Raw genomic sequence first — 51,695 nt, 5'->3', positions numbered from 1 at the left:
CTATATATTCTGTAATTACTCCTCTAGCTATTCTTCTATCCATCCATTCTCTGGTTTACTCATTTGTAAATATTTGCTGATGTCTTACTGTGCCTCAGGCACTGTACTTGACTAAAATTAATAAGTCACAGAGCTTAAAGTTATCTTTGTTCTTAGCTAGATGGAAAAATGCCCAGCAAATAGTACCCTTAGAAATTGGCTGAATGAATGAATGAGCTCATCATTTATTAAGAGGAATGAGACACAGGTCAAAAATAACACAAGCAGAAGACAGAATGTTGTTAGGTCCCTGAAAGAGAATCAGTGTGCTGTGTGAGTAGAGAGGAGGGAGCACGGCCCTTGGGTGGAAAAAGTCAGGAAAGGCTTCGTGGAAGAAATGGTGATATATAAGCCATCTTCTAAAGGACAAATAGATTATAGCAGCTGGTACAGTAAGGGGAAGGAACCACAGAGGGGACAACGTGAACTGATTTTTGTGATAGGAAAGTAGTAAGAGTTCTGGCTATAAAGAGATGTCTAACTGAGTCAAAGCGTGATCTGCACATTCCGGAAGAGAGGCTGTGTTGTACAAAAGATGCGTGAATGCCTTAAAGGCCAATTTAAGGAGATGGATTATACTCATTAGGTTCTGCAGAGCCAGTGATAGGACAGAGCAGGGAAGTGATATTGTCAGGGCAGTAGGGTAGGAAGACAGACTTGGTAACGGTACAATAAAATGTCAGGGCTGAAAAATTATTGCTCACAATAAAAGAACTCAATAAGGTGGCTATGTAGAATACAGTAACTTGTGTATGTCAAAACTTAGTAGTAGCCACATAGTATTGATAAAATAATTTACGTGGAAATTCTGAATTCATAATGCAAAGAAATGATGGGGGAAGTATTTGTAATCTTTATCACATCCAAAAGTTAGTTTCCCTAATATACAAAGAGCTGCAAGAAATCAACAAGCTAAAGACAAAGAATCTAATATGAACATGGGCAAGTGAGTTACCCAGACTCAGAAAATGAAATACTGTGTAGTATAATATGAGGTATGTCTGAAAAATATGGTGGCTGCTTAAGGTTTTAGAAATTTATTACAGTAACAGATACATTGCAATTTATCCCTCTCAAAATACTCCCCTTGATTTGAACACACTTAACCTATCATTCTTGATTTCCTGAAGCTGTTTTGGAGTCTTCTTTTGTGAAGGCTTTTGATTGTGTGGTCACGGCTGTCCAGATGTCTTCCTTTGATTCAGTGGCTCACCTTCCTTGGGGATTATGACTCTGGGGAAGAGCCAGAAGTGCATAGTGCCAGATCTGGTGAGTAAGGTGGGTGAGGATGTGCCATTATGCTTTTACGGACCTGCCTTTCAGTTGGATGGCCCTCAGCAGCAGCATTCGCCAGTTTTGATTACACCTCATAAAGACACTAAGAAGTTTTGTTAAGTGAAAAATTTAAAAAAATTCTCTTTACAGAAACAGTGTTATGACATATACTCTAGTAAATGTAATATCTGTGGAAAAATTGACAACAGTGGCTATTCCTAGCATTTCTCACAGGATATACCACACTTCAGGTAGGGTGGCCAGCATGTCAATTTGCTTGGGATTGACGTGGTTCCCAGGACATGATACTTCTGACCTGGACAGTCCCTGTAAGACTGCCACAAGAGGGTCAGATTATCTCCAGGAGTATCTTCTTTATTTACTTGGGCATTTGTTATGTTCCTGAGTGGATTATAAACGCTGAAGGAAGGGGCTTCTTATCTTCTCCATGATCGTGTGCCTGTCATTGGTGTGGGGGATTGAGAACAGGAGGACAGTAGATCAAATCATATTGGGTCTCGAAGGGCAACACCCTTCTTTTACTAGCTTGGAATTCCACCCTTTACATATGCGTCAGTTTCCGTCAGTTATGAGAGAGGCCCACACCTAGTGCGAGGCCCAGGACTTTGACACCTGCTAACCCCTGAAACTAGGGAGAAGGCAGAGAGGTGACTGGCTCCTGAGGAAAGTAGGGAAGACACCTCTTGGGACCTTCAGAGCAATAGGTGGAGCATAAGCCCAACCCCACACGTGAGCTCACTGCTAGTTCAGAGGAGGGCGGGTCCGTGGGCCAGTCTGGGCAGAGGTGGACAAGACAAGCAGAACTGCAGAGACCCCAGGCTGCCTAGTGTCCGCCACTGCTAGGGTTGGAGCAGAGAGGAAGAGATGCAGCCGGTGCTGTGGATGCTGTGTGCAGGTGAGTAAGCCCCTCTGTTTTCCAGTGCCCAGGGGTGGGTGAGACCGAGGGACCAAGGGCTGAAGGACAGGATACTGGGCAGAGCTACTTATTGTCTGTTCCGGGTCAGCGTTCAGACCAGCGTAGTTCTCATTTGCATATTAGTAAATAAAAACCCAGCACTTTGCTGGAATGAAAAATTCAAAGGACTCTCATTTTTCCTGTGTCAAATTAGATCAGTGTTACTGGGTTTCAGGTTGCTAGAATCTCCTTCTAGAGTTGAGTTCTGGGTTCTTTCTGTGCTGCATAAAGGGTAATAAAGCACAAAGGGTAATAAAAGTTTGCATATATTAAAGATAGGAAAGGTATAGGCTTTGTGGAGAAAATTTGAGCCAAGTAAAAACAGGAAAAATTATGCTCTACAAGAGAAAGTGGGATACAGCAAAAGAACACAGAAGCAAAGAGCCTAGAGTCCACTGTCCTTCTGTGTCACCTGTTCCTGAAGCCGACGCCAGGCTTAGGCTGACCTATCCAAACCTGCTTGAATCTCGTGAGAAGTCCGTGTGCAGGGCTTTAGGAACTGTTCTGCGCATGAGTCGTGGGGTTTCGAAATTAACAAGTCATGCCTACTTCCCCAGCTATCTCTTATTGCTATAGAGTCAATATAAGAGCTGACTGTAGGGACAAAGTATTTGAATCTGGGTTTCAGGAAAATGCAGCATGGGGATCTAGATGCATTTGCTATCTAGAATTTTAACTGTTGCCTTAAAACCAGAGAAAGACACATGATAAGGATGTTATCACGCGTAACCCAGATAGGGAAACTCAGGCAGAGAGACAGGGAGCCTCTACAATATTATGCACAGAGCAGGCCAAAGGCCAAAGCTCCTCAGGTCTTTATGTGCTCTGGGCACTGAAAACTGAAGACCCGGAACCGCCTGCCTCCCATTTATAGAGGTGTGGCTGATTCCAAGTCAAGGGCTAAGTAGCAAAGTCATTGTGTGGGGATCCACAGATCCACAGAGTGGATGAGGGTTGGAATAGAATCTTGGAAGTGAACAGCAGGAGGGAAGTAGAGTTTGGACAATTTGAGGCCTGCATTTAGTCTGCACCCTCGGCCATCAGCTTCCCATTTAGAAAGTGCTGTGAGCTTCCAGGACCTGGAAGTGACAGAGAGGAAGTAAGAGTTGTACTGGGAAACTCCCCACGTCCGGGGAAATGGCACCCTAGAGTTTGGCTTAGAACCCCCTGTCAGTACATGGGACAAATCGTGTGCCACCAGCCCCTCCCCTGCCACACAGTCCTCCTGCCCCAAGCTCCTCTGCTACCCACTTCTCAAAACCGAGCCAAGAGCCCTGACAGCCTGGTGCTGGAGCAGGGCTGGAGCAGGGTCCAATGCCTGGGAGGTAGACCTGGAAGAGATGAATTAGCTCCGCTGGCTCAAGCATGCGCAGAGGTTCATTTGCTGAGGGCCGCGGGCTCCTCCCTCATCTACTGAGGTAGCTGGTTTTGTTCATTTTCAACAAACAATTTTTTACTGAGCACATCCAAGGTGTCATCATCCTAGGCTGAGGAGTCTGTAATAACCAGAGTCCCAGCCCTCAGGTACAGACAAGAGGATGCTGTAGCTCCTGGGGGACAGCGGTTAAAAGGAAATAGCCATGCTGTGCCAGTGGAGCCAGCAAGTCCCTGACCATCTGAATTGAACTCCCCTCCGTGCCCTGCATTTAATCTGGCAGTGATCCGTGCAGGGGTAGAAAGTAATATGGGTTTAGGGGGAAAAAGAAACCTGACCACCAGCATAGAATGAAAGGTCCCTTACTCCTGCCTGAGGGCCAGAGTGAGCACTTTTCCCTCTTTCCCTGGTGACCTCACCCAGCAGAACCAGTTCTGGGCCATGTTTTTCAGCACATGTTTTCTCCCCCACCATCTCCGTTACCCTCCCAGCAGCTTAGCCAGAACCTGTGCCCACCAGCTTCTCTCCCTCCTTGTGTACTCTAAGGGGAAGGGGCCAGGGCTGTGGCTGTGGGGCAGAAGGAGCTGGGCACGGCAGCCTGACGCATGTGGTGTATGTGGGCAGAATTTGCTACAAGGAAGTAATCTTTAGTGCTGAAAAGCCTCACTGCCAACCCTGGGAGTAAAGAAAGTCTTCGAAAATCAACTCAAGAGTGTCCCAGCTTGGCCCATAGAGGGAGCCCAGGGAACAAGGAAATCAGAGAGGGCTTCCCAGTAGAGGTGGAGCTCAAAATGGATTCTAGAGGACCTGCTGGTTTCCTTCCTCCTTTCTCCATCCGACTGTGCCAATAGGCTTGGCTGGGAAGGAAACACCAGGCTAATGAGATAGGCCCCACTCTCATCAAACTTAGGGAAGCAGAAGATAATAATACAAGGTCAATGGAGTTGGCTAAAGTCAGCACACTAGGAAATGAAAAATGAATAAACCTGACTAAAGTTGGTCTACTTTATAGTATCATGTGCTGACAGTTCCAAGCAACGACAGCGACAAAATGCTGCTGCCTTCCAGGGAGATGTTCCAACCCCCACCGTGGCACTCTAGTGCCATCAAAGACACTCAGGGGGCCTGACCTCAGTCCCTCTTCCTTAGCTGACTACAGTGTGGTCAAACACTTCACCTGGCAAAACTCAATTTCCCAGACTGTCAAATGGAGAGGGTAATTTACAATGTGTAGAATGCTATTTTCCATCCCACAGGATTATTGTAGATAGTAACTGAGTTTGCACACATACAGATCTTAGATGAGTGCCTAGGACATAATAGACACTCAAAAAATGCTAGCTGTTACTGTTGGTGCGGTTATTCTTTGGGCAGTTGTAATGAGACCTCCATGAGGGGGTCATCTGAGAACTCTCACATTGCTGATATTGGCCAAGAAACCACAGTGTTGGATTCCTAAATTATTATGAAAAAGGCCACCATGTGCCTGACCCTGCCCAAAGGCTGCAGGAGAAAATGCTCTGATATGTGCACAAAATCAGGTCTCTGGGAAGAATTTGCAGCCACAGTTCTCCATGAAAGGTTTGTGATGGGAAATCTGGATCATGAAAAGAGATACTTAAAAAAAAAAAAAAAAAAAAAAAAAGACCCACCTGGAAAGCTCCAGACCAACAAAGTCATTGATCAGCTCTGCTGGGAGGCACTGGGATGTCTTTTCAGACCTGACAACACATACACACACACACACACGCGCGTGCACACACGCAACCTACATCCCTAGAGCTGCAGGAAGCTTCCTCGTTTTCCTAGTTTAACTTGAAGTTAGAAAGTACTGCTTTATACAGAGAATAAAGGAATCTATCACCATAAAATATCACACCACATGAAAAAATTCTGTTTCTCCTCCCAAATCTCAAAATGTTTCAATCAATCTGTGCATGATCAACCTGTGGTGTGTTTTAGTGAGAACTAAGTTTCCCAGTTGCCTTTTGAGGCTGATCATATCTGCTGGAACTTTTCCCGGTGCCACCCCTACCAGCATGATCTTCCCTGAGTGCACGGCCTCATGTGGATTCATCTGAAGCCCATGTGGAGACCTCCCCAGGCTGGACCTGCCCAGGAAGCTCGTCTGAGCCCAGTGTCACTTACGCGTCTACCCTCCCTGCCAGGGCCTGGCCTAGGCCAAGTTGTTTATGGGGCTCAGCATGCGATGTGCACATCAGATGAGCTTGAGATGAGAGAGCTTCCTGTTTGTGCCCTTTGACTGTCGACCCCAAGAAGGCAATGTGTGTGCGCTAGAGACAGGGCAGCGTGAGGCTGAAAATATATGTAAGATGGGCAGCCTGCTGTCCATTTGCTCCATGCCCCATGCCGGAGGCCACTAAATCTAAGAGCTACCTCCCCAGCACCTGGCCACTGCCTGCTGGCCTTTGCCCAAAAGTCAGAGCCAGGACTTATACAGCAAGCAACCAGATGAAACTGACTCAGTCCTCTCCCAGACTATGATCCAGTCCTAGCCATGGACTAGAGGAAAGGATCCAAAGAATGGCAGGTGAAGACGGCCATGTGTTCAAAGTGGGGTGATGACAGCTTAGGTTGGTGACTGTCATCTATGGCTGTCCTTCAGAGTCACCTGAGGAATAAAAAATCTCCTCTGAGCTCCCCATCCCTTTTGAGTTCGAATCCAGAGGGCAGGATCTGGGTTTCTCTCTGACTTTAAAAAAATTACCTATGTGGCTCTGACGTGCAAGCCTAGAGTAAAAGTTACACATCAGAGCTGGAAGAGATGGAAGTTTAATGACTCAGAGTCACTTTGGAGACTCTGGGTGTGACTTGAAGCTCAGTTTGGCATCACCAGGCTGCTTTCCTGGTCTCCATCCCACCGCCGTCTGGTGCCTGGACTCAGGAGTCCAGTCCACGTACTCTGACTTCTCTGTGCGTTGCGCCTGGGTTCCTCAGTGTGGCTGGAGTCTCAGAGCAAAGCCCTGAGGAGACAGGAAGGAAAACTGCCAGCATCTTAAAGCCTAGGCCCAGAAATGGATCGAGGACTATGCTGTCGTATTCTATATTCTATCAGTCAGCCACAGAGCCCAGCTTTGTATTTTTCCCTCTTATTTTTAATGCCTATTAATTTTGCAAAATACTGGGTTCCAGCTGGATGTTTCGTTCATACCCCTCTTCCCTCTCACCCCCTTCTACTTCTGCTCCTTTATTCATTCCTGTTGTCTAAACACAGTCTCCTTTCCCCTTTCCTGTCATCTTGTTTAGATTCTGAATACTGGGGAAAACATGTATTTGTCTGTCTGAGTCTGGCTTATTTCACTCAACGTGAAATGGATCTACAGGTCCATCCATTTTCCCCCAAACGACAAAGTTTCCTTATTTTGTGGTATCTGTATTACTACGATTTCTTTACCCATTCACCTGCTGATGGTGCCTCGGCCATGCGGCTGAAGGAGGTCAGTGGATAATGAGATGTGTCCTCCTCTGCCCTGATGGAAGAAGCATGCCTGTTGTCCTTGGCCGGCATGTTCATTTGAAGTGACACAGAGAGACTAAAAGATCACCAGCAGTCGCACCCCTCCCTGCCCCAGGGATGCCGCCCCCTCTCGCCCCCACCCCACATGGCGGCCCCTCATCTCCCATTTGCACAAGGCCCACCGTGCTCCTCTCCAACAAAGCCCTCCAGGCCCTGTCTGGGGACAGTGGTTTCTTCTCTCCCTGAGTGTGTAGCACTTGTTATCATGGTGGTTTCCCATTCATTCTGTGATTATTTATTTATCAGTGTCTGACTCACCCGCAGGGTGGAACACTGTGAGAGTGGAACTGTCCATCTCTCCTGCTATTGCTACCCGAGTCTGGCGCAGAGCCTGGGCTTCAGCCGTCCAGCACCCTTGCTAGAGGGGTGTTGATGAACGAGTGCCCGTCCTTTCCCCTCACTAAGCAGTGCGCCAGTTTGCTGTCACCGTCGTTCTCTCTCCTTCCAGGCTGCTCCTGTGTCTCTGCAGGCTTCATTCTGCTGTGTCACTGAGTCTCCCCAAATCTGCTGGTCCTGCTTCCCTTTCCAGGACTTGATGGCTAAGGGGGCTGGCGAGGGAAGGAGCCCCTCACCTGGGAATTCCAGTGCCGAGATGGGACACACGGGAGGCACAGTGGGCTTGGGGTCAAGCTCGGCTGTTCCTAAGCCACCCCTCATCGGCAGCACTCTGATTCCGTCTCTGTTGTGTTGTCCTCTCTCTGCCTGCTCTGCTGGGCTTGTCTCTCCCAAGCCACCTTACCCTGCTCTGCCCAGGGCACCAAACATGGCATGTGGATCCTGCCTGCTCCTCTGCTACCAGTGACCTTTGAGCTGCTTCCTTGTTTTCTGCTCTGATGAGTCAGGGATGCCATAAACACACCTGGCAGGGCTTCACACACACACACACACACACACACACACACACACACACACACGCACTCTGAATCTCACTGCCTTGCACTTGGGCACTGACTTATCTCCACCTGCTCCCTGGGCCACCCAGGGCGTTTGCCAGGACCAGAGTTAGGGCTGCCCTTGGGCCTGGGCCCTGCCCCTCCTGTTCCCTCTGAGGCTGAGCTCTGGCCTCTCTATCTGCAGCCTCTTCCTTTCTGGGAGCTCCTTCCCGACAACCTATAGACCATTCAGATGTCTCCATCTGTAACACAGAGGAGCCTGAAGAAACTTTTTCAAGATGCTTGTGACCCTGTAGTTTCAGCTTTCTCCTCCTCCCATGTCAGGTGACAATAGCTTGTCCTCACTGTCTGTATTTCCTTACTTTCTTACTGTGTATTTATTGTGGAGCATCTGGAAAATACAAATATGCACCCCCCCAATTCCTCACGATCCTCAATTCAAAAGATAACTGTTACTAATACTGCTTGTAGAGCACAGCATGGTGGCACACATCTGTAATCCCAGCACTTGGGAGACTGAGGCAGGAAGATCTCTGTGCATTGAGGCCAGCCTACGCTACATAGTGAGACCCTGTCTCAAAAAAAACAAAAAACCCCAAAAAACCAAATTGCTATATTCTGGTATGTTTTCTTCTAGAATTTGCAGTCTGTGGTTACACACAGTTGGGATAATGTTAGATACAGTTTTGCATCCTATTTTATTCCTTTATATGCACAAGTTCAACACAATTGAGTCCCTTAGGGACTGTGTTGAGTCTCACTTCCTCACTAACCCTTTCCACTATAATCTTCTTTCCTGGCTTTAGTACAGCCCACTCCACCAACTCTTTCATTCTAATAATTTAACACCTGTTTCACTAAGATGTTGGCTTCCCGTGAATTTTAACTGCATTCTGGGCAGGGGTTGTGCCACAATCTACTCAGTCAACAAGGTCTGACCAGTACCCAGCTTTGCATAGACCCCTGGAGACCCAACCAGCAAGCCATGGATGCAAGACCAGTAGACAGTCAGAGCTGCTGGAGCAGCAGGCCCTCTGGGGAGGGGAGGAGCCCGCACACACACGAGAAGTACACAGATGTGGGGTGCATGCTGCCTGAAGTGGTTCAGAAAACCCAGCTAGCAGAATGTGCTAATGCGGCCCTGGTGGCCTCCCAGAGAGGTGGAACATGCCCTGCATTAAATTAGGACTTGAGAACAAATTCGCCAGCATGATCTGAACGTATAGGTTCCTAAAGATCCACGCGGATCACACTGTGGTTCCATAAACATCGACTGAGTTCTTTTTACGTGTGTCTATTAGAGACTGAACCCAGGGCTTTTACACTGAGCTATATCCCTAGCCCTTCATTAATTTTTATTTTGAGACACAGTCTTAAAATAATTCACTGAATTGCCCAGCCTAGGTTTGAACTTTCAATCTTCCTGCCTCAGCGTCCCAGATTTCTGGGGTGTCAGGCATGTACCACCACTCCAAGCTTGATTAACCACTCCCCTCCCTTCCTCTCCCTCCTTCCTCCACCAGACATCCTCAGGGGCTGTCCACTGAGGGAGGCAGGACACCCTGGCCTCCTCCTCTCTGGAGAGCCACTCTTCTTCAATCCTATTGCAGGATATCTAGCTCCAGGGTCTGCTAGGTCCCTACTGGCCTTCGACATTTCCTCCCTAATGAGAATGTGGTTTCTTTGAACAAATGGATTTTCCTAAGTGGAGGCATCATTGCCATGTTCCCTAGGGTTCCCGTAATGTGCTGGGGATGCCTCCGTTCCATCAAGCATTTCATTATCTTCTCCAGATGTATTACTTTTCTTTTTTGCTCTAGAGATGGTTTATTATCTTCTTAACAAATCTTAACTATTTATAAGCCAGCAAGCATGGAGTCCACAGTTTGGGTCTCTACACCTCACCTCCTTAGGGGGATTAAACGACTCTCCAGTGGCCATCTTGGGCATCCTGAAGCCTGGGCTGCCCCTTTCTGGAGTTCCTAGTGTGCTTTATCTTGTTTTGAGGTAATTTCTAGCAATAGTAATTTCCACCAAGGTTCTCTGTTTGCAAATCCCACCTATGCATTAAGCATAAATTTTCTGTAACTCACTCCTTGGCTGACAAAGAACACTTATAATGGAGCTTGGTCGTGACCGGGGGACACTTTGCTGAGCCCTGGGGAATCTGAAGTTAAGGACGACACAGTGACGGGCACAGTAGTGCTTGTAGAGTTCTTGTTGCTGTACCAGGGTTAAAAATATGTACTCAGTGTTAAGTCATCCAACCTGCACAGCAACTTTGAGTTGGTACTGTGGTTATCTTCACCTTACCGTCAAGCAACCTGAGGCACAGAAGTTGACTCAGTTGCCCAGACATTAGAAGGAAGATGCCAGCCATGACTGTTTCACTCAGCTGTTTGGGCTGCTGGCACTCGAGGCAGTAGGTGACATCAAGGACAAGTTAGCACCTTTGCTTGGGAGAGCCAGGACTCTTCCTCTGGGATGATGCATGTACTCAAAACATTTTCTATAAACAACAGTGATGTGGGGAAGTGTTTTAGCAGGGTTTGCATGGGAAACAATTTAATACAGGTCAGGAAATTTAAATTATTTTATAATAGTCACCCAAAGAGTCAAACACAAAAAGTGCAGGAAATCTATGTGCATACTACAGACACCAAAGAACCCAGCTGAGAGCCTGGATCCCATGGCAATGTCCTACAAGAGTCCAGCTGTAGACCTAGAGCCCATGACAATGCCTCATGCAAGTGTGTCTGACAAATCTGTGCTAGGAAGGCCCAAAGGTCAGCAGTGGAAGCTAGAAAGTCTGTGCCAGCAGGCTGAAGGATGCAGGCTGAGGGATCTGCACTGGATCCAGAAAGTGATGCTCAAAGTAAGGCCAGAACTCTCCTGCAAAGTACCACAGCCATCCTCAGCAGCAACGAGGTCCCAAGTTCCTCCGAGGATGGGAACAGCTGAGTTCTCATCAGGAAGCCAGCGTGAGGAGCTTCTTCTGGAGACTGAATTATATACCACCTTTCCCTCTGGAGCCAAGAAGCAGTTCTTGAAGTCAGGAGAGAGCTCCCCCAAAGTGAACCGCAGCCATTCTCGGTGACAACGAGGTCCTGAGTTCCTCTGGAGATGAGAACAGCCAAGTTCATAATCAGGAAAGAAACTCGATAAGCTCCTCCCAGAAAACCAAGGTCAACATGAAAACCAACAACATGTTCTTTCCCTTTAGTTTGCCCTTTTTATGCTGTTGGCAGCAACCCTTAGGTGGACCATCCACACCCGGCACCACGATGATTCAGTTCAGCTGGGTGTCACAAGTTGACCACCAGTTGTCAATCCATCACAGACAATGTCTATGACTCCTCCCTCTTGGGAGAAACCGCCTGCTGTCCTAAGCGGACACCTTGGAGGTTGATCCATCGTTCAGTGTTAACTCCTTATGGCCACTTCACTTATCAGATGCTGCTCAGAAGAGCTCTTTCAACTCCAAGGAAGAAAGGAGAGGAGGGCAAGAGGAGAGAAGAAAAAAAACTTGCGGAGCAAGAGGGGCACAGGTCCAAGGAAGTATGGGGCAAGGAGCTGCGGCTTTGTGAGGGTAGGCTCTGGGCCGCTGGAAGGATGCACCGTGTTGGACTAAAGGAAGCACAAGAGAGGTAGGTGGAAGCCTCTAGAAGCAAACTTCTGCTGTTCCCAGTTTCTTGGTCATGGATTCGATGTCTTACCTGGTGCGTCCATCTCATCTGCTAAAGGGGACACAGAAGTCCCACAGAAGAGAAAATGAAGGATGGCAGAGCTCATAAGCGTAAGGCCAAAGGTCAGAAGTGAAAAGAACCAGATGCACTAAATTATTAATGACAGCAGCCAGATATTTCATTGCTATTACTGTCAGCATGAGACTATTGACTGAATTAGTGGAAAGAGTTAGGCTACTGATAGCAGGTTCCCAGGAGGCTTGTTGGCATAAAGTTCTTAAACTAAGGCTAACTTCTCATCTGGGATTAGGAAGGATGGAAGTGTGCCTGGGGCACAGGGTCAGTCTTTTGTGATGCGTCTCAGATTTACAGATCACATCTAATTAGCTCTCTCCATTCATGCAAGGCTTCTTTGTGTCATGAGCTCTTTCTCATCCATTTATCTCTTGTCCTGTACAAATCTATTGCCATAAAATGATTTTGACTCTCTCTTATAATGATCTCTAAAATCAATCTATTCCTTTTTGACAGCTCACCCATGGTGACAGTGCGTGGTTATGTCTTGTGATTAACTTCTTTTTTTTTTTTTTTTGTGATTAACTTCTAACCAAGGATGCACTTTGCCAAGAGACACGGGATGAGAAATTAGAAGTGATTCCAAATGAAATATACACACAATGTAACTATCAGGTTATGAGCGCTGATTAAGTTAGGAACCATTAAACAAAGGACACATCCCATGCCACTTAATCCCTATCTATCCATTTCTCACGTGAGGACCCTGAGATACCAAGAGTTCAGGAAACCACCCAAGCTCGTACCCTTAGTAAGGGAAGGAACTGAATTTTTAACAGAGGCATTCTGTACCTTTGAACTCTGAGAGGCTATTACTGAGACAGCCATGGAGAAACTGTGATACTTACAGAGTGGTACAGATAGAGAATAAAGGTATCAGAGGGGTGTTTGCAAGTCAGAAGCAGGGGAGAACTAGCTGGAGAAAGGCGCAGATGGTGGGGTGATTGATTGGAGTGTGCTACCTTGTAAGAATACCTTTTTTTCTTGTAGTGGCATAAAATCAAGGGCCTTTACACTGAGTTACATCTCCAGCCCTCTTAAAATTTATGTTTTTCACACAAGGTCTTGCTCAGTGGCTAAGTTTTCCAGGCCGGGCTTGAATTTGCAATCCTTCTGCCTCAGCCTTCCAGAGTGCTGGGATTCCAGGCGTGTGCTCCCTGGAGATTTCAACACCCTAACCAGTCTGGCCTGCTCCATCTGACAGGATGAGAAGCCCTGGGGCTGAGAGGTGCTGGCTGACAGGGTGGCTGTTGTGGGGATATTACGGACCCTGGCTCCACCTCCTGTAAAGCTCCTGTTGATTTCTCTTCTGCCAGCAAATACTGCACTTAGAGCCCAGTTAAGAGAACTAACTGTGCGTATAGGTCCAGTCTATGTCCACAAACTCCTTGACTTCAGGGCTTGTGTTCCTCCCAGAGCCGAGCAGGTACCTGGCTGTATGTGGCAGCGCATGTGAAGCACTTGGATGGAGGCTGAGGAAAGCGCGTGGATGTTTCTGCAGCAGAAGTTGCAGTGTGGTCAAGGTGTGAAACAGGAAATGGATTCCGCTGGGGTCAGGACAAGCACCATTCCCTGGACCCTGAGTGCTCGGCTCTGACTGCTGGGCTGGAGCCCTGGTCCTCATCCTGCTGCCTCATCACACAGACCAGTGGCTGCTCTGTTGTTGTCTGTTATCAGGTCGGGACAGAGCAAATTGCTTTCCTTTTCTAAATGTCAGTTTTATCATCTGCAAAATGGGGTAGACAGATGTCCACTTTTAAGGAAAATATGAACAAGAATGTGTCTGTAAAGTGGCTGTACGGTGTCCGCACCATTGCGTCATAATTAACCTAACGTGGGACCAACAAGAACTGGAAATTACTGACTGCGTAGCCACATAATAACTCTTTTGCATTCTTTTCATAATTAGCTTAATATTGCTTTGATTTCTTCTTTCTTTTTAATTCTTGTGGTACAGGGAGTTGAATTCAGGCCTTCACTCTGAGCCAGATCTGCAGCCTTTAATTTTTTTTTTTTTTTGACACAGAATTTTACTAAATTGCTAAGCTGCCCAGACTGGGTTGGAATTTTCCGTCCTTCTGCCTCAGTCTCCCGGAGTGCTGAGATTGCAGGCATCCACTACCATGCCCAGCCAATACTTCACTATTGAGTGAGCTGAGAATTAGACACTTCCTTGTCTAAAGGAACCACAGTGGGTTGGTTCTCTGTGATTTACCAGTGAGAGTCAGCACCATTAGACCGAGTGTGCTACTATGTGGGTCAACGTGCACAGGCCACCTGGGTGCTGTCAGTGACAGCAGTCCCTTACTATGTAGCTCTTGCATAAAGAATGGGACATGGAGAATCATTGTGCAGGTCAGGGGGAAGCCTGGGAGTGGTGACCCCAAGGACAAGACTCCAATGAAATGGGTCGAGGCATGGGCAGAGCCATGGATCAACATAGTGGTAGTTGTCACGGATACAGAGAACGACCTCCAGACCCGCTCTCTGAACAGGATAAGAGCTGGGCAGATGGGTCTTGGCTCCTTCCAGCAACCAACCTCCTGACCAAGAGCAACTTGCTAGCAATGACCATGATCATGAAAGAATTTTCTGATAGATGACGGTAGTGGAAGGACCAGTGGCAGGGTCACGTCAAGGGCTATTTGATAAACTCAGCCACCCGGGTGGCCCAGGTATCAGCCACTCAACACGCCAGCACATAAGTTGATTCTTCGTGGCTCCTGGCACCTGGTTGCCACAGTGAGAAAATATCAAACGGCAAGAAGAGAAAGGCTGGCTTTTGACAGCCTCCTGGTGCTCTTGCCCCATATCCAGTTCTCTGACTTTACACCCTGGCTCATGGATTCTCACTGCTTTGACCACACAGAGTCCACTCTGGAAAGGCAGCTGGTTGCCATGCTAAGAAGGACATTTTCTGAGTGAAGCACTGTACACTAAGTGTGAACAATCCCATTTCCAGAATGTATTTGCATTTTTAAAAGGAAGTGTGTTAATCCAGCTGAGACCTTGATTGAACAGTGTCATCTCCAAAGCTGGGCAAGGAAGAGGGATCTTCAGCAGGGACATTTTCCTCCCTTACAATACAACTTCGTGATGGGGATGCTCAGGAAAATGCTCACTCTTGCCCTCTGCCAAATCTGCTAATCAATTATATCTTTAGTCCCATCTGGGGATAAATAGTCTGGGGTCCTTTCTAAATCCTGCCCCCTCCCATCACCTTACATTCTCATTTTATATCCTATAAGGACATCATTTCTCTCTCTTTTCTCTTTGGGTTCATTCTCATCAACAAACACAGTGTCAAAAGTATTTCTGAAAGGCCCAAACTGTCTTGACCCCACAGTTTCCTGTAGCTGTCACAGCTCTGTCTTCTCTCCCATTCCAGAGAAACTTCTCTGTGTCTCCCATTCGTTCTTAAGCCCTCTCCAGTCAGGCTTCATCCTCACTGCTCTACTGAATTTGCTTAAGGCCTGGGCAGCTCCGTGTGGCCACATGCAGTGGTCATTGTCCTCAGCTCCTTGGTTCAGTGGATCCGAAGCAGTGGGGTAGCTGACCCTCTTCCCTTTCAGGAGACATGTTTCTTGCTTGGGCTCTGCAAAACACTTTCTTCTGGTTCTCTTCCTGTCTCTCAGACCAGTTCTTCTTCTGCCTTGCTGAAGTCCTCATTTTTTCTACCAGCAAGCACTGGCATCCCCAGGTTTCTGCCCCAGATGTCTCTATTGTGATCTCAATGTCCGCTGGTCCTAAATGATGGAAAATTGATGACTCCCCAAGGTGTGTCTCCTCTTCACCCTTCCCCACAAGACTCCAGACCTACACAGTTGCTTCTGCAGGTTCTCAACTTAGATTCCAATAAACACCTCAAACTTCACACAACTCTGCAAACTAGTTTTCCACTGAAACCTGCTCCTCCCTCGGCTTTAGTTATTTCAATCCCACTCTTCCTAAGTGTTCAGGACAAATCCTTGTATTTATCCTTGATGTCTCTTTTCCTCTATCATGCCTAGTTCCCTCTGTGGTCAAGCCCCATTGGCTCTACTTTCTAAATACTTCTCATTTTTAAATCATTTCTCACTACTGCTGCCATTCTCACCTATATCCAAGCCACCAGTAGCACCACCTGCATTGCTGAAATGGTCTCTTGCAGGCTTTCTTGCCTCTGCTCTCTTCCCCACCCCCTCTTGTCACATCAGTCAGAATGAACCTTCAGAATTGCGTGTTAAATTATTAGCTCTGCACAAGTCTTCCCAAGGGCATCCAGCTGCCTTCAGAGTGAAGTAACAAAGCTTTCAGCCAGAGCTGTGGCTCTTGATGCTGTCTGAGGGGCCCCTACTTCTCCACCGCCTCTCCTTCCTGCATATCAGCTTCTGTGCTCTTCCCTGAACATGAACCAACGTTATAATGGAGGATCACAATATATGATGAATATTCAAATTTTTAAAAATTCTACAGTAAAAGACACATTGCCGCAGATCCCCTTCGGAATACTCTGCTCGCTTTGAACACAATTTTCCCATGATTCTTGCCGGTTTCTAGAGCAGTGGCAGTTTCTCTTTCCTGAGTGTCTCTATAAGATGCTATCAAAAATAGGATGGATGCCGCTGCAGAGAGGTGGGCTCCTAAGACATTATGGGGTGCCCTCACTCACCTTAGTCGCCAGGTCTGGCCACGTGCCACTTCTGACTCTTCTCCGAAGTTAAGATATCATGGAAGTCAAGCATTTCAAATCGATTCAGGACATTGAGGCAACCTCAGACACTCAGGAAAGATGAGTTCCTGAACTGCTTTGCAAAGGGACAAGAACCATGGGGTGAGTGTGTTCAGAGTGAGTGGATACTTGGTGATTTTTTTCTATAATACATTTTAAAAACTTAAATGTTCACTATGTGTTTCAATCGCATCACAAACCCACTGCCTGCTGCCTGGCCCCTGCAGAAAGCTGTGTCCCCGGAGGAGATTCTTTTCGCCAGAGCCCGTCCATAGGACTCTGAGCCACTGACCATCGACTGCAGTGTAGCAAACCACCCAAAACTCAGCGGCTTCACTGTGCCTTTGTTTTACTCATAAATCCCCGGCTGGGTGGAGCTGTGCGGGGAGCTGAGCTCTGCCTCCCTTGTGTCCACCGGGCAGCTGGGTGGCTGGGATGCTGGCTCCCTTCTCTGGAGGCTTTGCTTGGTCATCTGGGGATGTTCCCAGTGACCACAGATCACAAGAGCAAATACAGCTAAGGCCAAGGTGGGGTGGGGGGGTCCCAGCAACTGTATTCTCTTACTTCTATTTCACCTCATTTCTAAATCACTACCACATGTAAGTGTTCCATGAATATTTATTTTTATTTTGTAACTCTGTGTGTGTAGATATAATGATTGCATTCATCATGCATGTACATGGTACATGTGCATAACACACCTTAATTCTGTTTACTCCCCCTTCTCTTCCCCTCCCTCCATCTCTCAGTCCTCTTCTCATTTGGAAAAGTTCTTCTTTCTTGTTACCTATATTTTGTTTTGCTCTTTAATTTATTTATACTTTGGGCTGCCCATATAAATCATGCAGTATTTAAGCTTGTGTCTTCAATTTATTTCAAATTTATCTCTTTATAACTTCTGATTTATCTATGGTCTTGAGGTACATCCATTTTCTTACAAATGACTCAAATGTATCCTCCTTTGTAGCAGAGTAGCTACAAAAAATATTTATACCATTATGTATAAATATCATGTCTCAGTTACTTTTTTTCACTGAGACAAAATATCTAACACCCAAAGTTAAAGGAAGAAAGGTTTATTTTTGGCTCACAGTGTGTGGAGGTTTCTGTCCATAACTGGTTGGCTCCAAGGCAGGGTGGCATGGCAGACAGGCATTTAGAGGAGAACAGAGCATGGCAGACAGAAGGTGGCAAAGAAATATAGTAGCAAAGAAGCAAGTCCAAGCCCCTTAGCAGCTTCTTTCTGTCCTTTTTATATTCTATCTAGATTCGGCTTGGGGCAGGTGCCAAATCAATCAATGGACTAATTTAGTAACCACACATCTTTAATTCCAGAATTATACATTCCAGATCCAGCCACTTCTGAAAAAGCTCCACCTATGAATGTATGAGGCTTGGGGGGAACATTTAGACACAAGCCATAACACCATACTTTCTTTACCCATTTATCTGTTGGTGGGTGTGTATACCACTTCCATAATTTAGCTACTATGAGTTGTGCCGCTCTAAGCATGAGTATGTATGTATCACTGTAATATAATGTCTTTAACTCTTAGGAAGATACCTAGGTGAGGAATAGCTGAGTCAAATGGAATTTCTAGTTTCAGTTCTTTGAGGAGTTCCCATACTGATTTCCATAGTGGTTGTACTTGTTTGCATTTGATTCACCCCACCAATGTAGAAGGGTTCCATGCATATTTAAGTCAATGAATATATCATCATCCCTACAAAAAAGATGGCAGATCTCACTTATTGAGAGTTTTCTATGTGTCAGGCACTGAGAAAAATATTGACATATGATATTGTTTTCCATCGCCCCAACACTTCCCTCAAAATAGGGGAATGAGGACTCCTATTTTACCGATGACAAAACTGAGACTTAGAAAATTTGCACAGCCGGTGAGCCACGGGACTGAGATCCAAAGCCAGGCTTTTAACCGCCGAATGCATGTCACTGCTTCATGATGCTGTCAGGGCAGATGGGGGAGCCTGGGCACAGGTGTGGTCCTCCAGTCTTGGAGGAGAACAGCTGGCAGCCATGGTCACAATCACCATCGTGGCAGACATGGCTGGTGCTGTGGGAGCCAGGGCAGCTCCGGGCATTCTCACAGAGGTCCCCCTGACCATGACTGAGTGTGTACTTCTATCTCACACCTCCTGCTTTCCTTCCAGTGTGGGTGACAGTCGATGCTATCACTGTGGAAACCTCACAGGATGGTATTCGGGCGGCCCGAGGAACAAGTGCCACTCTTCCGTGTATATACCGAACTTCTTCCAATGAACGAAATGGATTTATTCAGTGGGATAAGCTTCTTCTGAGTCACACGGTAAGGCTCCCTAAAAACCTGGAGTTTTGCAGATGGAGGGTGAAGGGAGGGGGGAGGAAAGGGATGTAGAGAGAAATGGGCTGTGTTACACACCCAGTCCCCTATGATGAACGTGATCATTAGATACAGCAAATGTGTGCTGATAAAAATGAAAAAATTAGTTCATCTAAAAAAAAAAAAAAAAAAAAAAAAACCGGGGACACCATGGGAATGAGTTTCACCTGCCCAGGATGTCCTGGAAGGCAAGCACTATCAAGCCTTTCAAGAAAAGTTAGCTGGAATGATCAGGAGTGGGGCATGCGGGGCCCAGGGGGAGCTCATTACAGCATCTTCATTTGGACAAAGTCACCTGCCCTAAAATACCTCCCTGTCGGTCCATTTCAAAATGACCTACATTGTACCGTGCAACTCAGTCACTCATTCTGACCTAGCATATTCCCCATTCTGAGGCTAAAATTTATCTTATGGATTTCTTTACCTGTTTGGTTTCTTTTGGAGCATTTGGAAAAGCTTTATTCTATGTTCTATTTGTATTTTTAAACAGATCACAGCATTCCACGATTTCAAAGTCAGAACATCATAAAAAGTGTCCTTGGAGAAGTCTCATTTCTTCCTTGCTCTCTCTGTGCTGTCCGTCTTATTCCCACCCCTTTACCCTCCTGTCTTGCGCTCTATCCCAGCCCTCAGAGAAGGCACACCACACAAGAACAGGCATGTATATACACATATACAGTTATTCATATCTGTCCCTCTTTCTCTTCCTCCTTAGTACTAGGGGCTAAAGCCAGGACCTGCATACTGAGCTACATCCCCAAACTTTGTTACTTGGGCATTAGGAAGGTTCTCACTAAATTACTAAGAAACTTAGCCCAGGCTAGGCTCAAATGTGTGATCTTCCTGCCTCAGCCTCCAGAGTGCTGGGATTGGAGGTTTGTGCCACCACGCCCTGCTCCTTTGGGTAGTTCCTGAGCTACATATCCAGATCATATCTCATTTTTAAAATATTTGCATGAAGCCTTCCAGTTTCATGAAGCATACAAACAGAACATATCAACATATACTACTGATGAACATTTTGCTTTGTTTCCTATATTTTTTTATTTCCTATATTTTGCTGCTACAAATAATGCTACAATGAATAGGCATATATATCTGAATATACATACACACTATACATATGATAAATTATTAAAAAGTGAACTTCTGAGCCAGGCATGGTAGCTCATGCCTGTAATCCCAGCACTTGGGAGGCTGAGGCAGAAGGATGGTTGTGAGTTCAAGATCAGCCTGGGCTACACAGTGAGCTCAAGGCCAGCCTGAACTGCATAGAGAAACCCTGTCTCAAAAAGACAAAAAAAAAAAAAAAAAAGTGAACTTCTGGGTCAAAGGGCATGTGAATTTAAGTTTTTGATAAAATCAAATTGGTCTCATCAGATGTCTTACTAATTTTCATTTTCATCAACAACAGTAAGGGCATCCATTTCCCCAGTGGAAAGTATTCTCATAGTTGCCAGTTTTATAAGTGAAAAAGGGGTCTCAGTGGTGATCAAATCCATATTGACGGTGAGAAGTGGGGCACGTGGTCCTGAGTGTAAAGGCAAGCTCTCCTTTTAACACGCTGAGGTGCCGGCAGCAGTAAGCCTTGGGCCCCCACCAGCTCAGACTGAAAGGATCTGGCTTTTTCCTTGACAAGAAAGAAGGAGAGGCCCAGGACACACAGGGGAAGTGGACGTGGTCTTGGCATGAAACAAGGAGGGACCCTGAGGAACCACAGCTGCCGGTCCTGTCCCTCCCAAAGCCCAAGGGCAAAACCCAAGCTTTGGCCTTTGGCTGGAAGAAACTGAGGGGCCAGCCCCTCCCCATCATCAGGAGCCCCTACCAAACCAGACTTGAGGTCCAGCTGACACTTCCTGAGCGCTGAGCCAGACGCTAAGGCTGTTTACTGCCTGATGATTTCCAAAAGGATTTGAGGCAACTCCGTGGAGACCAAGTAAGGGTGAGGAGCAAAGGGTTAAATCTGTTCCTGCTTTGCCTTCGCAATCCCCGAGATCCCTGAGATCCTAGCAAGCATTGTCACCCCGGAGCCCCAGGGGTGGAGACGCCTATAACAGAGCAATCTGGGGTCTGAAAGAGCTGAGCAGAGAAGCAGGGACCCCAGAGACTTTCCTCACCTCCTTTCACTGTCTCCTCCCGACCACAACCACCCTTCCCAGAGCCTGGCCGGGACAGCCGGAGCAGCCGCGCGGTCTGCACAGTGGTGTCCGGCACCGGGCTGCGCTCACCACCAATCCCGCTGCCTGTGCCTGGCGCGCCAGGCTGCAAACCAGGGCGCTCACCACTTCGTACAAAGGTGTTGCCTGCAGGGGCATCAGAACTGACCCACCCGTCTCCACCTTCTCTCCTGTGGCCCGCGCTTCACACCAGAACCACCTTCCGATCTCCTGCCTCCCTGCTTGGCTCTGCTGAAGTCACCCTTGGGTTTTCCTCTTATCTCTGAGCTCTCCGTTTCCACGGGACACACCATTTCCTCCTCATCCCCAGCTCCCCTGCGCTGCGTCGAGGAGCTCTGTCTCTGCAGACGTCTCCCTGTGGGTGACTCCCAAACCTTCCCCCTTACACTCAGCCGCTCAGCTGCAGAGCCTCTCCTCACACAGCCTCTTCAGGCCCCCACAGGAAAGCTTTCTTCCTGAACCTCTCCTTCCTGGGCATTTCCTCTCAGATCCATGCAAGTGTCCAAGAGGCCTGAAGCCCCCAACTCTGCACATGAAGCCCACCCCCAGTCTCCTGGTCCACCCTTCGGCACCCCAGCCTCCTCTCCCTCTGCACTGGTACTGCTCTCTCACTGGAATTGCTAACCCGGCTTCTTAACTGACCCCTTTCTCCTTCCACTTCATTTTGCACCATCTTAAGAGCTAATTTCTTCAAACACAGGACTCCTTAGTGCCTTCAAGATAAACCACAAACAGTCTGGTCCCACACGCGCACAGCACCTGAGATTCAGCACTGTAGAATCTCCAGGGTGCAAGCTCTGGAGCCAGCAAGACCCGTTCAAATCTCTGCTCTGCCTTTCCTTAGTGTGGACTTGAGAAAGATGCTCAGCCTCCCGGTGCCTTGGTTTCTCCACTCATAAAGTGCGTATAATCACAGGACCGAGTCTGCCGGGTGTTTAGCGGATTAGAGGAGGTGAAACTTACCAGCTGCTCAGCACAGCTCCCCATCTCACTCGCCTCGTTCCCACTGTGCCTCCTGGTTTCAGGTGCTGCTTCTACGTCTGTGTCCTACCTGCAGGTCCCCCTTACACCCAAATTTAGCCTAGTCAGGCACGTACCTGCCCCTATCAGCCCCTGACAGCTAAGCTATTTATTTCATAGTTGCTTTTCATGATTCAAGGTAACTATCAGCTCTTCCATGTAAGGACTGACGGCCCATCGCTCCCGTTACTCTTCGAGCTCACGAATTAGCTGCCCTTGGGTGGGAGGCATCTAGATGCTCAGTAACACTGAGACTAGCACTTCCAGGGACCTAGCACGGCAGCCAAGCCCTAAGCCAGCTGCTCTGGCTGTATTACCGACTTACAATCCTAGGAGACAGGTGTTGCTATCACCTCCACTTTGTAGAAGAGAAAATGGACACCAGAGATGTCGAGGATTTTGTTCAAGGCCTCTCAACTAAGTGACAGAATTGGGATTTGAATTGAGGCTATCTGGCTTGAAGGTCCGTGGCCTCTGTTTACACTGTCGGACCAACGCTGAGCCAGCGGATCAATGAATAAACAAACTCTAAACATAAGAGCCACAGTAATAAAGAGCCCAGCGTGGCTACCTAGCATGATGCCTGTGCTCAGAAAGTGCTGGTTGACTGACTGAATGAGAGCAGAGTAGGCTGAGAAGGGATGGAGGAGAGATGTGAAGCGTACAAAGCTGAGGTTACTGGGATCCAAAGGGCTTCTGTGGCATGAAGTGCCCACCTGGCCTGGGCCCCAGGGCTCCAACAGATTCACTTACAAATACGTTTTCAAATACAGTGAGGCCTAGCGAGGTGACAAGAGGAGCCCGAGGCCGGCCAAGGCTTTGGGTATGCTCCAGGCACCAATGAGTCCGTGGTCTGGGCTCTGGTGGAAGGGGGCAGCCAGGCAAGGCCTGTGCCAGGACCTCAGGCTGAGCCAACAGCGTTTCTGCTCGTTCCCAGGAAAGTGTGCTCATCTGGAGTTTCGATACCCTAGACTACACCTACGGCAACCTCTACAACAACCGCGCGCGGCTGGTGGGGAACACCCACCAGTCAAACGCCTCCATCACCATCGACCAGCTGACCATGGACGACAATGGCACCTACGAGTGCTCCGTGTTGCTAAAGTCGGACCTGCAGGGCAGCCCCAAGTCGCGCATCCGCCTCCTGGTGCTGGGTGAGGGTCGCCCTCGGGCCGGGCAGGGTGAGCCGCAGCAGCGGCCTCGCGGGAAGCGGCAGCCCCCAAATTCCTGCGGAAAAGCGCTGGGGGCCTCGGGAGGAGCGCGGGAACGCGCATGGCCGACCCCACCCCGTCACGGCCGCGCAGGAGTTTGGGGGGACAAGTTAGCCTGAACGTGAAGGGCACAAGTGTAATCTGACATTGTGGAACTTGGGTGAAACCAGTTTTTCTTCTTTCTTTTAGTCCTAGGGATTGCATCCAGGGTTTCTAACCGAGCTTCCCTCCCACTTTCCATTTTATTTTAAATTTTAAAACAGAATCTTGTCCAGCCCCCAAATTGCCCAAGCCAGACTTGAATTTGTGGTCCTCCTGCCTCAGCTTCCGGGAGAGTTGGGATCACAGGTGTGCACCCCCGTACCCAGCTCAAGGATTTGCTTTTAAAAAGAAAAAAGATCCGTTTGTCCTGCAGGTTAAGCAATCCAGTAAACTTCTTTTAAAAGAATTTTCCCCCCCAAACTGCTTTGCAGCCCCGCTGTTTGTTAGGCGGAGGGTTTTAATTACTTGGGGTAGCCTAGGCGAGCAGGAAAGCCCTCAGCCTGAACCCCAGAGGCCACGCCTGTCCCCAGGCTGCCAGCAGTTCTGGGACTTACTGCTCCAATGGCCAGGCTGGATGGCGGTCTCACCGGTCTCTGGCGCCCCCTGCCGTCCTCTGCGGGAGTCGCAGGCATCGCAGTGGCCTCGAAGCCCCACGGGCTCCACACTAAATTCTCAGGCTAAAGTTGGCCACGCGGGGCTCTCAGGGCCGTGCGTGTGTGGCTATGTGAACTGGATCGGTCTGGCCCCAGATCCCAGTCTGTCATTGAGCGAGAGCGGACTGTGTGGCTCGAACTTCGGGACATGTCCTCCAAATGCTGATCTCCGGAGGGGTGGCCTGGTCCCTTGATTGTGGCTATGTCAGCTCTGTCTTTTCCAGGGTAAACAGCAGGACCCGCAGAGCCGGACTTCAAGTGCCACCAGATTGCTTAGTGTTTCCGTAGACACCATGGGTTTCTGTCATTTTCCTTCCTCTTTGTATTGCATTTGTCTTTATTACATCCCAAAGAAACCTGGCCTAGAAGTGATCTCCTACCAGTCCTGAGGAGTGTGACTTTGGGAATGTGTGGGACCATTTCTCTGACTGTGAGATCAGGGTAGGGAGGAACTCAAGGGACAAAGCACCATGCACCAGGCCTGCTCCGGAGGTCTCCTGGGTGCTTGCCACCTCTTATCCCCTGGGCCAGCAAGGTGAGCAGGAGGTAGCTGGTTGGAGGTGCCAAACAACCCTGGCACTTTTAGATTTAAAGACTTTTATAGGAGAGGCAATAAGGGAGTGTGTCTAATTTGTGCCATGATTATCCAGTACCTGACTGGCTGCTACTATGGTAACGGATGTCCAGTATACCTGCCAGCAGCACAATTTTCCACTGCCTGTCTCCTGGAGTGCTGGGATTGCTGGCATGCACCACCACGCCTGGCTCTGCTTCCAAAAACTAATGCTGCAGCTGCTGAGCTGGAGGGGAGAGGTGTGTCCTGCAGCACTTGCCCAACAACTTCCGGTGGAATTGAGACCGGAACTTGTTCTCCAGCTCAGTGACCATGCACCTGCATGACAGAGGTGGTAACTTTATCGGGCAAGCACACCCTCTCAGGGGACAGGCCTGCAACCTCAAGTTTTAGTGACAGCCCTCCTCACCCTCGAGGATGCTACAGACCTCTGGCCTCTCTGAGCCTTAGCATTTGCCGCTCCCTCTGCCTGGAGCTCCTCTCTGCTCCTCCACCTCCACCTTTGCCTCCACTTCCTTTGCCTTCACGGGTCATCCTTCGAGTTCTAGGCAGTGACAGGAGCAGGCCCTTGACTCTTGCCTTGGCATTACCTGATTTCCAGGTTTTGGTCCTGCTGGATTTTTTGGCGCTCACCGCACCATCCCAGTGCCCCGTGTTGTTAAATTTGCAGACCATGCTGCACACAGTGGCACGTGGGCAAGGCTGAGGGAAAGGTGCGGGCCGGCGGCTCTGGGAAATGGCAAGGTGAGGGCTGTGAGCTCTACAGCCTCCCCCATACGACTTTTCTTTCCCCTCTCCACTTCTCACTTCCCCTGGCCCTACTCTGCACCTGGTGCTCCACCGCACTGCACCCCAGAGTCCCTCCTCTCCTCCAAGGGCTCTGAGGCTGCACTTTCTCTGGGACTTGGGAAGAGGGCAGTGCCTCCTCTCAGGGAACCTGGCTGCACAATTCCAGGTGCAGGGATTTGGAGGTCATTTATGTAGGACTGGGCCCAAGGACAGGCAAGTCCAGTCAGCCAAGCCAGGCTTCGCATTTCTGAAGCATTATTGCAAAGGAAAAACAGCAATATAGAAATGGCATGTGCTTTGCAGAGTTCCTCGGCTCTTTCCAGAAAAGGTTGTTCTTTGTCCAGGTGGCAACCCTGTGATCCCAGAGAGGCAGAGTTTCCCTAAAATGCCACACAGAGTCTGACTGACGGAGCACCCGTGAGCTGGTGGAGCAAGTGCGGGGTCTGCAGTCCAGAGACGTGGGTTCTTGTTCCATGAACCAGTGTCCCCTGTGGGCCTTGGTATCCCCATCTTTATAGAAACCATGACAGAGTGTCTCTAACGTCCCATGAGGCTAGAGAACACGTGGCCCACATTCTCACAGTCAGCTCCTGGCGACTCCCTCCCTACGCTGGGAGTGACAGGCCCCTGGGGCGGCATCTTGGAAGGTGTGTGTGTGGGGTGCAGGTGACTGTTACCATTAAGTCAGTCCATCTCCTTGACCTCTCCCTGCACAGTGCCACCTTCTGTACCAGACTGCCGAATCGAGGGAGAGACTGTGATCGGGAACGACATCAAGCTGAGCTGCCAGTCTGCAGAGGGCTCCCCGGCCCCTCAGTACACCTGGAAGAGTTACGATTCCCAGTACCTGGAACGGTCTCTGCCTTCACCAGGTGAGGCGCAGCAGGGAAGGCGGGCCCGAGCAAAGTGCGTTGATTGGCTGGGGCTGCCAGGGGTCGGCGCGCTGGCCAATCACATCCCTTTTCCTCACGCAGCGCGGGCCAGGCCTCTAAGTTTGGTAACACCCAGCGGCGCAGCTGGAGAAAAGGAATGATTTGTGTGAACGCAATAGCGGAGCATGGTACACCTTATTTTCGTTATTCTTCAGGCCTCAGTTCTCCTAGCTGAGCGTGTACTGATGGGATTTTAATGTTGATTGTGATTATGTCCTGGAGTGTATATTTGACACCCCAAGTCTAATTCCAGGGTGCCACAGGGTCCCACTCCCCTTGCAGTGGATACTTTATTCACTCTGCCTCTGTAGACTCCCTTCCTGCGAATGTCCAGATGCCTTCCTCAGCGAAGGCCACCCTACCGTCAGCCCGACTGCCAGACTGGCTGGGAACTGGGCAGCTTGATATTTGACCTTTCAGTCTGGAAGCAGCCTGCTAGGAGAGGAGCTCTGGGCATGCACTTCTGTCCTGGCCACGCCAACTGCAGCTGACGCTCCTGGCCCTGGCTACATCCCTGGGTCCTGGGTGACTGCCAGCTATCCCTCTGCTTTTGAAGATTAGGAACAACAGGGCCATCAGACTGAACTTCTAGAGGGACTTTCACTTCAGTGTGGCTTGGAAAAGAAGTAGGATGAGAAAACGAAGCCCCCCGGGGTGGGGGGAGGGGGCATGGTTGTTCCCAAAAGATGAGTCGCAAGAGGCGGAGGGCACCCTGTGTCCTGAGTGAGACCAGCAGAAGAAATGCAGCTTGGGATTCTGTCCAGCTAGGGTGACTTTTGTTACCCTACTTTTCACTCTTTTGGGAACAAAATAAAATATCAAAAATAAATCTCTGTGGGAGGCTGAGGCAGGAAGATCACAAGTTTGAGTCCACCCAGGGCAACTTATAGACTTAGCAAGACCCTATCTCAACATTTAAAAATAAAAATAGGCAAAATAGGTTGAGTGCAAAGACCCTGGGTTTTATCTCCAAGACCACAAAATAAATAAATACATTAAAAAGTAAAGAATTAGTGGGGTTCTACTAATGGGGTTCACCTTTGACTAAAAGGTCAAATATCAATGTAAAATAGAAGCTGTAATGTGGATTTCAGCCATCTTCCAGTTCTGTTACCACTTCCCTGGTAGCCAGTTTTGACATGCACGTCAGGAGGCTTTATTGACCCCGCCTGCAGCTCTCTTGGGCCTGACTGACCAATGCGTCCAGGGCCCTGCTTGGCAGGTCTGTGGTGAACGCTGGTGGCCTCTGACCTTCCTTCCGGCACAGGGCAGGGGAAGTAAGGCAGTGTGGAGGACGTGGGGGTGGTGGCTGCAGAATCCTTCATGCCCAGCAGTGCAAGGTAGAGGTGCAGGTGGGGCTCACAGATGCTTTCTTTGAGGGCAGAGCTGAGCACAGGACTGTGTGGTGCTGGGGAATGTGGGGAAAGGGGTTGAATCTAGTTTTGCCACTTGCTGGCTGTCTGACCTTAACAAATTACTCAGCCTCTGTGTGCCTTAATCTCTACATCTATAAAATGGGCACAACACTAGTGTTCACGGAGTTGCTGTGAAGACTCAAAGGAAGTATGTATAAAACACTGACACCAGTCCTTGGCAGACAAGAGGCACTCTATGAATGTGGTACTCTCAGCTATTGTGGGAGCTAGGTCCTTCCCGTGCATAGCATGGGCCTAGAGAATGCGTGGGAATCATGCCTGCCAGAGTGGCGGAAGGACAGGAAGGAGAAATTGTGGGGCACCTGGGTCCCAGCTCTGCTGCCTCCATCAGGAAAGGTGACTCTGGGGGTGAGGGGACAAAATGTAGCCTTCTGAGCTCCAGAGGGGAGAATGCTGAGGTCAGGAAAAGGGCTGGAGATGTGTTTCTGCTTCCCAGAAGCCATGTCCTGCCTTGGGGTCTGTGGCACACGTGCACAGTCAGCACTGAGACCTGGGGTGCAGAAAAGGTGGTGGATGGTGACAGCCACACAGCTGTGTATCTGGACAGCAGTGGGGAGCAGCCGGGGCTTCTCAAAGCCTCTGGCCCCCAGCCCACCTCACAGAGGCCTGGGAATCTGTCCGTGCCTTCTTCCATGGTCAGTCCAATCTCCTTTCCGATGTCTTCGGGAACATTCCAGTCCACGGAGGGTGACTCCTCCAGCCCTCCCAATCTGAAGGCAGAATGCCCACCGTGGACTCCGCCCTGGATAGAAACAAGAACACCGAAAAGGCAGGGGGCTCTGGCACTGGGAGGCAGGGATCTGAGTCCTCACCGGACCATGCAGCTGCCCCACCCACAGCCTCTCTCTTAACATAATCACCTGGAAAGCCATGAAAAGCAAGGTGGCCCTGGAGGCCGTGAAGAGGATACAAGGATACCCCTGCGGGATGAACGTATTTTGTAAACTGAGTCCCAGCCAGTTAAGTTTCCGGGTGCCAAAGGAAGAGGTTGAGTTTCAAGGAAGGAGGAAGGGGCAATTCTGGGGACTGGAATATCTTGGAGGAAGAGGGTGTGCAGATGAGGGCTGCGGGAGGAAGGACCCCGAGGACCCCGTGAGCGGTGGAAGCCGAGCTTATGACGGCCACGGCGTGTGGGGTGGGACGGTTAGGCCTTGCCAGCTCCAAGTAGGCGCTGTGTGGGACCAGGACCTTGTGGGGGAAATTTCTAGAGCAAAAGGAGGGAGATGGGCAGCTGTGTGACCCTGAACCTGTGTGACCACAAGGTGTCGCTCCTGCAGCAGAAAAATTAATTTCCCCCTAAGATTGCACAAACCACCAGGCCCTTTCCCAAAGGAAAGAGGGATTCGAAGTTACAAGGAATTCAGTTCAAAATCGAAGTTGGCCCTGAGACGTAGAGTGTGCACTAGTTCGCCCCAGTGCAGCTTGTAGGGTCCGCCGTATGCAGCTCCGCGTTGGAAGCCGCATGCCCCATCCTCAGCAGGGCCTGGAGCTGGTCCCCGGTCCCCCTGGGAGGGCACCGAATACCCAGGCTAATTTTCAGGGTCTACAGCCGTGGGCGAGCTGTAGACCTCCTAAGACCTGTCTGATCGCAGAACGCTTCCCTCAGTGTGCACTTTCAAGATGCCGCTGAAGGAAACAGAATGCCCGCCAGGCCCAGGGCTACACAGCCGCATTCCCTTAGCTTTCACAGCCAGGGGGGACCCGTGGCAAGGGTGCCCTCATCCTGGAAAATTAACAAAATAAAAAATGTGGAAGGGCTAAGTCTGTAAAAGCTCAGTGGAAAGGCCCTGGGTTCAATTCCAAGTATGGTGTTTGGGGTAGGAGTGCACAGTAACAAAATCTAATTAGTTTACTGGGTGTGGTGGTGCACACTTGTGACCCCAGCACTTAGGAGGCTACAGTAGGAGGAACGCCACGAATTCGAGGCCAGACTGGACTACATAGCGAGACCCTGTTTCCAAAAACAAACAAACAGGCAAAAAAAATCTCAGTTTAGAAAATGGGACCACTAAATACTATAAATCCTATTAGAGATTCCCAGTCCTCATTAGCGTATTAGAACATCTGAGACCTCTCTGACCTTAAAAATGCATTTAACCCTCAACCAGTGATTTCTACACTTGATTTGGTCAAAAACCCCTTTCCCAGTACCACATATTTAGAAAAGATGGAAAGAAAATAGCCCTAAATCAAAGTGCTGTTGTTTCTAGGTGGTGAGATGATGAACACTTTTTAATCTTATTCTTTCTTCTTTGTCGAGGTTTCCTCCAGCCCTGTGGGTGAGCTGAAATTCCCTTGCTCTAAGATCAGACAGCATCTTAGTGTAAAATGCTACCCACCCTGGTGATCACCATTGTTTCTGTGTCTTCCTTAGCAGAGTAGAAAAGCCAAGAAGACAGGGGCCCTCTTTATCTTGTTCGTATCTGTGATCAACTCACAGATTTTCTGGATTGAACTGGATTGGCACAATAATTCTGCATTACATTCCAGTTTTTAGGATGAGTAGATCTGGGTTTGGTGGTGCAAAATTTTAAACATTGGACACTACACACATGACTCATACCATACACCAGATTAGACTGTTTACTCACATACACCACACACACTCCCTCACACCTGAACTCCATACATTATACACATTCACATCACACTAGATGAAACCATACACTTACACACACTACATTCAGTCATACACACATGTGTATGTTATATTATGTACACTCATCACTCACACTAATCAACACACACAGACACATTCACATCTACCACACACAAGTACCACAAAATCCTCACACAGACATGCTGTACATTCCACACATACACATGACACCCGACAGCACATACTCAGAGTACACAAATCACACACAAGCTTTCGTCCACCGCCGTATGCATTCCACACACAGACACGTCGCACACACCAGAGAGCACACACACAATATACACTCACTCAACTCACTTTCTACCATGCGCATCTCCACACATTCACACAATATACCCATTATACACACACCCCGCACACCTGCCCACAGCACACATGCCCACCACTTACGGCAGAGATCCAGAGATCAGAGTTCTTGATTCCCCCCCACTCCAAGGGCTTTGAGTTCTGCAGTTTATAAAAGTAGTAATAATATCTTCTAATTATAAAGCATTTCCAAGTAATATGTAATAGATCTGATTTTTCCTGAGGGCTTCCAGTCTGTCAGCTGTTCTATGTTAGTTTGTATTTGTGTGAAAACCACATTTTATGCCCACAAGTACCTGGAAGACAGGTCCTGCTGTTTCCAATCATAGGTGGGAAAACAGAGACCGAGAAGCTAAGTTCCTTGCAACAGCACAGAATTAATCAGTGGCCAAGCTGGGCTTCCAGCCCAGGTAGCCCAGCTGAATTCTAACCGCTTCCCTTTCACACAACCTCTCCAGCGCTGCTACTCTCAGCAACCCTGGAGGGGGGGATTGTCCCGTGGCAGCTCGCGGGGTCTGGCCACTACTCCCCGGTGTTTGCTCCCCCTGATTCCCCCCTGATCCCTCTCTCCCTGCAGCCTCAGACCAGAGCCTCCTTCTGAAGAACATCTCCACACTCATGTCGGGCTACTACACCTGCTTCTCCAGCAATGAGATGGGGATGAAGAGCTGCAACATCACACTGATCGTCAGATCTCGTGAGAGCAGAGGGAGGGTGGGGTGGGTCGGAAGGGCCAGCTGGGTCCAGAGCCAGCCAAGGCCCATGAAGATGAATCCAGAGCCTCATTAGGACCACTCATGTGCAGGGCAGCTGTGGTGACTTGGGCTGTGTCCCCTCCCCTTGAGTCCAGCCTAGTTCCCCTGGCCTTGGGCAGCAAAACCTGGGCTGATTTCTGCAGACTCCCCTGTCCCATTGTGCTGAGGGCCACTCAGTCCAGGGGATGTGCCTGGCACCGGCAGTCCATCTGCAGCCCGTCCTCTGGCTGGCATGCCACTCAGGCTAGGCTAGGTGTTGGCAGGGCTGAAAACTGAGGTCACTGTTGGCACTCCGAAGCCAGAAGTGCTGAAATGCAAAGCTTTGGGTGTCTGTCCTTGGCTGTGCCCTAAAGGAGGACCGCCCCTAGCCTGTGTGGTTACATGCCCAGCACACCACTTGGTGAAGTGTGGCTGGAAAGGGCAGCTCCTCCTCGGGGCGAGGAGGAGGCCTGGAGTGGCCTGTCCCTGGCTGTGCTGACTGGGTCAGTCAGGGGCTGGGAGATGCAGCTTCTCTGTCCCTGCAGCCTCCATGAACGTGGCTCTGTACGCGGGCATCGCGGGCGGAGTGGTGGCCGCCCTCATCCTCATCGGCATCATCGCCTACTGCTGCTGCTGCCGAGATGGGGACAGCAAGGATGAGGAAAAGGAGGCCGCAAGGCCGTGAGTGTCTGGGGGAGGCCTGGGGGGAGGGCGTGGGTGGACTGGAACCGAGCAGCAGCTCCTCACAGAAAGGCCGCTTACACTACTTCTGGGGAGTGGCTGCCCTGGTGCCCTCGTTTTAGAGTTGAGAACGTGGCTGGCCCTAATCAGAAGCTGCACTGAGTCCTGTGCCTGCCAGCCTCAAGGAGGGATCTTTCGGGTGCTCCCAGCACTGGTGTTGTCTGCAACACTCTCCACCCCTGGGTGGAACACGTCAGTGGCATCTTCTGTCCTGCAGCAGTGGGTGGGGATGGCCAGTGGCATTCAGCAGTTGCTCTTCCCAGACCATGCAAAGGCAAACCTTTCTCCTCTGTTTCCTTTGCCCTAAAGGGACCGGGCAATTTACCGGGCACCAAAAGAGCAAATTCCAGAGTCTTCCAGGAGGAGAGAGGAGGTGGATGAAGATGGGCACGAACACCAAAGAAGCTCCGGGCGCCAATCCCCAGGCCATGCTGATCAGTGACAGTGCCTGCTGCACGTAGGGGAGGAAGGGTGAAGGCTTCACCCTCCTGCTTGTCTCCCCTCGAACTCCCTCCCCAGCTGTTCCCCCCAGCCCCCGTCAGGATACACCTGAGTGGCTGTAAAGATTCCATCTGAGCTGACCATGTCAGCCACACACTCCCCACTGTGTGGTCAGGTCTGACCCTCGCCCTGCACCAGGCAGCAGCCCCCGCTCCCCTTCAGCTGGCCTGCTTCCCAAAGCACAGTTGTGTGTGCAGGCAGCCTGCTGTGAGCGCTCCATAGAGCCATGCAACCTCCAAAGGAGAAGGAGCCTCCCTGTGCCTGTGTGCCCAGCTGCTGGGGCTGCACTGGCTACAGTCTTGTGGAAGGAAGGAGTATGTGAGGGACTTCCTGGTACTGCTTACTTTCCTCACTTGGGGGGGTCACACGTCCTAGCCTCTGTAAGCCTCCCATGCCCGTGCACTTTCCTTCTCTGCCTTGACAAATCCTGCCGTTCCTGCCAGCCCATCTCTGATCATGAAGCTTTCTATAACCCTATGCTGATGGCCCATAACAGTGGGGACAGTTCTATTGCTTTGTCCACACAAGATCCTGGGCTCACATATGAGCTTCCTGGAGCAAGGCCTGGGTCTTACCATGCCTGCTTTCTCTGCAGCCACGGGGTCTGCATTTGGGAGCCTGCTTTGACACACTGGGCCTTCTTGATATGACTGTGGACACGAGGATGTTCCCCACCCAAACCCATGAGTTGGACAGCTGATAGAATTGATTACAAATGAACACACAAGCCAGGCACAGTGGTGCATACCTGCAACTCCACTACTGAGGGAGGCTGAGGCAGGAGGAGTAAAAAACTGAGTCCTGCCAGGGCAACACTGAGGCCTTGTCTCAGAAAAATAAAAAATTGCTCAGGACGTAGCTCACTGCGAAATCAGGCTGCTGTGAGATCCTCCCACTGCTGCTCCCCTTCTTGCTGTCCTCTCCCCTCCTGTGGCCTGCACAGGTGGCCAGCAATTCTCCTGCTCATCAATGTCTGGCAGCGGCTCTGCTCCAGTGGCTGGTGTCAAATGCAGTTACTGTTAAGCAAATGTTGAATTTTCTGAATAGTCAGAAAAGCAATTCCATCAATCTGTTGTCCACTTGCAATTTTTAAAAAAAAGTATATTTTTGTATGTTTTGGTAAATTTTTTGCTTCATTTGAAATGCTTGCAGGAATAATAAAATTGACAGTGGAAGCTCTTCTGTTTGGCAGTGTGGGTCTGGTTGACACCGAGGAAGAGCTGTGTCAGCCCAATTTTGCCGCCTGCTGGCTTCCTCCTTGTGTAGGCACAGTGCAGTGACCAGGACAGAATCCTGGGGTTCTGCTGCTGGTGGGCACGGTGGTCTCTGCAGGAGTGGGTGCCTTCAGCGGTCCTGGGAACATGAGGAGCCCTATCTGCTGGTGCAGTACACATGGGAGCATGCAGTGGCAGGGACACCCTCCAGGAAGAGGGTGAAGAGTACTTGCCCCCAGTGCTGAGTGCCCTCCTAGAGAAGGACATGCAATGTTTTCATTTTGTCATAGAGAATGTGATTACCCCCCCCCCACATACACAAAGCAGCTCTGTTCCACCCTATAGCAATTCTATAGCAGTATGCAGAATCACATAATCAGGCTTTTTTTTTTTTTTTTTTTTTTTTTTTGACAAGGTCTGAGTCAAGTTGCCAGGCTGGGCTTGAATCTGCATTCTTCCTGCTTCAGCCTCCCAGAGTGCTGGGATTACAGTGTGCACCATCATGTCTGGTGCTAATCAGGCAGCTTGGCATCTGTGGAGATCCTGGAAGATTCTCTGGGCGTGGTCCACCTTTGGCTATTCTGTATGGGGCCCTGAATATGGGCAGAAGTGATCCGATTTGCAGATGTGTTCCTGTGGGAGGGGCTTTTCGGGGACACCTGGCCATGGAGTTTGCACACTGAGATTGCCTCACCTCAGGCGGATCTGCAGAAGGACCAGCCCTGGTTTCTGTGTGTGATGGTCTGTTCTCAAGCATCTCCTCAGCTAACACATCGTGCCTTCCGGTTCCCCTTTTTCCAGGATGCAGTTTTCAGATTGCTAAGACTTTCCTCCAGTTCCAATTAAAGTCAGTTCTGGGAACTGCTTCTGTTCTCAAGGGGATGCTGAATATTCCTACCCCGATCTAGGATGTACTGATTTTAAAGTTTATCTTTAAGAAGGAAATCATCCTCCCCTGCTTTCCATGCTGCTGAGTGGATTTTTGCCGTAAGCTTGCTATGTTTTAAAAAATGGACTAAAAATGTCATGGCTGAAGCATAAAATCATATAAGCAAAACAACTTTTGAGACACTGAGGCTTCCAGTCCTCTGTCTGGTCCCATGTGGTCTTCTATGGTCAGGGGCTGGAAAAGGAGGAAAGGCACATGGTTCTTTCAAACCTTGACCTAGAGGTGAGCTACGCCTCTGATCAGAGCAGGTACTGGTTGTAAGGCCACTTACCGTGCAGGCGAGGCAAGGAGGCACACACACGCCCTGTCCCATGGGCTCAGGAAGAAAGGAGCTGTGTCATGACTCTGCCACATTGCTCGTTCCACCCTCCACCTGCCTCCCAGTTACAGAGGAGGAGCCAGAGGCTCGGGAGTTCGCATCATCGGAGCTGAGGCTGCTGGGAGGCAGTGGAGTGAGGCTGAGACTCTGATTCTGCAGACCTTGCTCTTCCCACCTGACCACCTTTCCTTCTGACCCCAAGCAGATGTGCAGGATGGAAGAGAGGGGAAATGTGGCAGTGGAGACAGAGAGGTTTTTGTTTAAATTTAAAATTTGTATATGATACTTGTGACCTGTTTTAATACAGGCTTTTCAGGTACATATATTTCTGAAAAACTGCATTCTGCAAAATGACATCCTAGAAATAACCAGATTTTCAAGAAAACTGGGATTAGAGGCAGATCACAAAATCAGTGGAATTTTGAAAGCCAATTCGACTTTGCCACTACATCACTTTTAAACACTGAGCGTCCTAGTAGAACTGTAAGCAGCACCAAGCCCCTAGATTTGTCCGCCTTGATGCAGGCACTCGCTTGCATCTCAGACACCAGAGCATGGCTCAGGCAGCTTGTTGACGGTAGAATTGGACGGATCTTTCTTTCTCACAACTGGGCTTTTATTACCTTACTTCTTAGCTCTGTGTTATCTTTGTACTTGAGTTTTCTTGTTACTTTGTGGATATTCCCGCACTTTTGGGTGGTGGGAAAGGCCCAGGATGTGTTGCAAACTGAGACTATAACATTGTTCATCTTTTAAAAAATGACCCAGAGTATGGCCTTTTAAAAAGTGGTAATTGTGCTATTTTTTTGTACAATGCAAGAGAAGCATCCTTTTATCAGTCAGCTTAAGTCAAGCTGTGCTGTGGTATTGTGGTAGTCAGGATTTACAAGGGAAAAAATTTAATACAGGATATATAATTTATAGGGTTATTTGATAATGTTCACCCAAAGAGTCAAATGCAAAAGAGTAGGGGAGATCTCCCCACACACTAGAGACCCAAAGAATCCAGCTGAGCACCTGGATCCCATAGCATTGGCCTGTATGAGTCCAGCTGAAGGCTTAGAGCCCACAACAGTGTCTCAAGCAAGTCTGTATCAAGAGTCTGCACTGGGAAGGCCCAAAGGTCAGCAGTACAAGCTAGAAAGTCTGTGCCAGCAGGATGAGGGATCTGTACTAGAGCCAGGAAGTGATTCTCAAAGTAAGGACCAGAGCTCCCCCAAAGAGAACCACATCCACCCTCAGTGACAGCAAGGACTTGAGCTTCCCTGATAACAGCTAAGTTCATATCAGTAAAACCAGTCTGGCAAGCTTCTCCGGGGGGAATCAGCAGCACACCATCCTCCCCTCCAATTCTCTTTTAATGCTGTTGGCAGCAACCCTTAGGGGGGCCTTCCACACTCAGCACCACGCTGACTTAGTTCAGCTGGATGTCACAAGTTGACCATGAGTTAACCCACCACGGGAACATACATACAACCGTAGTGGCTTCTGGCACCAAAGAATTGTATCTGTACACATGCCACATCCCAGATCGGCTCAGTGCTGCTCAACAAGTTGCTCATCTGAACTCAGGCTAAAGATCACACTGACTTCTGGATGGCAGGAGGAAGAGAAAGACCAGAGGATCTGAATGACCCTGTAAGCTCCTGCTGAGTGGGAGCTCTCCTTGCTTCTGCTCCTATCATGGCCCAGATGGAGTCACGTGTGTCAGGATGGTGTTAACCCCCTTCAAGCACAATGCAAGGGATGCGTGGAACAGTCACAGCGTCTTCTAGCCTTCACAGGTTTCCCTTCTTCCTGTGTTCTAACAGCATCCTGGTATGGCTGACTCTACAGCACAGTGAATTGATTCCTGACAGGTAAGCTCTTACATAGAACATTCAGCTTTACTCTTAATGCCACCATATATTGCTCAGCCTTAATCTTTCATTGGGGGAAAACATGTTCCAGAAACACTGGTGTGCTGGGAAGGCCATCACCTCCTCCAGCCCATAGGAGCAAGCAGAGAGGATGCCTGGCAGAACCCAGTGAGAGCTGGAGGTGAAGACAGGTTTCCAGAAGGAAACAGAGCCACGGAGAAATGTCACTTCCAGGACCACTGGAAGTGACCGGAGAGAAACACAATGGTCATGTTCTCCTCCCATGGCAGAAGCCAAGGAGTAGCCAGTGGGCGGTGACCCAGGTCTGGCTCTCTGTGGGATCAACTCCCTGGGGTACAAAGTGGGGAAGGAAAGAAAGGACAGAGGTGGAGGGAAGGGCAGGGGTGTGGATGGATCACCAACACATCGCCTTCCCCTATACTTGAGTGTGAGCACTGTCTCAGGGCGCTTCCTCTGCACTCCATGCTCACCCCAGCACCTGGGAAGGGAGACAAGGGCGCATTGGAATAAAGAGTTCCCAAAGAGTTAAAGCTCGCTTACTAAAAAATGCATTTAAAGCAGTGTAAGTTCCAAAAAGGAAATTTCAGAAACATTCATATTCTATTTTGAGATCCAAAAGAACAAGCGTCATTCTATGCCTTTCTGGCTGCAGGAGAGGGGAGTCCACTCCTCAGAGGGCTGGTCCTCCAGGTGCACTCCAGGTATGCAGCAGAGACCGCCCTTAAGCACAGTAAACAAGTCACATACAGGCAGAAAGGGGAGTCATTCCACGGGGTCCCTCCCCTCCATTTTTCACCCTTATGCTATTTCTCTTGAAACAATCTCAAACTTAAAAAAATTTATGTATACAATACAAAGACAATTTTAACCTGAACTACTTGAGAATAAGCTGATTACATAACACTTACAGCCCTTCAAATACTTTAGCTTGCATTTTCCCTAAGGAATCTCTCCTAAACAACTATCATATAACCATGAAAATCAAGAGATCACATCAATGCTTTAATACCGCCTTATCTTCAGAACTCATTCCATACCAACCCGCTCCTCAGTAATGCCCATGACAACAAAACTTCAGTCTAGAACTACTCAGAGGATTGTTGGCATATTTATTTAGCCTTCTTATTTTGATTTTCGTGACTGTGACATTTTTGATGACTACAAGCCGGTTATTTTGTAAGAGGTTTCTCAATCTGACTTGTCTGATGCTTTCTTCTGATTAAGCTTTTGCATCTTTGACAAGAAAATCACAGATGCGAAGCTGCATTCTTTTCATGGCATCCTATCAGGTGACACAGGATTTACAGGATTTCACTTTTCCTATTTCTGATACTCACTCCATCCCTGGGTGAAGGTAGTCCCTGCGAGGTTTCTCCACTCCAAAGTTACTTGTTTCTATTGCAAAAGGTGAGCACTGGGATGGCCTGAGATGGCCGAGGATAATATGCAAACATTTCAATTTTCATCAAACTTTTATTTATGAGTTTATAAAATCTTGCTGGATTCTTACATTTTGGTTTTATTCACTATAACTCATTACTATCACTGTTTTGACATGCAAATTTCCCATATTTGATAGTGGGATCCGCTTTCTAGCTGCCACCTTTGACTTCTGACAGGTCCTGATTTTGAAATGCATGTGTGTGTGTGTGAATACAATTATTCCATCACGACGTGGTCAACATTTTTTTCTTTCCTTCATTACTGGGACAAAATATCCACACCTACAATTTAAAGGAGGAAAGGTTTACTTTGGTTTCAGTTCATGACTGTCTGATTCCAAGGGCAAAAACAGAATGGAAGAGGGCCGTGGAGAACAAAAAGGTGTTTAACCCCATAGCAGCCAGGACACCAAGAGACGTAAAGAGCCAGAGACAAGAATAGACTCACACTCTCCCTGTGACCCACTTCCAGCCAAGTGTCACCTTCTAACAGCACACCAAGCTGCTGAACTCCCCAATGGACAGATTTACTGATGAGCATCCCATGATCCAATCACATTCCACACCCATGATCTAAACCATAGCATTCTGCTCTTGACCGCCAAAAAACTCATGAGCATGTCACTATGCAAAAGGTTTTTAGTCCATCTTTAAGAGTTGCCAAAGTTTTAGCAATTCCAGCACTGTCAAAAAGCCAAATCTAAAGTCTTCATTTAAACTCAAGGCAAATTCTTAGTTGTGTACTCCTGCTAAAATCAGAAAAGAACGTTACATCCTTCCAACATACAATGGACAAGGTAAGTTTTCCATTTCAAAATGGAGGAATAGAAGGACAGGAAGAAATCAGACCAACACACAACTGCGATCCTGCATGGCACACAGTAAATTCTGTAGTTCCGTGTCTTGCACTGGAGGCAAACTGAGGTGAGATGTGAGCTCAAAGCGTCTGGGCCGTGTTGTCACTGTAGTACTGCCTCCTTGCTGCCCTCATGGCTTCTCCCTTAGTGTGGTTCCTCTGACTACTTGGTGCTTTCTTTAGCAAACACTCCATGTTTCTGAAAACTCCCTCTTCCACTAAACTTTTAACTTCACTCTAACAGCTGCATGCATTCACTGTCCTCTCAGGAGCACATTGCATGGCCCCTCAGGCCTTCTTCTGAAATCTGGGTTGAAGCCTGCATGACCCCATAACTCTTGCATTCTGCCTGCCTGTAAATTCAGCACCAAGAGGATGATACAAAAAGTCTGCTGCCAACTTGAACAATAGTCCAGCCTTCTTGGATCAGGGTTGCAGAGGCTTCTGGGTGCCTGAATAGCTGAACTGCAGAAAACTTTCCTAGTTGGCCCTGAATTAGCTGGGCTCCCTTCTCAAAGCAAGTCTTTTACTTTTCCACTTGTGGGCCTGCAAAGGACAAAGTCTTGCTGATTCTCGAGATGCCTTCAAATCATTTTTTCTGTTGTCCCAACGCAAAAGTACTTGGTTTCCTTTCAGTGCTGATTTTTTCAGTAACCACATTCTCCAGGGCTGTAACTTCTCAGGCACTTCCTTTCTGAAAAAACTGAAAATTTTTTATATTGTTTGCTCTTGATTTTTTTAAAAACAGATTTGGCTAAAAGCAGCCAAGTACCCATGCCACAGCCTAAAGGTTGTCCGGCCTTGAAATTTCCTCAGAGGCAAAATATAGACCAGTTTTCTGCCAGGGTACTATACCACCCGTGGCCTCTAGTCTCACAGCCAATAGCATCCTTGTTTCCAACAGAAACTTCCTGAGTTTTACTGTTTGCATTTCATTAATATTCTGGCCTTTTGAACTGATTGAACATCAATCACTACTCACAAAATTTAGTATATATGCTGCTGAAGTGAGCACACTACTCGCAATATTTTGATGTTCTTGTAGCCCACTTTTCCAAACTTTTACCAGCTCTTCTCACAAAGAAGTTCCAAAGGCTTCTAAACCACATAGTCAGTTACAGTCACAGCAACAACTGCACTACCAATACCAGAACCTGTCTTAGACACCTTCCGGTTGCTAGGACAAAATAGCTGATACGTACAACTTAAAGGAAAAGAGTTTATTTTGGTTCATGGTTTCAGTACATGGTTGACTTATTCAGAGGCAGAAATGGCACAATGAAATGGCATGGCAGAAGAAAGCTGTTCAACCCATGGCAGCAAGGAAGCAGAAAAAAAATTCCTGGGCACAGAAATGCATCCTTCCAGATCATGCCTCTAGTAGTAACCAAGCTCCAACAAGTCTCTATCTCCTAACAGCACACTCAGCTATGAACCTATCAGTGGATGAATCCACTTATGAGTACAGCGGCCCCATGACCCAATCACCTTCTACACACATGAGTATTCTGGGGGACATTCTAGACCTAAACCATAATATTTAGCTTGGTACTTTTAAAAAAAATATCAACAGACCATGTTTGTGTGAGTCTATTTCTGGACTCTACTCTTTTCCATTGAACTATTTGACTATAACGATACTACATGACCTTGTCTTATATAGGAAGGAAGTGGAGGAAAAATTTTGAGAAAGTCCACTTGGTTTACAGTAATCCTGGAATGATTTGCTTTTGTTTGCTTTTTTTTTTTTTTTTTTTAGGCTGGATCTCACTATATAGTTCAGGGTAGTTTGAATTCACTATGTATCCCAGGCTGACCTTGAACTCATGGCAATCCTCTTGCCTCAGCTTCCTGAGTGCTGGGATTATACAGGTATGTACCATCATGCCCTGTGATTTGTCATTTTTATTGTATGAAAGTGCCTAGAAATGCAGAGCGACAGTAACAGCAAGAGGAAGAAGAGAGGGAGAAGTGAAATTACTCATCTAAGGAGACCTTATGGTGAATGTTTATATTTCTAGACTCCCTTTGATGCTCTGCCCCTGAGCAATATGGCACGACCACTACCCTAGACAACCCAAGTTTTCAGGGTTCACAAAGGAGAAACACAGCCCCACAGCAGCTCCCTTCCCCCTGGGAAGGCAGTGCTCACAGAGGTTTTTGCCTTCACTCTCAACAAAGTATTCCTCCATGATGACTAGAAGCCACTGGACACCTGATCATAAGTGCAAGTCTTATGCAAAAATGTTGGAAAACAGACCAATGACCTCTCATAATGAAGGGCAGCAGCTACCACAAAAAGGATAGGATCAATTGAGGTCTGAGTGGATTTGATCACTAGATGACAAGGGAAATGACCCAAGCGCAATATGCCAGAGCCACTGAACATCCTGTACCGGAAAGGAGGAGAATTAAAGGGGGTGTAAGAAGGCAATTGCAATCTTCTTGTTAAATGAGGACAAATCAACTTGAATTATTGCAAGAGTCCTTCCTATATTATCACGAAATGCCTACTGTTTGAAAAATGACATATTCGGCAGACTGAGTTTTTTTATTTCCCATCACTTTATTCCTTCCTGATCAGAAATTGCTGAGCCCAGTCATCCAGCTAGTTCTGGCACCAACGCTTCAGCCATGTTCAATAAAACAAATGCTCACTATAAGGACCCCACTGCTGTTGCACCTGACTTCCGCTTCTGATTGTTGCTTCCTTTTCTCTTGACTACCTTGCTTTGGGCGCCTCTAAAAACAGAGCCTGAGATCTCAGCATCTGTCTTTAGAGGGGATTTCAGGAGCCAAACGTGATGGAGCAAGGAGAGCTGGACAAGTCAGTAAAGCCTGGCTGAGCTGCCTCCTGCTGTCGACAGCTGGAACCCAACAGTGGTCCCTCTGAAGGCATAAACATTTATCTGCCAACTCCTAGTCTGTTGGTTAAGGGCTGTTAAATCAAACTAAATTTGGCCCGAGTAGTTATGTAAGAAGCTGCAAGCTAACTCAGTAAGTAAACAAGTGGAGAAGCCAACCGTAGCGGACTCTGCCTTTGTAATAGGTGGCTGGGTCTCAGCCAATTACAGCACCAAACCTCCGCTATTCCAGGAGGCCAACACTTCTAGCAACGTTCAGATACAGCACATGCCTCACTCTAAACCATCCCACTGCCTTTGAACCTAACTTCCACTTTCTGTTTTTGCTTCTTTTTCTCTGGCTATAAATACAGACACGTGGTGGGGTACAGCATTCTGAATTACTGCCAAATCCCAGAATTGCAAATAAAAGCCAATTAGGATCTGAAAACCTGGTTATTGTAATTTTGTCTTTTAGCACGGTTGTTTCTGAGGCTGTCATTTCCCTCAGATCTCCCCACTGCCCCTGCATAAGTGGGTAGTACCTTCCTCAGGCAAAAAAGCAATCACAGCCTACACCTGGGTAGGCACGCGGGCATCATGTGGCTGAGGGAACAAGGTCTTGGGCGCCACGGGTGTTTGCTCAGGTCCTAGCCTCTGGGCTGAGAGCTTTCACAGCCATCGCACTTTCAGGAGCCTGAGCCCAGGAAGCCTCGTTATGGCCCAGCCGCAGGAGCCCTTCTTCCCTGACTGTAGAAGGCCACCAGGGTAGAGTCCAACCTCTCTTGCCGGATTCCATGTGGTGAGCTGCAGCAGCCTCTCTGCTCATCTAAGTAATGCCTGGACAGGAAATGGTTTTCCTGGAGATATGGTGAGGAAAAAGGGGCATAGAAAGAAACGTCTTCCTATCCAGAAAGCCCTCTTAGACTCTACTCTCTGTTTGAGCATGGACAGCCCCAGGCAGGCCTGATGGCTCCTCTCCTTTATCTGGTGACTCCTCTTCTCCATTCTCCTTGCTGCTGTAGTACTGTCCAACACACAGTGACCTGGATCTCACCTGATGACTTATTCCCAGTTTGCAGCAAACTGCTCGTGGGCATCCCCTGAGGACAACTATGAGCAGAAACAGAGGGGCAGCCTCTAGTTAGGCAACTGTTTACATTAGGCACTTCAGCCTCATAGAAAGATGTCATTCAAGACTCCTGCCATTTTTCTATGGCAGGATTTTAAAGTGAGTATATCTATGCTTCAGCCCAACAAGGCATATTTGCACCCCTGAAATTTCAAAAGATTACAACTCTGAACTCACTGCACAAAAATAAATTCCAAAACTTCCATTGAAAGAAATAAGACAGAGAATTGTACAAAGTATATATCACTGTATGCTTGTCTTGAACCAAGCCATCAGATCATTATAGTTGGTTTGTAATATCTTTGCTGTTTCTGGAGTTATTTTACATAAATCCTTCAGCATAAGTCCACTGGATGCTACTATATGAAACTGACAGAAATCACATTCTCTGTCTTTTGGATTTGTTGTTAAGATGTGGTTGAAGATACTGCTCACTGTGCTACACATTACTTGTTGGAAAGAATCCACCAGAGAATTTTCTCTGCAAGTTTGTTTACTAGGAAGGTTATCACTACTCATGACAATGAATTTGTTGTACACAGACTATTTTAATTTAAGGATACCACAAATTATACAGAATCTGAGTTTTCTTCTTCGCAGTTGTTGCTAGGAAGCATGCAAAATTGTGTAGCACATTAAACAACTGTATAGCATTTTTCTAAATGAATTAATGAAGAGACTGTCTATGATTTCATCTTTTTTTCTTGTTTTTTTTTTTTAAAAATCTTACCTTTGATGTCTTCTTATTTAGTTTTCATCCTTTATGTAACTGTTGTACCCACCTTAAATCCTTTGATGGTCAAGATAGGATTGGGTAGCAGTGATCAAGAGTGAAAATTGTTGTGGAATGTGAAGGATAAGGCCTGCAGCTCTGGAAAGCTTTGGTTTCCCAGTGTCACGCAGGGTGGTAAAGTGCCGGACCTAGAGGAGATGCAGAGTGAGGTGTGTGGGGAGAAAGATGCCAAGGATGTGCTCTGAGGAAACCTTCGACGGCAGTGGCTGCGGAGGTGACAGAGCAAAGTCTACAGCAAGGCTGGGGGAGAAAGCTTGGAAAGGCTGACCTGCAAGGCAGCAAATTACAGGCACTTCCTTTTCAAAGCAACGTGTTTCCATTCCACTCCTTTTCATCACAAAATCACCATGGTTGAAAGACTTAATTGGGCATAGCTTATGCAGTGTGATACTCTTCCATGATTATTTTTATCTGAATCTGTGTAAGGCTACCCATGGGAACACGCTTTTCTCTCCCCACAAGAAGTTCACTCCCACGTTCCCTGCAGCCTTGATGTACCCTGTCGGTCTGCCCTGCATTCGGCAGGTGAGGGAGCCTTCCCCACTCAAAGTCAGTCCTGGGCATCTGGGGACATCCCAGGAATGGGGGCAAGGGGACATCCCAGGAATGGGGGCAAAGTGACATCAGAATCCACTGTGCTTCTCCAGAGCAGCAAAGAGGAATTCTGTAGGGAGACACTGGGACTCGTGATTTAGGGTGCTTCTACTCCCTCCCCAACTTAGCATGCTTTTGGGTTTCTTTTGTGCTGCCTGGAGGAGAGATGGCCTCACTGACAATGAGTGATGATTTCACTGTAAAAGGAGCAGAGACTGCAGCCATGTTGGAGCAGGAGCTTTGCAAAGTGGATTCTAAGCATCTCATCTCACCAGGCCAGGAAGAGGCCTCAAACACCCTCCTGAAACACTTAGCAATATTCTAGAAAGATCTGCCTCAGTAAAACACTAGTCAGTCTCCTTACTGTCTTTTGTGTACAGAAGCTAGAAGTCATCAAGAGAGGAAACGGTCTACCAGAGGTCCACGAAAAGGGAGCTGATGAGATGGAAGAAGTACTGAGCTTTACAGAGCACAGCCAAAGATGAGACTTGTTCATCACAGTCACGCTATCCGTCATGTTACTCTAAGTTTATAGCTGATGAAACTGTGGGTCAGAATGTTGAAGTCACAGGTCAAGGGTCATGAAGCTGATTAGTGATAGAGATAAGACCTGATCTCAGGTCTGACCATTAAAATATTCTGGGCTTTATTATAGAACTTTTTTCTAAAAGAGAAAGGGGAAGGGAGGGAGGGAGTGAAGGAGGAAGGAAAGAAGTCATCAAGAGGGTGTTCAACCCTTAAGCAAATATGTTATTTGCTTAAATACGGTTTTTCGTACCATAAGTTTCAGGCCTTCCTGTGGGAGCAATCTATACGGTTCATCAGCTCAGGCCGCCTTTCTCCTCTTCCAGAATGCTACCTTTATCTTCTTGCTCCCACTTTTTTCTAACTGGCTTTCCCTATGTCCCTCCCCTCCCCAGGACATTAAAAGCATCCTGAAGTCTCTCTGAACCTATTCCATAACCCAGGAGAGTTCTGTGGCTTGGCCATGGAACAATCACTCTGAAACAGCGGCACAGCCAAACATTTCTCAAGGCCTCATTTATAAGAGTTGCTTTCTAAACCAGATGGACCAAAGGGCAGCATTGCATTTGTGTTATTTTTATTCCCTTAACTTCTCTGTAAAGCTGATGCTATAGAAATAACAGGAAGCCCTGAAAACCAGCAGTCCTGGTCTGTGTGGTTCTGAGCAGTGACAAGATCTCAGATTGTTCCTGCTTCAGGAATAGCAGATGATAATGCAAGAAGATGAGGCTGAAGGTCCCATCTAGCACTAGCAGTCCTCTCTGTGGTAGGTGCCGGGATTATCATCACTGCTTTTGACTCACTGGGAGGGCTGGTTCCCAATTTCTGGGACCAATCCACCTAGTGAAAATGGAAGCATGGGAAATCATAGGAAAGGACAATGTATTCTTTTAGGGGATGTCTTTGGGCTGAATCAGGGGAAGGATGTCATCTTCTCTCCTCCTCCCTGAGAAATAAGTTCACTATTGTACCTCCAGCGCTAAAATCATCCTCACACATAGTTTATACTGAATAATTATTAGTTGAATTTAAAGACCAAGGAAACTTAGTATTTATTTCACTTCAAAACCCTAGCCAATGTCCAAAAATGCTTGTGCTTACATCCATGTACCAACTGCACACTGCTGATATTCCATGGCTCCCACACTGTTCTCCAGCTGAAATTTCAGTAGGACCTGGATCTCTTTGACATATCCTATTCTTTCTGGAATTTGAGGTTGTGCTACTTTACAGAAAGATAATAATTCAAAACAGGAAAAGCCTCATCAGAGATATGAATAAACAGTACAGAAAAAGAAGTGAAAATTACCCTTAACACTGTGAAAAGCAGCTCAGTCTCATTCATCTTATGGTAAGATGAATGTAAATTAAAACTGCACTAAGGTATCATTTCTTGCCAGTAAGACTGGCAAAATCTCAAAATCTGGACCACCTACTCTATTGCTAATGGTATATTCTTCTACATTCATGGTAAGAATGAAAAACTGGCGTAATCCTAAAGGGGAAATTTTCAAAATTATATATGCATTTTCAAAATTATATATGCATTTGACCCAGCAATCACACTACAAAGTTGTCTTTTGAGAACTGAGATTACAAAACACTATCTGCAACACTAAACAGAAAAAATAAGTCCAGACAAATGTGCAAAGCACTATTATGGATTTGTTTATAAAAGAAAAAGACTATCAAAAGCCTAAATCAACAGGACAAGTTACATAAGCAGAGCTTCAGCCTCACAGTAAAGTGTAACACACTGGAAAGAGGAATGAAAAATAACTCAAAAAGTGCAGTGGTCCTGGGGCATATCATTATGAAAAACAAAGAGAAGAACATGGACGGTATGGTACTATTCATACAAGCAAGGGAAGGAAAAACTCCAATATTACATCTGCCGCAGTATGTGTTTAGTCCTACAGTATAAAGATCAATGCAAGGATAATAAAAAATTCAAGGATAGTTTTACAGAAGAGCTCAGAGATGAGTATCTTTGACTATTTCAAAGATTTATCTGTAGAAACATAAATACCTCATATAAAACAAAATTAAAACTTAATTCTTAAGCACAAATAAAGTGGGTTTTATCTGTACATCCAGTTAGCAGCATTGACAAACAAGGAAAAGCCATTTGAAATGACTTTGAAGCAGTCACTGTGACTATATAGTCTCATTAGGATCAGTCCTAGAGACAAAACAGCAGCAAATACAAAAACAAACTTTTAAACTGGCCTCAATAATCGATCGCTGGTGGTAGAGTTGGTGATGCTGCCTTGAGACGGCCATAACATAGAGTAGGAGACATTATTATTTGAGAACCAGGGGTTTTGCTGTGGCTCAGAGGAGACACAAATGAATACCAGTGAATTTAAGAGTCATTAGCCTGTATTTCATCTGGAAAGCCAGACGTATTTGAATGTATTGACCAGCACCTTCTACTTCTGCCTAGTAAAGAGAGACAGACACAGGTCCCATCCAAGGTCACAGGTCCCTAAGGCCAGCTTCAGGTTCAGTCATCTCTACAAGAACTCATAGAACTGGGAAACCCTCCAGGCTGCCATTTCTTACAACGAAAGGATACAGGTTAAAGTCAGAAAAGGAGAAAAAACCTAGGTTAAAGTCCAAGAGACCAGACACAGTCTTCCAGCTGTCCTCTCCCGGGGTGTATCACAGAAACAGCGCTTCACTTTCCCAGCAATGTGTGGGAACATGAATGAGGCAACTCCAACCACCGAAGCCTTGGTGTTAAGGTTTATGTTTTTTTTACCTGGGGAGTCATGTAGGCAGGACTCTCCAGAGGTCAGCCGCACTGCATAGTGTAAGACAGCAGCCACAGGTCACACTGCTAGCACGGACTGCTTCACATGGCCCTGGTTTGAACGATCCAGGCTGCTGAGCTAATCCTTCACTGCAAACTGAGTTGTAAACAGCGGAGTGCATCAGTACTCAGGTCATGTTCTTTAAATAAGAAATAGGTTCTTTGGAGAAATGGCTGAATCCAAGTCTAGGGAAGGAAATGCTCAACATGAGCTTCAAAGGGACCAAGAAAGTTACCAAGGATTACTGGGATTATGTCACTCTGACTCAGAAGTCGATCTAAGTAAGCTCACACTGGCTGAAGGGTGGGTGTTTTGAGCATCAGTAATATTATTAATGTAGATATAAATACTTCCAGACACATATTTATTTTTATAGTGATACTAAAATAGCCACTGCAATTCACTGATCCTGTTGGAAATATGCTTAAAACATCAGTAATGGAAAACAGGTAACGAAATGTCCTCTCGTGACCATGGAAATGATCATGGAACGTAGACACTGATGTGAGTGGAGGTGGAAGGGCTTCATTTCGTAAGAGTATTTCAGATGAAAAAAAGATAATGAAAAGGGAATAACAGGGTATCTCTATTTTTCAAACCCTACTGAATCAGTGGATTTGAGCAATGATCAAAAACAGAAACAACAGAGACTGCTCCTCCTAGGAGAAGTTGAAACACCACCTGTGAATCAGGGCTAAAAAAACTCAAGAGATGACCAGGGTCTGGATGAAATTACCAATTTGTAGGTGGCGCAGGGGGCAGATAAACATGTTCCATGACCCAGAGAGGCAGTTATGCAATCAGCAAAACCGAGACTGTGGGAGACTCCAGAGCCTGATTTTCAACATAAAATTTAAAATTTTTAGAACATAAAGGAGAAATCTATAGAATAAAAGAGAAAAATTGACCAATTAGGTGTATGCTACTTCCCACCAGTTGACACTACTGGTGAATAGAAAGAAATTATTATTACTTGATTTTAGAGATGATACTGATGTTGTCTTTTAGAAAAAAAAAGTCCTTCAGGAAGGAGATTTTTGGAGACGGGAAACAGGATTAGCAGGAGTAAAGGCAGAGGGGCAGTGGAACTGAAATTGGCTAAGACATGTACAGCTTTCTAAAACAGAACTCACTGTTACCGAACGTTAATATGCAGAAATGAGACATAATTTAATAAATAAAATAGGGCCCTTATATTCCAGAGATAACAGACTGAAACCTGTGTAAGTGAAAACGCTTGAGTTTTGCTTCAACATAGTCTGGGGAGAGAACATGCGATGTGCAGGGCCCAAGTGAGACAGAAGTGGCTACACCTGCCCTGATACCTGCTCAGGCAGGTGAAGGAAGCAAGGATGTTTGAAATTTCCCATTACAAAGTAAAACAAACATGAAGAAGCAAATCAGAAGCCCTGAATCAGATAACAAAATGGATCTAGTATTTTACCTGAAAATAGAATAGTGGGTAACCTCATTTATTTATCCGTCAGGGAATTTTTAGCTACCACAACTCTATCAGACAGTGTAAAAACAGCAGTGAACAAAACAGAAAGAAAAATTTCCTCTCCCTGGATCTTACATTCAAGTAGTAGAAAAGGGCAATCATAAATAAAATGAAAGCAAATCAAAGTATGCCAGGTGCTTATAACTGCAGTGATAAATAATAAATCCAGTCTGAGGCTAAAGAATGTGGAGCAACTGTTATTTTGAAAGACTTGAGCAGGTGGTACAGTATTGGCACAAACATTTGAAGGAGATTAGAGGAGTTACACAGACATCTATAGAGGAGCACTGCAGGCAGATGGACCAGCCAGTCAGTCAGTGCAAAGGTCCCAAGGTAGAAATGTGCCTGGAATAGTTGGTGAGAACTGTGGGCTACAGGAGAGTGAGCAGGGCTAAGAGTGGGAGATAAGGCAGTGTAATGCAGAGCCTTAAAAGCAACAGAAAGGAGTCTGACTTTTACTTGAATTCCACTGGAAAACCATTAGAGGTTGGCGTGTTTTTAAGCAACTATTAAAAATATGTATTAGCTTCCTGGGCTGCTACACAAATTATCCTATCTGTGTAATTTAAGACAACAGAAACTCACTCATGGCAGGGTTTTTCCTGAAAGCAGAGCTCTGAGAAGCTGCAGAATTCTGAGGAAGAGAGTTAATGAAGCCGCAGCCAAGGCCAAGCAAGGATCAGTAAGACAGGAGAGGAGAAAGACTGTGTGTCCTGGAAACCAAGAGCCCGGTTTAATACCAAATATCTGGGTGTGGTGGCCCTTGCCTGTAATCTCAGCATCCCGGAAGCTGAGGCAGAAAGACCCCCATGAATTCGGGCCAACCTGGGCTATGCAGTGAGGCTAAGGCCAGCCATTATGTAGCGTTAATGTGCAGTAATGAAATACAATTTAATAAATGAAATTAGGGCCCTTAGGGTTCAGAGATAAAAAGTTGAAATCTTTATAAATTGAAATGTTTCAGTTTTGCTCCAGCGTAGTATGGTGAGCAGCACACGGAATGCACAGGGCCCGGATGGAACAGAACTGGCTACCCCTGCACGGACACCTGCTAGGTCAGAGAGAAGCAGCAGGGCTCCTGACTCACCGTCTTTGACTTTCATGTGTTTGTACTTTTGCACTGGTTTGTCCAAAATGAAACAAAACGCAAAACCAAGAGCCCATTTCAATTGTGTCTAAGAAATGTTGCAAGTAGCTAAACTGAGGGCTGAGACTTGGACCATTGGATGTAGCAGTGTGGAAGTCCTGGTAATCCTGGTAAGAGCGATTAAAGCTGAGTGACAGGAACAAATCCCTGACTGGGCTCAAAAGGCCATAGAAGAATGGAGGATGTGGAGAAAACATAACTTTTGAAAGACATTGTTATAAAAAAGACACACTTATGCAGCAGGAGAAAAAGAGGAACAAGCATCACTTCTTATTTTTCACAGGGGGAGCAACGGTAAGTGTGCACAGTGAGGACAACAACCCACTAGGAAGGCGACCATCCATGAGGCCGGAGGAGGAGGACAGAATGCCAGCGCCACGCTCTGAATGGGGGGACGGGGTTCAGCATGTGCTTGCTAGAAGGAAGACGGTGAACACCATGCATTCCCAGGGGGGGCGAGGGGTCAGCACACGGGACAGACGTGGTGGCCGGGTAGCTGGGGTGTGGGAGCTTGTTCTCTTCTGCGTACTTCTTAGAGAAGTATAAACCAGGAGTGGAAACACGACAGAGGTGTTGGAATTTGAAGCCAAGGAGAGAAAGCGTGGAAGAGGCCCCCAGGAAAACGGGAGAGGGAGGGACGAGGATACAGCATTAGGGCTCCTTGGGGTGGGGCTGTGAGTTCACAGGGACACCAGGAGGCGCTGGCTGTGTGGTTTTCTCCGTGAGATTCTGATGTGTGGGTGTTAACAGAGAGCAGGCAGTGTTGAATTTAGCAAAGCTTTGGATTGTGTTAAACAAAGAAAGGAAAAGATGAGTAATGCAGAGGGAATAAATGTGAGGGAGTAATTATAACTCAGTTGTGGACTTTTAACATTAAAGATCACAGTTGAGAACACAAGTGTGGCAAGAGACAGGGAAAACTGAGGATGGATCAACGGGTTGTCAGCCTCACATGGAACA

The 51,695-nt window shown here is 47.5% G+C and overlaps 1 protein-coding gene and 1 long non-coding RNA gene across 2 annotated transcripts; one reads left to right on the top strand and one right to left on the bottom strand.

Annotated features, from left to right (window-relative positions):
• The first annotated feature begins 2,018 nt into the window (after positions 1–2,018).
• Gpa33 (glycoprotein A33) lies at positions 2,019–33,903 on the top strand. Its single transcript, XM_063253600.1, has 7 exons — positions 2,019–2,230; positions 18,741–18,895; positions 23,084–23,300; positions 26,132–26,287; positions 31,326–31,445; positions 32,028–32,163; positions 32,533–33,903. Exons 1-7 carry the CDS (start codon positions 2,200–2,202, stop codon positions 32,663–32,665), a joined length of 948 nt encoding a protein of 315 aa, XP_063109670.1. The 5' UTR covers positions 2,019–2,199; the 3' UTR covers positions 32,666–33,903.
• On the bottom strand, positions 33,564–35,279 carry LOC134476979 (uncharacterized). Its single transcript, XR_010048841.1, has 2 exons — positions 35,159–35,279; positions 33,564–35,061 (listed from the first exon to the last, which is right to left on the bottom strand). It is a non-coding gene; the product is annotated as an uncharacterized LOC134476979 (long non-coding RNA).
• Between the last annotated feature and the right edge of the window lie 16,416 nt (positions 35,280–51,695).

Source organism: Cavia porcellus, unplaced genomic scaffold (genome assembly GCF_034190915.1).
Source record: "Cavia porcellus strain 051 isolate PalLab524CR breed Dunkin Hartley unplaced genomic scaffold, mCavPor4.1 scaffold_7, whole genome shotgun sequence".
Lineage (NCBI taxonomy): Eukaryota > Metazoa > Chordata > Mammalia > Rodentia > Caviidae > Cavia > Cavia porcellus.
The sequence above is the reverse complement of the archived record's forward strand: the minus strand, read 5'-3'. Positions and strand labels throughout refer to the sequence as shown.

Excerpts from the sequence above, each read along its gene's own strand:
- Gpa33 (XM_063253600.1), top strand. The coding sequence starts at position 2,200 with ATGCAGCCGGTGCTGTGGATGCTGTGTGCAG. Across the intron at positions 18,896-23,083 it reads AGCTTCTTCTGAGTCACACG|GAAAGTGTGCTCATCTGGAG; the intron begins GTAAGGCTCCCT and ends GCTCGTTCCCAG. Across the intron at positions 26,288-31,325 it reads ACGGTCTCTGCCTTCACCAG|CCTCAGACCAGAGCCTCCTT; the intron begins GTGAGGCGCAGC and ends CTCTCCCTGCAG.